The sequence below is a fragment of the Melopsittacus undulatus genome, chromosome 1 (genome assembly GCF_012275295.1).
Source record: "Melopsittacus undulatus isolate bMelUnd1 chromosome 1, bMelUnd1.mat.Z, whole genome shotgun sequence".
Lineage (NCBI taxonomy): Eukaryota > Metazoa > Chordata > Aves > Psittaciformes > Psittaculidae > Melopsittacus > Melopsittacus undulatus.
This window is the reverse complement of record NC_047527.1, coordinates 101,675,260-101,746,686: the sequence shown is the minus strand read 5'-3', so window position 1 is coordinate 101,746,686 and position 71,427 is coordinate 101,675,260. Positions and strand designations below refer to the sequence as shown.

General features: G+C 45.1%; 1 protein-coding gene across 1 annotated transcript; it reads left to right on the top strand.

Annotated features, from left to right (window-relative positions):
- The first annotated feature begins 40,063 nt into the window (after positions 1–40,063).
- On the top strand, positions 40,064–68,259 carry GARS1 (glycyl-tRNA synthetase 1). Its single transcript, XM_005150017.3, has 17 exons — positions 40,064–40,278; positions 44,038–44,139; positions 47,041–47,143; positions 47,372–47,513; positions 48,551–48,639; positions 50,028–50,104; positions 51,812–51,957; positions 52,951–53,100; positions 54,657–54,819; positions 55,713–55,877; positions 58,427–58,534; positions 59,090–59,235; positions 61,018–61,103; positions 64,035–64,144; positions 65,479–65,572; positions 66,489–66,679; positions 67,919–68,259. The coding sequence occupies exons 1-17, from the start codon at positions 40,102–40,104 to the stop codon at positions 68,042–68,044; spliced, it is 2,175 nt and encodes a 724-aa protein (XP_005150074.1). The 5' UTR covers positions 40,064–40,101; the 3' UTR covers positions 68,045–68,259.
- Positions 68,260–71,427: the final 3,168 nt, after the last annotated feature.

The window sequence follows — 71,427 nt, the reverse complement described above, 5'->3', positions numbered from 1 at the left end:
TCTTTCCTCTTTGATCAATAATTCACTGGGTGTGAGCAATGAAGGACATCCCTGACTTTCCTCAATGGTCAGACGTGAGAAGGAAAATAAAGACCTCAGACTGGCCTTGACGGGGCTCCATGAGCCAAATGATGATGGTCTCCCATGGACAACAGGCATTTCATCCCACAGTTGAAGAGCTGAATATTCACCCTCCTGTTATCTCCAGGGGGCACTTGGGGAGGTTTTCAGTATATGTGCAACCTTAGCTGGGTGGCAGTGGAAGGGAGTGTGTAGCATCCAGGGCAGCGCCAGAAAGCAGATGGGGCCAAGCACAGAGGCAAAAAAGCCTTGGCTTACCCCAAATAGCCAGTGGATCTGCAACATGATGTCTGATACAGCCACTCTCCTCCCAAGGTTTGGGGCACTTGATTGGTCATATCTGCCAACCTGAGCAAAAGAGAGGTGAGGGCAAAGCCCCTTACAGCACTCAGGCCATGAGAGAGATGTGATGAGCTGAAGAAAGGGAGCTAAAATTGCCCTCCTTTTCAAGAGGATCTGCTCAGCCTTTTCATTTGCCTGCCAGCTGTAAAGCTTTCTTTTCCCTTCTCTACCATATTTTCCCGCTCATAATTATTTCACCAAATCAGCTTCTTCTTCTCCTCTCTTTTTCCTCCTGAAAGTTTCAAATCTCCCAACCCCACTGTGATAAATCTGTCTAAAACCACAGCTGCTTCCACATCCCTCATGCCTGGGCGCCTTTTTTTACTGAGTGCTTTCTATTAGACATACGTATGTAAACATAACTAAATATACTTTGTGTGCCTTGCTTTTCCTCCCAGCACTATTTTCTTTCCACTGCTTTATTTTTGCTCCCCCTCTGGCCTCACATGGCCATTTATTACTCTTTGGATACTTTTTCTTTTATCAAGATGTTTCTTCCAGGAATGTTTCCCGCCAACGCAAGCTGCCTGGCCCATTAACTTCCCGAGTTCAGCTCGCAGCCTGGACTCCAAGTCCCATTGCCTTGTGATACTGACTGCTTCTGAGATGCAGGAACTGGTTGGTAAAATAACTTAGTCACATGCATAGTAAGAAAAATACTGTTTGAGGGAAAAAAAGATAGTAAATTTTACAGCTGTGCTTAGGTCCCTCTCTCTCTCTCTCTATTTCCCTCATTTTTGCATGACAATCCGATAAGTGGTTGTGAAACTTTGACTGTTTCTTAACTGAAGCTTTACTGAAGGATTTGCTGCTGCAGATAAATTTGTGTTAAATTTCTCACAAATATGCCAAAGAGCCTAATCCATTGTCGTTCATGAAGATCAATCAGGCTTGTGTCCATATTACTGACACAGAGAAACGCCTTTGAAATCTTTGTTTAAGCATTCAACTGGTGCCATGAATTATCTCTATTTAAATTAGCAAGCTTGCATTTGAGGGTTCATTAGGCTTTCCTGCTAATTGGGTCTTGCTAATGATGAGAGCATCATTAAACCCACGTTGTCCCCACCACCTTGTTAGCTGACAGTTTAAGGGATCATAAAAGGCAGCCAGCAGGGAGGCTACATGACTCCAGAGGTTGTTAATGGCTCTGGAGCTTGTTCAGCTCTGAGTCGGTGGTTTGGTGCCAGCTAAACATGTGTCTGTGTCACAAAAATAATTGGCGCGGTAGACGCCATGCTAAAGCACTGCCAGAGGACACGTGTGAAGCACGAGGTGATGGCTTCTCAGCGCTGTGTAGCTGAGGAACACTGCTGTGGATGCTTGGATGTCCTTGTTAATGGTTTATATACAGACAAACCTGAAGCTTTCCCAAGGCAAAAAGATGCAGGCTAAAAGGCCTTGTTTAAGGGGATCTTTGTCGCTGTCCACTGCCTAGCTCACTGCAAAAGTTAATTATTTAGCCCCCCCAGGGTAGGGGATGTTACCATTAATGTGCACAGCAGAGGCGTGTGGGGGTTGCAGGTCCAAAGCCCACTGAGAGCGCAGATGGGCACAGCAATGTGCAGGTGATGGATGACCCTGTCTCCTCTGAAGAAGCATTTTCTTACAGCTAATGCAGCCCTGGGGGAATCCAACCTACCACTGTCCATCCAATGGCTGCTGTGCATCACTGACCACTGCTTAGCCTCTTAAGATGAAATATTGCCTTCGTGCTTTGTTAGCAAAAGCACTGCGGGCTGGAGTGTGCCATAGCTCTGTTACCGATTGCATTTGTAAAGGGAAAAAATAGGCTGGGGTTTAGAGCAACAGAATTTTTAGTTTTGAGTCAGAGTAGTTTTAAGTTAGTGCAATTAATGGCATTTGTGGTTATCTCCTTTGACACCTAGTTATTCACAGACCTGGGGCACTCCTCACACAGTTGCACTGTGCATACAATCTCCTCTGGATGTTCAGGTTCCAACATCTGATAGAGCAAGAGCACCAAGGGGCAAAGAAAGTAAATGAATTAGGTAGTTAAACCTCTACCTCAATGATTTAGTGATAATTACACACTGAAAAGCAAACCGAGCGGCTGTTTGCATAGCAACTGCAATATAACTACACCCTAATTACAGTTCTGTCACAGATGAAGCTGGTCATTTAGAAAGCTACTGTCCTACCTCTGTGTCTCCTCTGGTTTGTATGTTTTACCCCTGATGGCAGAGCAGGGGAAGGTAAAAATGTGGCAGCAGTAGATGGGTGGACAAACCCACTCACCTCAGGGTGCAGGATGCATGATAGTTTTTGGAAACACCTTCGTACAAGGACCCTGCACAGTGCAGTGGGATGCTGGAAGCACCCATGAATCCACTATTGGAGGAGAAGAACTTTCCATGGATGAGTTAATCTCCATGACCCATTCAGAACCAAATGATCACGCTATAGATTTTCCCACATGGTGATCCAGCTTCTGCCAAATGATCTGAGCATCAACCTGAAAGCATCCTGCATATTCCTAAATTTTTCCTGGAGTCCTGATAAAGAATCAAGCACCAAGGCAATTAAGCAAGAACCTCCCCTTGACCTAAAGACAGTAAAGACACAGCGGGGACAAGCAGCCAAACACCCCTCTCTATCAGTCCTGAGCTGAATCTTGACTACTTTGGAGAATTCATAAAAAGTATTAGGTGATAAAGCTCAGAGAACTTAGGGGTCACAACTTTACGCAAAAATTAGAAGCCATGAAGGCTCACAGGCATCTTTTGCCCTCTTGGACCACTTGAAGAACCAGAGTTGTCCTCCCAGTATGGACAATGGTGGGTCTGCGGAGGACCCATGTGAGAGCAGAAGCTGGAGGATGGGAGCACCCAGGACATTTCCAAATACAGTGTATTTAGGGACAGTTGGATGAGGCTTTTAATTGTGCAGGCTCTGGAGTCCTGATTGAAATTTATCACAACCCAGCACAGATGTTGAAAATAGGGCGGATGAATCATGCCCTAAAAGTGCTTGTTTCTGCTGACTACAAAGGGAGCCTGGGGTGACCAGCTCTGCTGGAAATGTCTTCATTGTGGATATATGAAGTCAGGTGAGAGAAATCCCACATCTCCCACTGTTTCATCTCTGTTTCCTACCTGAAACAGTCACTTTTCAAGATAAAAGTCCATCCCAGGCTCCAGGGCTACTTAATCCTGTACTGAGCTGCTTAAACAAATGACAGCGGTCAGCTGGGTAGAAATTCCTGCGGTCTTGTTTGCAAAGTCAAGTCAATTTTGAAGCAAGGCTGGTTTACTTCAGTGCAGTGGACAAGAATTCAGCAGAAAATTCACAGCTAAATTAAAGGGTTTTAGTGCAGCCAAGAGGAAAACGAGTGATGCAATTGGCCCACTCTTCCTTGTCTTGTTTATTCTGAGATTAGATTCAAACTGTTGTATTCTAACCCTGACAGTTTGTGCTTCCCACAAATTCTTGTGCTGCTGACTGCATGTTTTCCCTTACAAGAATTATTGTGGGGGTAATGGGAGGAATTTGGGTTCTTACCTCTTCTCCACCCCCAAACAATCAAGTTCTGTGCATTCCCAGAAGCAAGAAACTCTTCTGAAGGTTTTCCATTTAACTGAACTCCAGGCAAATTGTTGACAAAATGATATGCTTAAATGTGATCAAAATGAACCCTAGGCAAAGTGTTGATAGAAATAATATGTCTAAATGTCATCATTAGATTTCATTGTTATGAACCTGCTAGGAAGAGCAACATCCCTCATACTAAAATTTGCAAACTGTAGGAAACATCAATGAATTAGCTTCCTATGTCTTCGATGCAACTATAAGGCCCCTAGTTTATACTGAAATCATTTAAATTTATGATGGATAGTGGATTGGTTTTGGGTTTTTTTGATACTCATTTTTCCCCTGGAGAAGGGAGGGGTTTGAAAAGAGAAATGAGGAGAAACTGGAAAACAAAATCAACATCCAAGGCCAGTTTGACCACGCAGGCTTGACGACAGCATGGGTTGTGATGTATAGACTTGTGCAGTAGGAAATGGACTGGAGCCATGACGGAGCATCTGTCAGATGATAACTTGCAGTCACTGGCAATCTGTGTTGGAGGCAGACCAAAGGTCTGAGCCAATGCTTCCAGTTATCCAGGCCTTTTCTCTGGGTCTTAACTCCATGTTCTTTACATCCCATAGAATAAGACTCTTCTGCTGCTCTACTGTAGCACAGCAGTGACATCCAGGGGCCATTTCATTTGCTGTTGAGATCAGCCTACTGATATCCAAGAGCATATGTACCTAAGCCAAAACCCCACTGAAGTCGATTGGAAAGATCCCCATCAATGTCAACAAGCTTTTGATCCATCTGTTTTACTCCATGTTTTCTAACAGCTAGCAAAAAAAGAGCTTTCGTGCCCAATTACCTTGGTTGCTACCTTTTTGGCTGAGTAATCTAAGAAAACTCTCCCTCAGACAGCCTTCTGTTCAACACACAAAGCGACGTTGTGTGCTGTGATTCACCTAATGCCACCACGTCTCCCCAAACCAATGACCTACAGCATTAGCAGTAGGCACATCCATATCTCTGGGTCATAATAGGAGCATAGCCTCAAGCTTTCGCACTGAAAGCCAGTCCTATTTATTCCTTTAAACACACGATCAACAAACTACTGAGTCAAAGGCAGTCAGACATAATCTTAGGCACCTTGATGGGCAGTTTGCACCAAAAAACTGCCAACCTTTAGCCATGTTGGGTGATGGGTGGTCATCCGGACTTGGTGAGGAAAGCCTGACCTCAGTATGAGTAGTTCAGATCTCTTACTTGGATTTAATCTGAGTTTGTCAGACTCCATCTCATTACAACTTTTACTGATGTAATTTCCAGCATTTATACCTGTGCAGATGTTGGTAACTTGGATCACTTCTTAATTTTTTTCTTTGATATGATATTTTCACTCTAAAGCAGATTTTCAAAGCCTAAAATCTCTCTGCCAGAATTTCTCCAAATCTCTGTTGTTTCCTTAAGATCTTTTATTTTTGATATGTGAACATCAGAACTAGCCATAACTTTTCAGAAATGGTCCCACTAACGTGTTTACAGAGATTATATCACTTCAGCACAGCCAAAGGTTACTCCAACCTTCTTGGCTAAGGCATTGATAGGACTTCATACACAAGCAATTGCCTACCAGGACCACTCGATTCAGTTCTGAGTCACTGCTTTCTGGGATGTATTCCCTCATCTCCTAGGTGTGACCCACATCCCTTGCTCCAAAACATCTGACTTTTCCCATGGCCACACTGAGATAAGTTGTTCAGTGGTTTCCTCTTCAGCTATTGGCACCTGCCTGTGCAACCAGCTTCTGCCCATTGCTACTTACCACCAATCCCATTTTCATACCATTTGCAAATTCTATGAGCTTTCTGTTTTGTTGGTTTTGTTGTTTTGGGGTTGGTTTGGGTTTTTTTCCATTTGCAAATAAGGGGTTACTGCTTTGTGGTTGTTGGAGCATTCTCCAGCTATTTGCTCTTTGCATTTTTCTTCCTCCCACTTTCTCTCAGCTTACATTTCACCGCCTGTGTTTTTACTTCTTTTTGCTAACATCAATTTGGTCTGGTTTTATTTTCTAAAGGTAGCTTGTTTGGCTCAAATCACCGGTCACAATGGCAGATATTTCAGTTCCAGGGGAGGTGTAATGAGAAAGGACCACACTGTGAACATGCACTGCATGTCTCTGCTTGGTGTAGATCAGACATGTACCATGTGACTCAGTATGATGGTCAGCCTGCATTGAAAATGAGGATATGAAAATATTCCTCAAAACAGAAGAAGTGTATAGAGCTGCTGGAGGCAGGTCTCAAGAGACCACTTGCTCTCAATAGAAAAGTTTTACCATGGTCCAGGAACTGTCTTGATAACCCTTTCTATGGTGTACCAGAATACTAACAAATAGGTAACAAAGGAAATATTCTGTCACAGACCTAACTACAGTAAGGTGAGGGGTTTTCCCAGGTTGGACAGGGCAGGCTGGAAAGCTGTACTGAGTACTCATGGGAATGAAATTAAAGAAAAAGTGGAAGTTTTCCATTTGTATCCTTAATTCCTGTTTGGGATGTGTTGGGCAGTGAGAGGAGGAACTAGGGAAAAAAAGTACCAGAAATTCTCTGTATAAATAATAGGTGGTATGTACCCAGCTTATGGAAACAGGCAATAAGAAATCTCTCAACAGAGCCTTTTTATACAAGCTGTGTTTGGGGTTTAGGGTTTTCTTATGAAGAAGTTAATTGTATTCCTCAGTTTCAGCTATTTACAGAGCTTCTTCCCCATGGTACTGGAGAAGTTCATGATCTTTTAATGGTTGTAAAACCATAATGTCTGTGCATATAGCTCCTTTTCCCATTTTGCAGTTGGAGAGGTGAGGCAGGGCAGGTTAAACCCAGCATCACACAGTCACAGCTGGTGGCAGAGAGATGCATGATCAGAAGTTGGTGTTGTAACATCCTCCCACTTTCCCCAACTGACCCTGCAGCAGTGCATGGCAGGGGACGCGGCTGTCGCTGGGGTGAGATGCTATAGATCATATCTTGATTGGAGACTGAAGCAAACATTTCAAAGCAATAGTCTTCTGTTTAAAACCAGCACTTCTTTCAATCTCTTATGCAGAGGATAAAAAGCTTTTCAAAATAGCCAGCATGATTATTCATGACTACTCATTTGCAGCAGTGCTTTTCCATGGCAGCAACGATGAGATCACCTGAATAAAGATTTAGCGGGGGGGGGGGGGGGGGGGGAATGGAAGGCTGAAGGTTTTGCACAAGCAAAGGTGCGGGTCAGCCCAGTCCCTTTGCTCTGGGCACCTGGTGACCCTTGCTAGACCAGAGACCTCATCCCTGTGCTGATCCTGCCCCTGACATTCCCTCAGCTGGCAGAGTGAACTCATCCTTGCTTGTTTTATTTACTATTAGCCACATAGGGGAAGGGCCTGGGGGCAAACAGGGTTTCCTGAGGAAGCTCTTGATGGATGGACACTTCTCATGAAGTAATGAATCCTACCAGAGCAACCTGAAGAGATATGCCCAAGTCTGAACAAGGAGAATGTGACAGTGCTGGGGAGGGAGTTCAGTCACTGAGGTCCCAGCCTAAGCCTGTCCTGTCCCCTCCAGGCCACCACTGCCCTCCACCTACTCCAACCAGCAGGCTGCGAAGACTGGAATTTCCTGACTTAAAGACCTCAGCAGTGCTGACTTAACACCCACCACCGTCTCCTTTGCTTCCCCCTCCACACCCCCCTGGTTTTGTTTGCCTGTGGTTTCACAAAGGGGAAAAAACAAGTAACCATAGGTTTCCGGGACACCATACTCCCTGCCACCCATCAGAAAGCAGACAACAATATTTAGCCTCTTTGATCAGCTTATTGTTACAGTATATTTAGATGGCAAACTGCACATTCCAGTGCAGCAGCAGCAGCAGCAGCTGTGAGTGATGTGGTGCATGAGGTGCAGTCCAGAATGCAGGCAGGATCCTGCCGGTGCAGCCGAGCACTGGTTGGGCTGTCTGCTGTGTGATGTCACCCCTCCTTAAATTTGTTTTCCAGAAAATTCATTGTGAGAAGCACTCTGCGCACGGCTTGGCAGCAGCAGGAGGAAATGGGCTTGGGAGGACGTCAGCTGTCAGCTCGCAGCCCTGCTGCCAAGCCCCGGCTGGCGGGACAGCGTGGGGGCCTGCAGGGCTGCTTTCCCTGCCCAGGAAGAGCCTTTGGGTCAGGTCCATGCTAAGTTACTCTCGGTCAATCAGTGCAGTGAGCCTCAGAACAGGGACAGTATTTATTTGTATGCGTCCACAGTGTGCGGCACAGAACAGTCTGCACCTGTGGATGTGACAGTAAAACAAGTGATAAACAATAAGCCAAGAAGGAGCCAATGCAATTTAATCTGTATAAGTGAATAGTTAATTGGGGAAGGATGGTCAAGCTGGCTGAGGATGTCCTTCCTTTCCTCTGTGGGGCTGAGGATGTACGTCTGGGTTAAAGCCCTGCCGCATTTAGAGGGTGCACCACACAAAGTCTTAACTTTTCAGGTTTTTTGTAGGAGACAGAGAGCACGCCTGAGAGAGCAAGCACAAGGTGTACCAGCTGTTGGGAGAGAGGAAAAGGTGGCAAGTCATCTGCTTGCCCTGGTTCTTTTCCTTGTCCTCCCTTGTCCTTCCTCCTTCCTTCTTTCCCTCCTTCTTTTTCTCCCTTTCTTTCCTTCTTTCCTTCCTTCCTTGGACCTTTGTCACCAGGTCCAGCCCTAACAGTGCTTTCCCTACAAGACCTCCATGACCTCCTGGCAACGTGTCCTGGTTCCTGCTCACAGTAAGCTTTGGCTGACACATAACCTAGATTTCCTTGGTGCGATGCAGCAATGTCTGGCCCTTCAGGGACAGCTTGTTCCAAAGTGCCCTCAGCAGCCTTTCAGAAGCAGACCATGGCCCATGTGAAGTCAGTTCTGTATTTCCAGGTAGTGAATACATGAAGAAGGCTACTTTTTTTCTGGAAAGGATGTTCATGCATGTTTTCCTTCTGCCACATTTCTCACTAGGGCCATTAGGTGAAATGACTACCGGGAGTAAGGCCACTGGAAATCAGGTCCCTGACTTCTTCCATGACTGCTAAGCCTAAGGCCAAAACTGGGTGCTGTGCAGAAGTGGGTACAGGTGATGATCTGGCTTTAACAGGATTGACTTAACATATGCCTAAATGCTTTGCTGGAGGAAGTCAGAGGCATCTGTAGTAGGTCACCATGAGATGTGATAAGAAAGCACCTGATGACTTTCCTGGGCTTCAGAGCACAGCAATCACTGAACGTTAGGCTTAGCACTGCAGTTGAGCAGAAAAGCAGTGAAAACTCCAGTAAAACTCCTCACTGCCTTGCTGCAGGTCACCTACACCATAACTCGCTGGAGTCCTTTCTCCTTCCAAAGAAGGGCAAGCTGAATAATTCAGATGACCAAATTGGGTATTTATTTTCCTTTTTGGAAAAATAACGGCATAGCTCTTCCTCTGCCTTGTCCTCTGCCGTGCTCTACTGGTAGCTGTGCTGAAGCTGATTGATTAGTTTAATAACAGGCAGTTGATACGCAGCCATAAAATTATGCACTTTTACTCATCAGCCTGATTGAACTCCTCTGCTGACTGTACAGGAGCAGAACAGCAGAGTTATAATAATGAGGGAAACAGCCAAGGGAAAAGCAAGTGTGGTAGTGTTATTGTTGTTGTTTTAAAGCTGAGGAAGAAAATGACTCCAGGGAGGAGCTTTTCCAAAATAAACACCAAAATACAGAGGGAAAATGTTAAGATGTAATTAGCACTGGTACAAGTGCCATTAAATGTCTGCTGGGGTTGGAGGCGTCAGCAGAGCCTCTTTTACACCCACCTGGTCTATGTTGGGGTTTCAGGAGGTTGGAGCTGACCCTGCTTAACACCTCCTTTTCCCACGTCCTCAGGAAGGGTGAGAGGGGCTGATCCATTTACAGGCTGAATAAACTTGAAGGGAAAATATGGGAATTCAGCTTTTTTTACTTATTATCTTGCTGATTCTGACCAAGGAGGGAAGGATATGAGGATGAAGCTAGGAAAAAAACTAGCTCCCTAGTGCCTGGGAATGTTTTTTCCCCTCTGACCCCATGCTAATGGCAACAGTGAGAGGAGATGGTGTGATGGAGGTGTGGGAAGCACCAGGGTTCTTGCAGCCTGGCCTGGCAGGCTGTGAATCCTGTCTGTGATGTCCCTACAGCCCTGAGCTCTGCTCTCTGTGTTTCTGGGCACCAGAGGAGCTGAAGTCAGACTCTGTCCTGCAGGATGTCAATCACGTTCTCCAAAGCCACCAAAGGGAATTGAAGGCTCTCATTCATCCACAAATCAATATGCAGGAGTAGGCAGTTGGGGCTTGCTGATGAAAAGCCACACAGCCCCCATCCATGCATGGAGAATGGCATTTAAGACTTTATTTCCCAATAAAATATTTCCCAGTGCTCCAGCATGGCTTGCTCGGTTGACAGGCTCCCTGTTTGTCCTGCACACATTCATTTTATTTATAAGGCCAATTTGTCTGCGAATAGGTCAGCCTGCTTATTGTGCCTGTGGTCCCCATCAGTCTCACTGCTGTGGTCCCTGTTAGTCTCACTACTATGAAACATTTTAATTGAACCTAGCCACATGCTGCCTTCCCAGCATGGGCATCACACAGAGGGCGGGTGGCCTTGCCACTAGGTCGAGTCTCCATCCAGAAGGCCCAATACAAACCTATCATATTTTCTCTCTGGGGCAGATCTTCCTGAAGGAGGGGATGGGAACAAGGAAGGGAACAAGCACTGCTGGGCACTTATTTTGTCCCAGACAAATGCTTGGCAGATGGTTGCACAACTGTTCTTGCCCTTCTCCCTGATTGCACCCAATCCCAGGTTGTTCCTGGAAGTATCCTTATTTGTTCCAAAAGGCTTTGGGTCAGGCAATGTGTGGCTTGTATGACGCAGTTGGAGATTATACACAGCTGCATATCCAAGGGTGCTGCTTCTCCAGCTAACCCCTGTTTATTAAGGGTGCCCTCACTGTGGTTCCTGGGCTTCTCCTCTGCTACCTCCTGTTTCCCATCTCTCACTGGACAGGATCAGCTGAGGTTGCGTTATCTTGTCCAGATTACCTCTCTAAAAGTCTGGCTCCACAGCTTCTGACAGACAAATGCTGACCAGCACAGCCACCCTGTCTGGCTGAGGTCAATGCCCCCTGAGGCCAAAGGGACCAGTTTAGAGTAATCTCAGGATCTCTAGTGCCACTTCCAGCAGAACTTGATACCTATGCATGGGCCGTTGAATCCTGCCAAGGTCCCAGATAGCCACCAGAGCAAGGCAGACCCTAAGTATCCTTTGGACTGCTGTAGCAGGACTGGGCAGGACTCAGTTTCTGTTCTTGTGCAGTACTGACTTAGCCTGTGTCATTCCTGATGATAGAAATTTCTTTTCCTTATCCTTAGAAACCTCTGGCGATGGAGATCCATGATCTTCCCCATGGTGAATCCAGTGCTTCTCCACACTCAGCTAGAAGAGGGGTTCAGCTGCTTTCCATAGACATCTGGTATCACTTTAGGCACCCTTTTTGCTGTGATTCATGATATTCCTGTGAAACCACAGCCTAAGTAACCTCCCAGCAAGAGCACAGTTAGGATTTCAAAAGCTGGAGCCATTGTGAACTTCATGCCCCTCAAGCAAAGTCCATAATCATCCGGCTGCTCCTGGCAGGGTTTCAGTGCCAGCTGCAGCACATGTCTCCTGGGTATTTCTTGCAGTGTGCTATCAAGCTAATCTTGAGTCTGCTGAAAGTGGTGGAAGCCTTTGATATACAGCATAGGCATGAATCAGACATTGCAAAGAGAATCCTCACACGAGACCAAGAACCAGGACTGAGGTCCTGGGCTGAGGAGTTTGGAGCTGGAAGCCTTGAACTCTTTCGTCTCTCTGCTGTTGTGGTTCTGCTTCCTTCTTAGGAGTGTGTAGTCTTCATTAGACTTAGTGAAGGAAGATGTGGAGTATGCACCTGAATTCAGAGTGCTGCTGATGCTAAAGCCACACCTTGCTCCACTGCTAAGAAACAGGTCTCTGTGTGGCTCCTTGTTCTCTGGGCTGGAGTGTGTCCTCTGGCCTGTAGTGGAAAAGGTAAACATACTGTGTTGTAGCAAACACTTTGCTTTTATTCATCTTATTCTGAAGTAAAACCGACCTTGCATTTCACTAGCAAATTGTTTTTCGGCAAGTGAAATGCTGGTAATGTCAGGGTTTCTTTATTCAGTGAAGCTGGAAAACAAAATGTAACTGCTCTGTCAGGCTTCCCTTTCACTTCTTTCTCTGGCAAAATCTCCACTACCAGGATGGAAAGCTTCAGTATTGAAATTTGCCATCAGAGTTTTAAAAGGCAACAACCACCACCACAAAACTTTCCAAATACTTCGGAGAAAAAACAACAGTAAAACCTACCAGGACTTTTTTTCCCTGTCCTTATTTTGAGTAGTTACAAAGAGCCCTTTCCAAGGTAAAACATGTTACAAGGAGAAAGCATAAGAGGAGGCCAAGGAAGCTAACATGTGGACAGAGGCTGCAACAACAAATAATATTGTCTCAAAGGATGTTGCAAACACATTGTATACACATGGAAATATTTTTAAACCATTTTTAAACCAAAGCAGAAGTTGAGGATAATGTAGCCCAAGGCAGGAGAAACATGTGGAGTTTGAGTTAGGAGTCCATGGAGAAGGAGTGATCATCAGCCCTGAGAGGCAGCTTCAAGGCAGCATGGAAGGGGGCAGGAACAGAGAGAGTGAGGTTGGGAAAGCCCCCAGCTGAGCTGGCTGGCATGGCACATGACGAGTCACTAATGCAAGAATGGGTCATGATATAGTCCTGTCCTAAAGTCGCCCGAGCATGCAGAATGTGTAGAGCAGCTTGCAAGGTGGCAGGGCCAGAGGCTGTACAGCTCTCAGTAGAGCCTGAAACAGCAGATCCAAATTGTTAATAAAAAGAATGTTCATACAGCAGTTCTTGCCAATTGAGAGGGAGAAACCTACCTAACAGCTAGTGCCTAGTGATTTCCTGCTCTGGGCAGAAGATTTGACCTCTTGAAGTCCCTTCCAACCTATTTAATCATTGATACTGTAAGGACAAGTCAATGTCCTCACCAGGGTTCTTGTACTTAACATTGTTCTTGTTCCTTAGCATTGTAACAATGTTAAGCATAATGAAGAGAATGTGGCAAGTGAAGACTGGAATTAATTCAGTCCACAGGGAATATCTTTCTCCAGACTTTGAATATCATAGAATCATAAAACCATAGAACTATTTAGGTTGGAAAAGACCCTTAAGATCATAAAGTCCAAACATAAACCAAATACTGTTGAAGTCCACCACTACACCATGTCCCTGAATGCCACATGTACATATGTTTTAAATACCTCCAGGAATGGTCAACGAATCACCTCCCTGGGCAATCTCTTCCAGTAATCATTTTAGTGAAGAATTTTTTCCTAATATCCAGTCTAAACTTCCCCTGGCACAACATGAGTCCATTGCCTCTTGTCCTATCATCTGTTACTTGCGAGAAGAGACCGAGCCCCACCTCACTACCTCCTTTTAGGTAGTTGTAGAGAGAGGTAAGGTCTCCCCTCAGCCTCCTTTTCTCCAGTCTAAACAACCCCATTTCCCTCAGCCATTCCTCATAAGACTCGTGCTTCAGACTCTTCACCAGCTTCATTGCTCTTCTTTGGATGTGCTCCATCACAATATACATATAACCCCAAGGACCCTACAGAAGGGTCTTAGCTCCCATTACGGTACTGTTTTTACAGACTTTTCCAGCAGAATATGGCTTCATTTTGGGTATGTTCCAGATCATCTCCATAGATTTTTCTTCTCTCCCCAGAGAGTTACAATTGCTTGAGAAATGGCAACATCGCACCTAGTCACAATAGAGGTAGGTGCACAAGGGATCTCAGCTCTGCTGCATCCCTCTCAAGCTCTTTTTGCCATTTGTTGTGCTTCACTGCCCACCCCCCTCCATCTCTTCCCAAGAACTGTCTCTCCCCCTTCATGCTGTAACACTGGCTGCCATCAAACCGGAGCTGGCAGCCACTTCTCTCTGTGCTGCACGATCAGCACTCCCTGCTGCTGTCCCGGCTTCTCCATCTATGCAGGCAGAATCCTCATAGTCCTTGTTTTTCATTTGATGCAGAGAAATGGGAGAGGACTGGGGAGGAGAAAAGAAGAGATAAGAAAAGGGACAGAGGAGAGAGAAGAGAGAAGATGGCAGAGAAAAGGAAAAGGGGCAGAGCCAGGGAAAGAGGAAGGGGCAAGGAAAGGAGAAGGGACATGGGAAGGAAAAGGGGCAAAGGATGGGGAAGGGGCAAGGGAATGGGAAGGAAGGGGAAGGGGCAAGGAATGGGAGGGAATGGGCAACAGAAGGGGTAGGAAGGGAAAATAGGAAAGATTTAAAAAAAAGTATTTTATAGAAAGCATAAGGAATATACTATGAAGCAAAATGCAGATCTTAAATGTGCTTCTTGTGTTTTCCCCTCTCTGTGGGGTCTTAAATGTAGTGCTTCTCTCCCAGCTCTGTGGCTGCTGTGCACTGCAGGGTGATCACTGCCTTTGTTTTCTTCTGTAGGAGTGACCTCCCGGTCACTTCAAATGTGGCAGTGGCCTGCAAAGCTGCGGCTCCCTGCAGCAGCCCCTTCTGGATGGGAGACACTCTGTCACTGGACAAGAAACTTGGCTTCAAACACCAGAGAGCAAATCGGGGTCAGAAGCAATAAAGCCACAGGGAATAAGAGGGAGAGGAGATGCAAATCTGGGGGCTTGGACTCAGTGATTATTATTGAGCAGTATATCCAATATTAATACTCGATGAACTGCATTGTGTCCAAATGTCCTGAATGTCCCTCAAACACCACATTTGGAAATAGAGAATTTCTTTATGTTGCCTCACTGCCGAACTTTGTACCCAACATGCTGATAAAACCTTGAGCCACCCAAGCAACATGTGGCAGAGCGTGGAGTCTTTACCAGGTGGCACTGCTTTATTTTGTGCTTGATATTTAGCTATCACTGATGGGCACACTAAAACCATGATAAGACAAATATTTGCTCAGCATGAAGAGCTGTCCATAGGTAAATTGCCTGGCATTACCTCCAGCATGTTTCATGCAGCATGAGATGCACAGGCTGGAGCTATGAAACTCTCGACCTCTGGCCATTCACAGTCCATTAAAGATAACTTACTCCTTTGGGAATTCCATCTTCTGGCTGAAAGTTCAGCTTTTCATGGGAGCAGCACTGATTTGGAAGTACTAGGTTCTGCATTTGTTTATTTAAATCTGTTGAAATACTGATGGAGCAGTTGATGTAAGCCAGGACACACGCATGCCGTCTTCCAATGGACATCAAAAATTAACCAGGTGAGTTATAGTGCTTTCAAGGTGCCTCTTTCCCTCCATGGCCTGCTAAGGTGTCTACTAGATACATGCAAGGCTTGGTGTGGGGAATATATACTGCTGCTCTTAAGTGTGCCCTAATCACTTGTCAGCATCACTGTTAAAAACCTGCCTCCTTTCTAATGTAAATTCACCTGCACTTCAGCTTTCCAGCTCTCTGCTACTGTCACATTTTTCTCTGCAGTGTATCCTGTATCCTCTACCCTTGGAGGCAATCTTCAGCTGTAATGAAGTCCGCTCTCAAATCTAGCTTGTTTGTTAACCCTCAACCTGTGGGGGGCCTTCAGCTCTCAGGTTATGTTGGTGACTCACCATGCTCAACTTCCCAGCACTGTTTTTAACAGGAACTTCACAGTACTTGTTTCATTAACACCCTGCATGGAAGCAACCTTACCTCTGCATCCCTCTCGTATTGACTCAGCCCTTCACCTCCAGGATGAAACCAGTTCCATCTGACCCTCCTCTGGGGTGAGTTCATCACCTGCTCTTTGTCCACTGTGATCACTTTTATCTTTTTTGCACTGTCAGTGCTCTCCCCATGACCAGATGGGACTGTCCTTCCTTTGAATGTCACTAGCTAGTGAATACTGGTCCCAAGGCAACCATTAATTTTTCGTCCAGCATTGAATTAATCCATAGCCACCATACTGAGACCTCAGCTGAATGATTTCATTTTTGATACACGATACTGCATGTTGAGAAATGACCAGCTGTGTTTTTAGAAACACTAATGCTATTCTGCTACTACACACAGGTTTCTCAGACTGAAATCTCTGTAAACCAAAGTCTTTGCATTTCTGCATATTAGAGGCTGGAGCTATTCTCCACTTCAATGGCTCATAGCGGATCCCTGCCACTACCCACTCTTGGGTAATGTTAGCTCAAAAATGCAAAGGCATGAAAGGCTCCCGGGCTCTGAGATACCAATAAAGCTTAAATGGAATATGCTATTTTTATTAATAGGTATCCTCTGTTCCTTTCCTCCCTTCTGTCTTCCATCACACATAACAGCCCATTACTGCAGCACTCACCCGAATCCCTTGTTTGTCACCCCAGACTCCCTACAGTACTATATAAACTCCTGAAGAAGCTGTCCTTCTCTATCACATTGCCTCAATCTGCACTTGCTACATAAAATCTGGTTTTGTTTTACATTTGCCTGCTTTACTCCTGCCCATTATGTTTACAGTTTAACACCTTTTTTGCCTGTATTCTCTAGTCTCCAACCAAAGAAAAAACACAAAAAACTTTCCTACCTAGGAGCTGTCAGCTTGTTTTGTTATCTGCCCGTCTTTGTCTTCTTCCACAAAACCAAAACTTTCAGATGCATATTGCAGACAGCACACACCCTCAATATGTCACAATAATCTCCCAGATGATCCCCTTTCCAAATTATTTCTTTTTCAGACTCATGGGTTTTCTGAAGTCTGCACTGACCTCTGCAACTCCATGTGATGCTCCATCTATTGTTGACTTCTATGTGCTTACTTACTAGAGTGGAAACTGAAAACATGAATTTAAGGTCTGGCCAGTGGATCTTCTTAACCCATGGCAGACCTTATTTTGTCATCCTGTAAAAATAAGGTCTGCCACAGATTGATCTCTGATTCTGATCTGCTGAAGCCTGCTCTGGCTTAGCTCCAGGGATGCTGACTGAGGGTGGATCTGTGAAATGCTTCCTGTACAGTCCTTCATCTCATGTGAGGTCATGTCAGCCCATAGAGAACCAAGGATGAGCAAAGCCAATCTGGTGTGCACAGTCACCAGTTATGGCTTTTAGCACAGAGAGGTCCCCAGACTATCTGTTCCACACCCCCTGCTCCACCATATGCAAAGCAGTTCCCAGCACGAGCATCATGGTGGTCACGCTCCCTAAGGACAGCCACAGCAGATGAGCTCTCCAGAACAAACCATAACCCACAGGTTTGAGTACACATGGACCTATTTTAATGGGAATCAGACCTTGATATCTCAGCATAACCAATACTCTGCATTCAGATACAGGCTGGACTGAAGATGCGTCGGGGTTTATAGGTACATAGTTGTCTCTCTGTTTCTGTCTCCATGTGGGCAGATGATGCCAACAGCTGGATCTCCAGTTCAAGTATATTTATACATAAGTGTATACGTGCATGGCCAGTGAGGTGTATTAAAAACAGTTTATTTCAGAAATAGCATAATTTTTCCTGGCGAACGAGAACAGCTTCTCGTATTTTCTGTGCCACTTGTATTTTTGGCTTAGCAAGGCAAAATGCCAAGGAGCGACAGCATGTTTACCTAAGAGCAGCTAAAAGAGCTGTGTAGCAATCAAGGTATTGAGTGGGTTGGGCTGAAAATAGATCAGCTTGGAAAGACTTTGATCAAAAACGTTCAGCAGGGAACTGGATGGCTGTGAACGACGGTAACAACCTCTTTGGGCATATATATCCCCAACTTGCAGAAGCTAATTAGGTGCAATACTTTAGTGCAGTGTGCCCACAGTCTGCCTCACCGATGCTGTGCTCTAGCTACCCCAGTCATGGGGACTAGATTTTCCTCTCCCATCCTTTGAGGCTGAACTTTCTAGACCAACAAGGAGGGGAAGAGACACGTGGAGGCTCTCCCTGCGCAAACACTGAGCAAAGTGTATGGTCCTTCCTCCAGTCACTTCTGAACCTTACCATGAAATGGTAATTACAATGATTCATTATCAGGAATGGGATCTTTTCTCCTGGAAAAACCTATTTTGACAAGGTGCTTGTGGCCTCACTGGGACACCACTGACTCCTTCACCTCAGCCCTTCTGGGGCAATTATTTTTGTTTAACCCCTTCAAGCTCCCCTGAGCTCCCACTAAAACAGGCTCCAACCCTTTTCCAAGCTAATAAAGTTTTGCTTTCTCCTTTCTTGATGAGCAGACATGCCCTGCCCTCTGCCAAGCCTAAGCTACCCATGCGATTACCAAAATATTTGCCTGCAGCTTCACATATCTCACTTTATACAACACCTTGTGCCAGCTCTCCTTTCTGAGCATGTCTACATAGCTATTTTGGCCCAGGGTCTAGGTCAGGCATGTCTCTTGGCATCCTGACAGTCACGACAGATTACAGAAGAAAGTGTTCAGGCTCTTTCGGTGGCTCCAGGAAAGCTCTCACCCTGTGATAGGAGAACACAAACACAGCCCAGACTCTGGCTTTGAAGGTGTGGGCATACGACAGGTCTAGTCATGGGCCCTGGGCTCAGGTCCAGACAAAACGAACAACAGCGTCATGTCTTTGTAGCACTTTGGAAGAGTTTCCGGTCCTTAATTGCCTTATTTTGTAGCAAATGGCTTAGGTTATTGCACTATGAAACTTTTTTGTTTGCAGTTTTCCTCAAACATCAGGGAAAATTGGTCATGGTGTAAGGGCTGGGAAAAATATGCCCACCAGAGGCAGCACCACAAAACCAAGGGCTCTCCTCAGATTGCTGACTATGTAACTTCAGTTACAGACTTCAGTACTTACTATTATCCTGAAAACCATGATTACTTCAGGATTTTGCATTTCCAGGGCTTCCAGATCCCTAGTTCTGTACACCATCAGTGAGAAGAAAGAAAAGCATCATCTAAGGTTTATTTGAACAGGGTCCTGCAGTTCCCCACCAGCTGCAGAGCATGCCAGGTCCATTGCAGTTCTGGATGATATTGCTTGCAATGTCCCTCCAGCCCTGTGCATGTTTAGGGCTTTATCATACTCCACAGTAAGTGGTTTGAATGTGGTCTAAGTGATTACCTGAGGTTTTCCAGCCTCCTACATTACATCTGGCACAACCAAGCTGAGGGTGTCAGGGTTGCTATCTCCAAGTCTCCTCCTCCATGTCATACATGCCAGGTCTTCCAATGGCCAGGGTAGTATTTTAGCACTCTGTAAGAGGCTTAGAAACCAAATTACTATTTGAACATAATGATACCACTCATGCAATTCTCATTGCAGTCTTGAAAACTGCAATCCACATCAGTCCTTTCTTAGATCAACTAATAGCACAAACCTCATGGATTCCCATGTGTACTGTGGTAGGCTCTAAAAAGCTCATGGAAAAAAAAAACAAACAATTGTTGGCACATTTTGGTATAGAAAGAGGAAATCAGAGTGAGATTTTATAAAAGGCAGGCCTTTGCAGTGCCACTATTTTCATCCTGGGTGCACCAGGATATGCTGGTTTCCTGCCCTCTGGTAAAGCTGAACAGACTTCCAAATACAAAAGGTGGGAGGACCAGCAGCTTGCTGGATGATTTCTCATCAGAGAAACCTGTGGATGGCAGCAAGTCTGTGACATCTCCTAAGTGAGATCCAGAAGGGCTGGATCCTCAGCCTTGGGAAGCAGCTGGCTGCAGTTTCATAGAAAACAAGACAGCAATGAAATATGTGACCGTCCAATGCCATTCTGAAGGCCTTTCCTGCCTGATGGAGGAGAGAGTAATGAGACTTTTCTGTCCAGCAGTGACTATAGGCAGGGCTGTGTTTTATCCCTCTCATTCTTTAGTCAGAAGGGAATGTGAAAGGAAATTTCAAGCTTGGTATGAAGACCAAGCATAGGTTTTAGCTTATGCCTGAATATTTTAGGGTACTGTCTTTTAGGATGCTTGTTATACTGCTGTATCATGGCCCATGATACAAACCTGGCCTCTGGTTTGAGAACTACTGGTTTACAGGAGATGATTTCAGAAACTGAGGTAGATGGTCAGGAGGCAGGACATTACTCCTGTGTGAACCTGGTTAGTTACTGTGGATCAGATGATACTCCTCAATTTTTAAATTCGGTACTTTGACCTTAAATCTAAGCCCATAGATGCAGCAACAGAAAGAGCACTTCCAGGAGTAGGCTATAGATTCTGTAGCTGTGCACAGAATTACAGCAAATTAATAACACAGGTACATGTTTTATTACCCTGTGGTTCCTTTGCCTTTTGGGTGCTCAAAAGAAGGCTTTTTTCTTTTCTTTCTTTTGTTTTGTTATTTTTGTTATTTTTTAATCCTAACATTGGTGTTCCCCTACTTGCTGATTTCATGGGTTTCAGCTTTAAAATAGAGAAAAGTAATGGAACTGGAAACACTTCAGTGCTGTCTCAGTGTTAAAGACATCTGACAACATCCAAGCCCTTGTCTGTTTTTAGCACCTAACTTTCTAGTTTCTGTCTTTGCAGATAGGCTGCTGGGACTGACTGTTCACCAGTATGGGCAAAAGTAACATACACAGTTCATCAACTACAAAAAACAGATACAGATGACTGGCTATAGAGATGTGTTATTTCAGCATGTGATGGGGAAACTGAAGCAGTCAATTGCCAGGGGCTCAGGAGCTTGATTCTGGTCATAGCCAAGATCCCCAAAGATACGCAGTGACTGCTATCCCTAACAATGTCATGCAATTAAAAATCCCAGGTGCCAAGTAATTCCTGTATAAGCAAGCACAGACACCAGCCCATCAGCCACCTCCTTGTTTGCATTCTATGCACATTTAGAAGCAGACAAAAAATAAAATACCATGACCTCATAAAGACCACTTGTATTTCATATCACCTCAACCTCATGTCACATTCACTTGCCTACAAACTGAGGAAAATTATTTGCAGTTACCAAAGCTCAAAGAGAGCTCTAGTCAAGGGCTCTTGACTCCTTGTGCTTTCCAGGCAGGGTTTATGTAGTTGACAGAGATATGTTATTTTTCAGGAAAGAATTTCAGGGAGGAAAGCTGATGGATATTCAGAGCAGTTTTGTGTCCTTCCACTAGGACCCAGTCAGAACACCTGGGTCCCTATGCAGAAAAGTACTTTGCTCGGCCATAGGGAAGTCACCATACCTTGATGACTCTCCCAAGGTTTGCTGTTAGTGTAGCTGTTGGTGGGCTCATGAGATGCTTCATAACCAGACCCTGTCCCCAGCACATCAAGCTTCTTGCACATTTCTGTTTTCATTTAGAGCAGTTTGTCTGCCCAGGCTAGAGCACAGCTAGGTACCAAGCCAGGCTGTAGGTACCAAGGGGGCAGGAAAAAGCAGCTGTGGGCAAGCAGCAAGCATTCAACCTAGACCATCTGCGGCTGCCAGATTAATCTCTATCCTGTGCTCTCAGCTGGCCAAGGGGAACATGTTAGGCTGAATTTATGTCTGTAGCTTCAAGTTACAGCCTGGCACAGTAAAATAACCCAGCACAGACTTTGAGTTAACTTAAAAAGCTGGGCTGTAGGTTAGAGGTGAAGAATTGTAGGAGCTGAATGAAACCATCACTGTGGGAGGAGGAGATAACACTGCTACCGACAGCTTGAGAATGGCCAGGGCACCTCCTAAGGAAAATGAAAGGATGGAGATCCTCAGGGTGAAGGGGTGCCTGAAAAGAAGCTTGAACCCATGAGCAAAATCACTCTCCTGCTTGGGATCAAACATTGTGTGCTCTGAACAAGCAAATTTGAACCATTGTTTCTCTTGTTATCATTATCTGTCTTATCTTGCCTTGCAAACCATCCTCTGCCAGAGGAGTAGTAATACTGAAAACTTGGAAGTATGGCAGAGGAATGAGATTTTTTTCCAAAATTACCTTTTTAAAAAAAAAAAAACAAAAACCAATCAGATGTTTTCATTGCCACACAAAGGTAAGGACAGAAACAGAGAAGAAGTGTCTGGAGAAAAGCTTTCTCCTAACTTTCTTGAATGCTGGAGCAGGAGCAGACAGATGAAAAGCACTAATAAGAAAGAGTAAATTTGAGGAGTGGATGTGAAGGCTGACATTGCTCATCTGATTCCTCTGCAAACCAGGCTGGCAGTCTCACATGATGGTTTCAGGTAGCATCTAGCATCTGACCGAGTCTTCCAACTCATCAGCGTGTGGGTTTTGGGTGTGTTTGAGCTAAGCTGCCAGTCATTTGAAGTCTCCTTTTACATACATGGAGGAGAGCTGGGCTGGTCGGACTGTTACAAAGCCTCTTTCTAGGAAAGAAGCTTTGCGCAACAGAAGGGAAAATAGGTCCTTGTCAGGGTTTAGGGCATCTGCAAAAGACAGTAAACAAGTGGTGTGATGTGGCTGGGTGAGATGGGAGGTCAGCTCCGTGCCGAGCAGGATCTGGCCCCTGCTCAAGACAAGGCTGTACTTGCAGGAGGGTTTGGCTGGGAAGAAAGTCAGCTTTGTGCTTATGGCAGCAGGACTCGCATCACTACCCTGCCCCGTTTCTCCATGTGACCATTTAATCGTTTAATCCCCTTGCCCTGTTGGGGTACAAGGAGGCATCAAGTGCCCTGTGAAACCCAAGGCTTTGGGTGACAAGCTCTGTAGGGCACTGGGCATGATGCACTCAGAGCATACAGGGCTGTTGGCTTCACAGCGGAGCTCTTGATAAGAGTAAATCTAATGGGGATGGAAGGCCAGTGGAGCAATTGCACCAGCCACGGTCATGGCAAACCCAGAGAAGAGCCTGCCCCAGGGAGACTGAGATGCAGAAACAAACATGAGGCAAAAAATAACAACCATCAACCGACTGCAAAAGCACCACAAGTCCTTAAAGAAAGCCCTCAGGCATTCACCAAGCAAAATCCCAGGGGAGTTCTGTTGCCTTCCTGGAAGATACTGAACCACAGCAAGTTACCCTCCCACCATCCCCCTGCCTAGGGCACAGGGCTGGGAGAGGAGAGGCTGGGACACACACCCGTGCATCGCTTAATGTAAGAAGAAATGGACGGCTCTGTCCTCACAGCACGGGCTGCGGTTTCACCCGTGCCGGGAGGGTACAGGCTGTGCTGGAGCAGGGCTGCGCGGGGGCTCTGGAGCACATCTGCCAGCCGCCTGGCCCCCACCGCCAGCCCACCAGTACATCTTGTTTGTGTTTTTCTGCGGAGCACACTCCCAGCGGGTTATGTCAGAGGTGAGGAATGCAGGGCCACCCTGTGTCATGAGATCAGACTTACATTTTTAGGCTGAACGCTTACCGTATTTGCTGGGAAGCAGCACGCAGGCGGCACACGGGGCCCCGGAGGGGTGGGAGATACCCCTTTGCATCCATCCCTCTTTTCCACCCCTCGCTCCAGCAGAGCCGGGTGGAGCGGATGGGGCCAGTCTGCTGGAACAAGCTCTCCCTCTGTTCCTTGCAAGGAGCAAGAAAGGAAACGCAGTGAATTAACGCAAATGAAAAGGCAGCAGTGAAAGGCGGCCAGGCGCCATGCCAAGCGCTCAGAAAACACTCGCAGAGATGTGGTGGCGAGCTGCTTTTTTTGCTGCGACTGAAGGCATCGGCACCCTGGATTGCCCCAGTGGGGAAACTCATCCAAGCACCAGTACCTACAAAATACCACATTCCCAGGGGCTGAAAGCGTAAGGAGAGACACAAGCCCATCCAGGACCATCAGGGAAGCTGGGAAACTGGCCCAGAGAACTGGGCCAGAGGCTCCTGACATGAAAGACATTTGCAAGGTCTAACCCAGATCAGTGACTTGCCCCCAGTTTTGTTGCTGGGAGCCAACCTTTACGTCCAACCTTTCTAAAAATTCTTAACTGCTTTGTAGGAGTCCTTCTGCTCATGGAAAGCTAGTGCAAAACAACTTTGCTGATGCCTTCTACAGTCACTGCAATGCCTGTTCCCTGATTTTCCCACTTAAGATTTGGAGGGTCCTTTGCAGCTCTGCTTCCCTCTTAGGGCAGAAAGAAGGGAACCACCACACAGAAAACCCACTGAAGGCAGGTTTGGATCTTGGTGCAGGAAAAGACTCCCCTTCTCTGCACTGGCAAGGATTTTGTTTTCCCTTTTTTTTTTCTTTTCCTGAAATAGCTGCAGTAGTTGGTATCCTGATGACTGAAAACCCAAAAAGAAAAGAAAAATGCTTCCACAGACCATGTCCAAACTAAACGCCACTGTTTGTTGCTTTTGGGGAAATGTTTTTGGTTCTGTTTTGCCTTACAGAGGGTTTTGACATGGTGGTGTTTTGTTCTGTGTCAGAAGGAAAACAAACCCTGAAATACCAAATTCTTTCACACAATGGACTTTCCTTTCTCTAAGCATCCCCGTGAGATGGGCCTCTTGCAGCTCTCTCCTCTTCCTAGAACAAGAGAACAAGTACTAGGAAATCTGGAGAGATGAACTGCACGCAGCTGGCTGCATTGGAGGACTGCACACCAGCCCCATGTTACTCAACATCTCCACTGCTGGCTAGTCCTCACCTAGGCAGGCAGGTGAACTTCCAGCAAGTGCTGATGGTCCCTGTGCTGCTGGTAGTTTTCTGCTGTGCACCTCACACTCCTTTTTGTGTCCCTGATGAGACATGATGGATTGATTTCAGGTCCTCATCCTTTATCGTGGAACTTCCGTCATCTACTACGCCTGTTTGCCATGTCACCTCCATGTGCAGTTCCTGACTGCTTTGATCACTCTACCATAGTCCCAAAACCCTATTTGGGAAATACCCCCCTTTGTTGTAAATGCTATTTTGGGGTCCCTTCTAGGCTTGTAGTCCTGTGGAGGCACCACAGGATATTCTGTGGAGATGAGAGAGGTGAGCAGGAGGGACAGAAGAGACTAGCAGAGAGCAAGAGCTCCAAGGGGGACCTTCAGACCTAGCATCCTCCCCTGGGCAAGAGGGTTGAGATACACAAAAGGTGAAGGTAGATACATTGACAGGAAGGGGCTTGTTGCTGCCTTGTAAATGTAAGGTTTGGAGAGCTATTGGGTGTGATCCTTGAGAAACTGAATCTTGTTTCATAGTTTAGGATGTTACCTTCTCTCTCCTCCTGCTCTCTTTGTCTGTCTTCCCTTTCATAAGATTGTGCTTTGGTAAGGTTTTCTGTTTTACCATTTGCAGTGGAGGAAGACAGTCTGAGATTGGGTTTCATTTTCCCTGGCATTGGAAGGGATGGAAAAGGGGGCTTGAGGTAGCATTTGACAAGAGCCCTGGGCACTGAACAAGGGCCAAACAAGACCTGGAGAAGGGGCTGCACATACACCTTGGCTGATCCGTAAGACTTTTGCACTATAAAAAACATAAAGTATGTTGGCTTTCATTAGATGTTTCAGGTGCCTGGCATGCTTTAAGGAACAGAAATCATCATTACCAATGACTATATATATTTAGGCTTGATAAAAGTTCAGTTCTTCTGCACTGAACTCATTCATGTTTGTTAGGTTCTTTCAGTTTGGGGGAAATACACTGACACTGCTTAGCAACCTTTAATCATTTTGGCAGAGGACAATAATCTGGGAAGACCAAAGTTTGTATCTGCAACCCTGCCCCAGATGGTTACTTCATCTCCCAAATAATAAGTTATTTGGCCTTGCCATTTGCTTCTAATCAGCATTATTTTCCAAACTGCAATTGAGCATCCTGAAACAATAGAATCATAAAATAACTCAAGTTGGAAGGGACCCATAAGTATCATTGAGTCTAGCTCTCTGCTCCTTGCAAGACTACTATAAATGCATACTGCTCAACACTAACGTTAATATTCTTATTTGGTCTGTAAGCAGCAGTGTACCATGCTATCTTCGGCAGTTCCAAGAATATAAGGTAGCAATATCTCCACCTGATCCAGACAGGCAGTCACTGGTTTGACTCAGTGCTGCTCAGCAGTGGGATGTGCTCTCCCTTCCAAAGCAGATACTGTAGGTTTTTTATTTCCTAATTGTCACTTTTTCTATGTCTGCTTCAATCAGAAACAAGGAGCATGGAAAGAACAGTGCTTCCCCTGTCAGGGATGAGAAAGTAAAGACAGAAAAAAAGACTAAAGGAAAAATGTGGTGAAAGGCACCACTACATCCAGCAGCCTGACTCTAATCTCACTTGAAGCAGTGTAAACAAGCAGGTTAAAACACCTAGGAGGTCTGGCCCTGATGCTGGCATCAGAAGAATGAGGAAAACCTATTTTAGACCAATTATGCTGCAGAATATATGTGAGATTTTCAAAGCACCTAAAGCCATCATCATCAAACAGCACAGTAATTTGAGTTTTAGGGATAAAGCAAACACTAAGGCCACAAGAACCAAATCTTTAACCCAGTATAAAATGACCCTGTCATATTGTTTCTGAAGATTTGCTATTGTTTCAAAGATTTCCTACCATAAGATCTCTCGGTTGCTTTGCTAACCTCTCTGCTGGAACACCCTGCATGTAGCCTAGACTCCCACAAGCCCTCCACCTATCTTTCTGCTTGTTGTACCCCGAATATCCATTCCTCTCTGTCACTCCCTGCAAACTGGCTTGCATTTGCCATTTTCTGATGGATACTAACCCAACGTTTCCTGACTCACTGCCTTATTTCCCCCACTTTTTGTAACCACCAGCCATGATAAGCCTCTCTGCTCATATTCAGGATGTGACTGGCCTTGCCTGTGCTCTTTCCTATGAAACTCACTGGAAGAGCATCCCACACATCTGGACTCTTGAGCAACTCAACTTATGTACACAAAGAAAAATGAGGTAGAGCTGGTTAGTTTGAGTGAGAGGCTTAGGTCAGCCCTGTGGAGCAAGAGGACAGGACCTGCAGGGAGACCTTGTTCCTTGATGTTCTCCAGGTTCCCATTAGCAGCCAGGCAGAGTTACCTGGCTTGTGTGGATTGAGCTAGCTGTCCCTCCTTGATACCTCTCCACTGGTCACTGGTGCAGGCTAGGAACATGGGGCTTCTGCTCCACCTCTACCTGTGCCCTCCACGGTAGATCTAGAGACTTGAAGAACCCTATAGTCATGGCTGGTCTGTCTGAAGGCCAAGGATGCTGGGAGATACGCTAGCATAAGTGTGGTGTCCTGTCCCTACCACAGAGAGATCTCTTGCCTACTATGTTAAGCTCGAGGTATTGCTCCAGAGTATGGCCAGGGATTCTCTACAACACTTTTTTCAGGGTCATCAAGTATCCCACAGTCTCATGAGCAAGCAGACTGTTATGTCTCTTGACTCATCCTTCCTGGTTCCCATGGAGCAGTGAGAGAGCCACAGAAGTCCTTGGTAGTTTTGTTTCTCCTCAGTGATGGTTCATTCCTCCAGCCCTTCTTGCTCTTACATCCTGCAGGGCAAAACAGAAGAGATCACAGTACAGAAGCAGTGATCAGTGTAATGGTCTATCTTCCTGTATGCTAACCAAGTGCATACTCCATTGCTGTCCATTGTACGAAGAATGAGAAGATGTCTGGTTGATGCTCCAGGGTGCTAGTGTACTGCTGCAAAAGCCACTTCAGAAAGGGGTGTAGGAAAGGTTTCAGGCAGAAAGAGTATGGTGATTTAGTCAGCTTTAGCAGGCTCTTTGCCAGGCATATCCTGTCCAGCTTGTGTTGAACTCACTGGCAACAAGGCAAGTCAGTGGCAGCCAACTCCGAATGACCAAGATTAGCCTTGTTTCAGTGCTCTGTAGCTGTTTCATGTTTTGGTCTTCTGCCCCACCCAGTCTAGAGTGAGTTCAGCACGTCTTCCAGAGCTCCACTTTCATGCTTTCAAGGTTCTTCCTCTGCTGGGGAACTTAACCACATTTGTGGCCCAACCCTCTGCCACCAGGCCTCTCTGTTCTCCTGGACTGGACACCATGCAAGGCAGGAGCCAGCAGCTTTATGGCTTTGATTCATCATCATCTAGGAAAAACGCTAGCTGATCCTGCTGGCTATGCTTTTTCTTGCACCATCTGCCATTCATGATAACCATCCCCAACACAGACTTGATGTTTATCTCCACCACGGTGTCTCATGGGGAAAGGCCACTTCTGGGGTCACTGTTCCTATATGGCATCATTGAAGATAGCATCTGGGAAGCAGAGCTGTGGAACTGGTGCTGTGCCATGCCCTGGCAATGCAATGGCATTCTGCCTCATTGCTTTTCAGAGGCTTTTGTTAAGGTGGTGAACTAGAGACATCAGCCTATCCTCAATGCAATGCCCTCCACAAACCTCTTCACCATGCAAGAGCACCCACGTGTCCTGATGTGCTAGGGAACATTTCCATGCTGGTTGCAATGGCTGGTGGCATGGACAGGCTGCCAGTTGCCATGAACACTGCAGCATGTGCTCTGGCTTTGTCAAAAAAAATAAAAAAAAAAAAACAACAGAAAAAAAAGCATGGACATGTGATCATGGGAACACATTCATAAGCCACCAGCTTTGCACCACCAGACAATGCTCAAGTCTGATCTCAATGACTTACCTGTCACTGGTGTGAGCTAAATGGTGTGAGCTAAAAATTAAAACCTGATGGTTTCCCACAGGACTCAGACTCATGTATGGTAAAAGCATTTGTGGTCCCTTTCCTTAAATAACTACAGAGTGGAACTAGACGGGTTTTCTCTCCAACAGATAGGTTGCTAATAGGTGCTGTTGGAGGCTGAGAGACGGTAAATCAAAGAAGTTGCCCTGACATGGTCTGTTCCTAGCTTTAAGGCAAAAAAGCAGGTGAGATCCAGTTCTGCCACACTATTCAGGTGCTCTACCAGCACAATAACACAACTATTTATTAAGCTTTCCTCTCTATTCTGGTTGTCAGGAAAATATTATTACCTTGTCCTAAAGTCAGGAGAGTGGAATGTGTCTTAAAGATAGGAGGCTGGGATATGTCCTCTGGGACAACAACAATGTGCTTTCATAGCACAGGTCCCAGAAGAAACAGGGTTGTGTCAGAATGGCATTCTGTAAAATAACAGAAAACAAAAGCTTTTCTTTCTTCCTAAGCAAATAATTTATGTGTTTCCTTGTGGTTCACTTGTAAAGGCTTGCTGAACTCTAGGAGGATGTGGTCACACTCATTGGAAACTCCAGATGCTACAATATATAAATACAAATCTGCATTAAACTCACATTTTTTATTACTTAAATCTCATGTGCTTTCACTCTATTTTTCTTGCAGGGGGATGGCAGGCTGCTACAGTTTCCATGTCCTTTGGAGAGCATTTGCCCAATACCTCCAATATCTCCTCCTTGAATTCTTTGACAGGATCCAGTCTTTTGTTATGTACTGATGTCACTGTAGCCTAGGAGAGGAATCAACAGAGTCATGAATTATGGGCTATGCTGTTAGGACATTTCACTATGATTTTAGTATGAACAAGCTCCAGATAGCTACTGCCAGCGTCCTCATTTTGTGCACAGAAAAGCATCCCTGAACATTACCTTCAAAAAAGACAAGGAAAAAAAAGAAGTGGTGGTGATACCAGAGTCTTGCTTTCTCCTTGAACAGCAGAACTCTTTGATTCCAAGCAAAAGCAAACTGAACCCACTGCATTTTGAAGTGACTTTGAAAGATGATGTACAGTGCCATGGTACAACAGCAAGGGGAGGGCTTCCCTAAGCACACAGCCACCCTAGGGCATGATTAGAGGAGTAACTCAGACTTTTCCATCTGAATGCTCCATTTATTTATTATAAAACCCCATCATTTCTAATCATAACTTACTGCTTGCTGAAAGCCCCATAGTAATGTTGTTGTTATCTGTAAGCAGGGTAGGATGTGGTTAGTTATTTGACAGACTCTTTCATGAGGGCTACGTTCAGGTCTACCCATGTGCACAAAGCACCCCAATTTGGAAAGTCTGGACAGTCTTTGGCAAGGTCCTCTTCATACACCCAAACTACACCACCACACACACACCTTAAGATAGCCAAGACATGTGAATGTACTTTTGCCTACTCTTAGAGTTTTTAGCTCTTAGAGTCGGTTTAAAAAAATTAATTAGGCAAGTACAATGACATTGGATCTAAAGGATGTCTTAGCTTGGGTTTTGGAGAGTTAGCTCATGATTTTTAACTCCTTTACTTCACAGGGGCAAAGAACTGCTTTGCTGTCTAACGAACCCCATGATTTCCAGTTAAGCATTTGACCTAGAGAGTCAAGCCCATTACTGTCTGACTCACAAGGTAAAATCAACAACCTCAACAACAAAAAGCCTTGGAAACACAGCCTGACTCAATTGCCTCTAAAATGCCACAATGGCACAATCAGATATGGAGTGGTATTTTTACCACCTGGGAGAAAAGGAGGCATGGACCTTCTTTGGATATGAAACTAACCTACCACTTATTTCTAGCAGATGCAGCCTAAAAGCAGCTTGGAGCTTATCTTCAAATCTGGGGGTTCCATGCTGCCCTGTGAGGAGCTTCTCTGCTGGACCAGGTTGAATCCACTCACAGAGCAGTGGGCTTGCACTGACACAGGAGAGTCCCTGTGAGGAGCAAGACAGCAAAGCTGGGTGCTCATCCCAGCTGTTGTCAAGAAATTAATTTTTGATTGACAAGCTGAGGGGCTTTCTTCATGATGGGTATGTTATGGTAAAGATAAAAAAGTCATTAAGAAACTAAAAGCAGAGAAGGAACAAAACTAATATTTAAGGGAAAATGTAATTGCAGCATCTGGCAAAATACTTACTTTTTATATCCTTCTGGCGGTTAATGGTTACTCACCACCTGAATTATGCTGTTGATTGTGACTCTTCTCAGCATCTACACATGAAGTGCTGCTTACTGTATGTATGATGGCCTGGATGGACAACTAGTCTTTGGGGAAGTATCCACTTACTGGTGGCTTTGATGAGACCTATAGGAAAGCTGCTCGTGGTGGTGAGAAGCACTTCAGATCCCTGCTGATTCACATTTTATATGTAGTCATAAAAAATCAAATTATTACTTAGCATTCAATCAGCAGATGGAGTAAGGTTTTTTAAACCTGAACCATAATTACATCAAGACCAGTTACTCATCTCTAGCTCTCACAGTCACAGGTCCACTTTAACACACAGGGGGACTCTCTTATCCTATGCCAACACCATGCCACCTGGAAATCCCTCTTCCCCCCTGGCTTGAGGCACTGATTGTTGTTCAACATTCTGTCCCATCAGAGACTGGATGGAAAATCCTGATTTCCTTTAAAAGCTCAGAAGGGTGGATTCACAGATGCAGTTGTCTCTCAGTTCACAAAACAGTAGAAGTGTGGACTGCTGGGACTCAAGCTTTCCATATAGGCATTGGCCTAGGTGGGTTGAGCACTGGATCCAGCATTGCACCACCCATCTGGGGCCTTGTGCTTATTTATGGGCTTGTCTTCCCTTGGAGGCAAAGGGAATACGAAGACAAATCCTCTCCCATGCCATGTTGAAGGCTCAAGTCACAAAGCAGGAGGATAACACTGAAATAAGTCTCCGTAACATGCAAGATCTTGGTCTTCTTCACCAAACCACAAGGCAGACCCCTGTCTCTCACATTGGCCACCATGGAGCCAGCAAATAAACTGCTGTCTCCACCAAGCTGGGCCATATTCATCTTGGCAGCTCCAAACTCCCATCTCTTTCTGCTCCTACAAAATGCCACATTCTCTCCAGGGAATGTTGTCAAGTCAAGGTGCCCTTTCAGACCTGAGCTTCAAGGCTAGGAACAAGCCTCCTGGGATCAGATGTAGAGGCAGAAGAAAACATGAGTAAGGAGGCATGAGGTGTTCAACCTGGCTATGGTAATTTTGTCTCATATATATGCACTGGTGATGTCAGAAGTGGGATGTAATAGCATCACCTGAGGTGCCACCATTTTCTGAGTGCTGCACCATGAGCGCAGTTACTGCCCTGCTGAGGGACGCTATTAATCTTTGCTACATGATTGCCTTGAGTGCCAGAGCAGTGAAATGCTTGTCCTTCAGCCCCCTGTGATCATATCAGCAGCACCCAGAAGGGAAGTCCGAAGATGGCTCCTCGGAGCACAACCCACATGCACCCACTTGAAGGACAGAGGCTCCTCTTCAGGAGTGTCACAGCTGCTTCAATTTGGGAACTTTGAAGTCAAAAGCTCCTCTGAGGCACACACTTGAAGGGGCACTTCATCTTCTCTGGCTGAAGGAATTCATATTAACTAAAGCATTTCAATTAAAAGTCAAGACTGAATCACTGCAAAGTGCCAGAGACAAGAGTCATTAATACTAGAATGCAAGTTTTAAATAATTTTTTATATGCTCTACAAGGCATTCATAAAAGGCCATTAATCAATATGCATTTCAATTCCTTGCATTAGGGTTTACAGAATTTAAATTCACACAAGTGGAATGGTAGGGAAACCAGCCTGAACCAGAGCTCTTGCACAGCCAAAACTGGGAGACTACATGGATCCAAGCTTTTGGGTTCATGTGACCAAATGGATCACTGTTTTTTGGTGGCCTGTGCCAAAATGAACTTGTGATCCGAGTTCCTGCAGAATGGGTGTTGGGGCACATCATTGACATGGAGGCAAGTTTTTGAGCCCTTGCTGGTGAGAACAGCTGGGATTTTGGTTGGCCATCTCAGCCAGCATCAAATACCCAAAGGCACTACTGGCAATTTAAGCATTACCTTGTCATGCCCTGGTGAGAAGAGTAGACAGGGTGAGATGGGCTGGCCCATAGACATTAGCTCTCAGAGCTGCAGGTGTTCAGTTCTTGGGGACACCAGATATTCATGTGCAGCATTCACATGCACTCAGCAGAGATTTGATAACTCCCTGCATAGGTATGGGGCTAGTTTTGTGGCAGATGCATAGCAAAAGAAGCTGATGTTCCTGCCCCCTGCTGCTAGTGGCAAGAAAAGGAGATGCCTCATAGAATTGTAGAATGGTTTGGGTTGGAAAGGACCTCAAGATCATCTAGTTCCGACCCCCCTGCCATGGTGGGATCATCTCATAGCAGGAGCATAGAGAGGCATGAGCTTTCCCAAGGCAGGAAGGGACAGGTGGACCCATCCAAGAAGTCACTTGTGGGAGTGCAGGGGGCTAGGGTCTGAAGCGAAGTGTGTGCTTAAGCATTTGTCTGGATCAGGGCCAGAGGTGCAGAAAAGAAATTTCCAGTATGGAGAAAACTCTAGGAAGAACCAAACCCTAGAGGAAGCTAAGGGTGAGGCTTGCGCTTCCTAGAAAAGCCCTGTCCCAGGAGGGGGTGAGTTTCAGAAACATCCAATATGTTTGCTCCCAATCAGATAGCTTGATCCTTTGTATCCAGAATAGGGGTGAGAAAATAAAGCATGTGGAAGCCCCACAATGCAGATGCAACCTCAGAGCATCCTTCCCTGTAGTCAGCAGAGCAGCATCAAAGAATCTTAGAATCAACTAGGTTGGAAAAGACCTCTAAGATTGAGTCCAATCATTACCCCAGTGCTGCCAAGCCTACCACTAAACCATGTCACAAAGAGCAAACTGATATCCCCTCAACATTTCCCCTCAGTGTTGCCCCTCATGATCTCCACTCACAGACACCCCTCATCTACCTGCCAGGGAGGCCTACTCTGTATAGCTGCCACCCCTACCCCTCACAGCCACCACTCATCTCCCCCTCAATATATCCCCTCAAGGTCTCCCATCATGGCCACCAGTCCATGCCTGCCCCTGCTCTCCTTTCATGAACTCCCCATACACAACTCACGGCTGCCCCGGCTCTCCTCTCACAATGCCCCCTCATGATTTACCCTCACCCCCCTTAGACACCCTCCTCTCCCCTCACCACCTTACCTCAACCTTTCATGGCTTTTTCTCCTCTCCCCTCATGACTTCCCCTCTCTGAAGTCTCCTCTCTACTGCCTCCATGAACTCCCCTCACAACTGCCTGCCCCTCTTGAACTCCCCTCACGACTGGCGGTCATGAAAACCCCTCTTGGCTGCCCTCTCGAATTCCCCTCACAACTGCCCCATGAACTAATTTCATGACGACCCCTCATGAAAATCCCTCACAACTGCCCACATGACCTAATCTCATGACTGCCCCTCATGAAACCTTCTCTCGACTGCCCCTCATGAACTCTCCTCATGACTGCCCTCATGAACTCACCTCACGACTGCCCCTCAGGAACTCCCCTCATTACTGCCCCTCATGAAATCCCCTCATGACTGCCCCTCTTCAACTACATTCACAACTGCCCCCATGAACTCCCCTCATTACTGCCCCTCATGACTCCCCTCACGACTGCCCCTCATGAACTCCCCTCATTAGTGCCCCTCATGAACTCTCCTCATGACTGCCCCTGTGAACTCCCCTCATGATTGCCCCTCTCGACTTCCCCTCTTGAACTCCCCTCATTACTGCCCCTCAATGAACTCCGCTCTCGACTGCCCCTCTTGAACTCCCGTCATGACTGCCCCTCATGACCTCTCTCAACTCCCCCTCTTGAACTCTCCTCATGACTGCCCCCATGAGCTCCCCTCTCAACTGCCCCATGAAATCATTTCACGACTGCCCCTCCTGAACTCCCCTCTCAACTGCTCCCATGAACTCATCTCACAACTGCCCCTCATGAGCTCCCTTCACGAGTGCTCCCATGAGCTCAGCTCAAGACTGCCCCTCATGAACTCCCCTTACGACTCCCCCTCATGTACACCCCTCATGACTGCCCCTCTCAAACTCCCCTCACACTTTCCCCTCTTGAAATTCCCTCACAACTTTGAATGGTTCATAGGAGTAGGGATGCACCAAAAGTAGCAGAAGTGGTTGTTGCAGCTCCGAGATGAAAACAGGGTCTGTGAACAGTCCTACCCCATGGTTATTCGCATACTGTGTACCATGGTGTTGGATGTGCCCCTGCTAGTTTTCCCCCTAACATAGCTTGGGGGAAAGCAGGAGCTGGGGGCTGGAACCTAGAATTAGGCTGGATGCAGCTACCCTATTCTGAAGGCTAAACGAATGCAGCCCTATAGAGGAATGTCAGGTTAACCCATTTATGTGCTTGCCTCAGGCTTTGCTTAGTTTACTGCCAGCCTAAAAATCTGCCGGTGCTGGGAAATCATCTTGAAACTTGTCTGCACATCGCTGAGGCTCAGCTTATGTTCAGAGGGATGCATCTGCCTGATTTTGCTCCCTTGATGCCTGAAATTAGCTCGGGAAAAGCAGGCGGCCTTTCGGAGAGGGAAAGAAAAAAAAAAAGAAAGAAAAAACCAAACCAAAACAACAACAACAACAACAAAAAACCAACCAGAAAGAAACCAAAGCGGGGGCGAGAGGGAAGGGAAAGGGAGGGTTTGAGGATTTTGTCTCAGGGAAAGGCAGCCCAGAGGCGTCGGAACCTCGGAGAGCCGTCTCCGCCGTCGTTCCGCATTGCGAAAGCCCCTTTCGATTGGGTTGGGGTGCCCCTCGGTTTATGCAAAGCATCCCGACACGGAAACTCTGGCCCACGCTACACCTCCCCAAAACCCAGCGGGAATGCTGGAAAGCCGGGAGGCCCCGCGCCGGGGCCAGGAACTGCGGTGGGGCCGGGAACAGCGGAGGGAGAGGCCGCCTGCCATCTAGCGGCAGCGGGAGAGGCACTCCGAGGCCGAGCACAAACCCCCGTCCCTCCGTACGCAGGGGGTGCGGGTTGTGTTCTGCGGGGGCTCGGAGAGGTTCGTGCCAGCGGGGTCTTGTGCATCTGCCAGGAAAGTACACCGAGCCGTAAGTGCGGTGGAGCAGAAATGGTTCTGCAGACTGATGAGCTCCCCACCCTCTTGCACGGCTCCTTTCTTCCTCTCTACACCCCTGCGAGGGATTTTTTCCTCCTTCCCCTCCAAAGTCCCCTTGGCTGGAGCAGGGCTCCCTCCTTCTCTCCATCCCTTTCCATCTTCCACAGCGTCCTTTCTGCCTCCCATTTTGTGGCCTCGCTACTCCGACGCTGCTGCTGTCTCCGATGGGGACCCAGAGAGGGGAGCAGGGGGACACAGCCATATTTCTGTTCTCCCTTCGGTGGCCTCATAACTCTGTGACACAGTGCAGAACTTTCAGGGGGTGCTTGTACCTCTCTACTCTGCACCAGGAGTCTGTAAGCTGAAGGAGGGGATGCCTGAACACACCCCACCCTTCCTTTCCCTCTTCCTGCAAATTCCCTTATGCAATAAATCCTGTTGTGCTGGGTATCCCCTGTGTTACAGGCTGATCTGTCACTTTTCATGTTCTATGAAGACAGGTTGAGAGAATTGGGGTTGTTCAGCTTGGAGAAGAGGTAGGGATAGGACAAGAGGGAATGGCTTTAAACTGAAAGGAGAGATTTAGATATTAGGGAGAGATTCTTTCCTGCTGCACAGAGGTTGCCCAGATAAGCTCTGGCTGCCCCATCCCTGGCAGTGTTCAAGGCCAGGTTGGAAAGGGCTTGGAGCAACCTGGTCTAGTGGAAGGTGTCCCTGCCTGTGGCAGAGGGTTGCAACTAGATGAGCTTTGAGGTCCCTTCCAATCCAAACCAGTCTAGGATTCATCCCCACAGCATAGCCTCATATGCAGAGAAGGAAACGGAGATGGCTTTACAGAGGCCAAAGATCCCATTCTCCCCCACATCCCTGTGGAGAGTCCTCATGGGGGGGCTGCACATCACAAACTCAACATGGGCATCTTCAAATAAGCCCCCTCAAGGTGCTTATCAAATGCAAAGAGCGACAGAGCTGGAATCTAATTTAAAAGGAGGGGAAAGGCTGAGCTCTGGGCAGTTGTGAGATGTTAACCAGTGGCAGTGGTGTGCCCAGGAGTGCTGGTGGTTACTAGGGTGCTAAAAATTAAGCCAGATGCTGAGTCCTCTTTGCAAACCAGCGCAAAGCACAAGGCGCTCTGCAGCATCAGATTCTTTGCACTGGAGTGAGTGTGAGCAGTTTGGTGGCACCCCAGGACGATGGGGGAGATGGTACTGGCACATTGATAGTTCTGTGCCCCAGTCCACAGACCCTCTTGTCAGCCCTGGATACGCGAGGCCTGCCCAAGCAGCTCTGCACTGATGTAAAGCTTTATTTTTAGCTCTGATAGTGGCTTCTTGATAATTCCCAAAAATATTCAGCCCTACACACTGAAATCAGCTTAGAGATGGGGTCCAGCCAACCCTGGTTGTGCCCCAGTTCTGGGGGTCCAGTTTGCTCACAGTCTCTCATTAGCAGCTATGATTTGATGCAAAACACTGCCTGGTTTTCTTCCCTTCCTGCTCAACCTAGCAAGGATCCATCTGTATGCCTTGGGACCAAGGACCTTAAATCGTGCCATCAGTCTCAAGTAGTACCATGGCAAAAGAGGCAGTCGGGATTTCCTACTATCCTACTCCCTATCCACCCTCCTCTAACCTTGCTCAGGAAATGTGTCCACCTTCGTTTTTATTTTCTTTTATTGCTTTGTTCGTTTATCTAAAAAACCAACATGACATGACTTTTAAAGTTCAAGTTGACTGCAGAGACCAATCCTTGTGCAAGCCCAGAGCCCAGGCAATCAAATGTGTCATGCAGGATTTATTCAAAAGGACAGGTCTTACATCTTGGTCTTGCTCTGTAGGTGCTCTCAGCCAGAAGCTTTTTAAAGTCCTCTGGGGAAAGCTGCCCTCCCAGCAAGATGGAACAGGCAGGGAGAATGTCTTTTCAGCCTTTGTGTTGAGGCTGTCCTGTACCATGCAAGGAACCAGTGCCAGGCATGTTTCATTTGCAAGGAGAGACATTGCTGGGATCAGGAGAGGGTGCAAGGCATTTTATTGAGGAAAAAAGGCTCAAAGCATCTCCATCCTTCTGATGAAAGGCAGCAAGGTGCTGCCCTGGGGACCAAGTGTGCTTGGCCACCAAGTATAGAAAGAAATCTAGGACAGGGTAGAAAGGGAATTTTTGAGATGTGCTGCTATCTGATTCTTCAGGCTCAGCACAGGAGAACTGAGATGCTCCTGGTCACTGGGGTTTCCCATCTCCCTGGGTCCTGCCCATGTTTACTTCCATGTTTCCTCCATGTTAGCAGCAAGCTCTCTCCTCATTTGTCTACATGAGTGATTTTTTTCTGGGGCTGATTCTACTGTCTTCACATCTTAGATCGCCATGACAAGCTAGAAGGAGGCTGCAGAGCCCTTATGCTCTTATCAGTACTGCTTTAATTAAAGAAAATAATAATCAGGACAAGAGAAAAGCTCAGCATTAACCTCATGCTAAAACGCTTTCCAAGTAGGTACGCCAGTGATATAAAAACAGCAATTTGCAGCTAAATAAAAATAACAGTTAAGCATCTGAAATACAAATACACCATTGAGAACAAGCAGATAAATATTCAGCTGCGTTCATTACGAGGTTGAGGCTGTCTCTCAAATAAACAGACAGGTACAAAATAGCAGCCTGAATACTCCAATTAGCCAACATTGCAGCAGCGCTGACGCTCCTGGCCCCAGGCAAAAGGGAAATGAGGAGGAGGTTGGGGGCAGCAGGGAAAGCATGTGTGGAAAATTCTTTTTTTTTTTTTTCATTTAATTTGCCTTAATTTTTGTTTTATGGAACCAGTGTTTGGATTCTCCTTCTTGGAGGGCTTTAATTCCCAGGGATGGGGTGTTCTCATGTTCACAGTTACAGGCTGGGCAGAGAAGAGATCCAGAGCAGCCCTGTGGAGAAGGACTTGGGGGTGTTGGTTGATGAGAAACTTCATATGAGCCAGCAGTGTGTGCTCGCAGCCCAGAAAGCCAACCGTATCCTGGGGTGCATCAAAAGGAGTATGACCAGCAGGTCGAAGGAGGTGATCCTGCCCCTCTACTCTCATGAGATCCCACTTGGGAGTATTGTGTGCAGTTCTGGTGTCCTTATTGTAAAGAGGACATGGAATTGTTGGAACAAGTCCAGAGGAGGGCCATGAGGATGATCAGGGGACTGGAGCACCTCCCCTGTGAAGACAGGCTGAGAAAGTTGGGGCTGTTCAGCCTGGAGAAGACTGCGTGGAGACCTCAGAGCAGCCTTCCAGTATCTGAAGGGGGCTATAGGGATGCTGGGGAGGGACTATTCATTAGGGACTGTAGTGACAGGGCAAGGGGCAATGGGTTGAAACTTAAACAGGGGAAGTTTAGATTGGATATAAGGAAGAAATTCTTTACTGTGAGAGTGGTGAGGCACTGGCACAGGTTGTCCAAGGAAGTTGTTGCTGCTCCATCCCTGGCAGTGTTCAAGGCCAGGTTGAACAGAGCTTTGAACAATCTTGTCTAGTGGAAGGTGTCCTTGTCCATGGCAGGGGTTGGAACTGGGTATATTAAGGTTCTTTCCAACTCAAACCATTCTATGATTCTGTGTGGCACTAGTGCTCACTGGGGCTCTTTTCTGCTATGAGGATTTCCTTCCACTGATGAAGACCCACCACACTCATGCCTGCAGGGGAAAGCAGGTCTTGGCCTCCTGCCTGCTGCCCAATACCCAGTCTGTAGGTGCTGCCTATCTATGGAAAGACTACGGATCAGTGCAAACCAAAACACAGCCAAGCCCAAAACCTACAAAGCCTTTGCAGCTCAATCACTGCAGCAGATTGAAAGAATAACACCCAGTGCCCAGTGCTTCCCTACCCTGCAGTGGGGGCACGTGCTGGGGCCCTGGCTCCTGCACAAGTGTACGCAGGGTGAGTGGGGTGGCCTGGGTAGGCGATGGGGCCCTGCAGAGCCTTCGTATGGGGCTGATGGTGGGGGGGTCTCAAGCAGGCTATGTGCCCCTCAGGTACAAGTGTCACCGCAGGGGGCGGTAGGGAGCAGTACCCCCCTGGAGCACACGCACTCCATACCCCTACCCCACAACACGCCGCGGAGGGGGGTGTAAGGGGTTGGTGTTGCCGCGCATGAGCAGCCCGGCCCTGGAGCGCTGAGTGCGCGACGCTGGCATTCCCGTGCGCCCCCTGCCGGCCCGCCAGCCGCACCGCACCGTGCAGTGCCGAGCCGAATCTGCGGCGAGCGTGTGCTGCCGCCGGCGGCTGCTGCTGGCCGTGCTGAAAGTGCGGCGGCCGTGCGCGGGCCGGCTTTACGCCGGGCAGGATTTCATCATGCGGCGGGGGGCAGGGCGGTGTGCCGCGCCTCTCCATGCCGCTGCCGCCCCGTAGCGTCCTGCCCGCCCTGCTGCGCCTGCTGCGCCGCATCGCCAGCCCGCCCGCTGCCGCCGCCCCGCTTCACTCCCGGCACGCCCCGGCCGCGACCCCCATGGACGGTCCGCAAGCCGAGGCGCTCCTCGCGCCCCTGCGGCAGGCGGTGCGGCACCAGGTAATCCTCCTTGGCCCAGCTGACCTGGGGGTAACGCGGCTGACGGGGGTCCCGCTGCGGCGGGTGGTGGCTGACGGCTGCCGGGGTTCGACAAGGGACACCCGGCGGGGAGGACCCGGCTGAGGGGGAAACGCTCGCCCAGGGGGACCTGCCTGAGGTGGGGACACCCACCCAGGGGAACCCGCCTGATGGGTGGACACCCGCCCGATGGATGCACGTCCTCCCGGGAGGACCTGCCTGGAGCGGGGGGGTTCCAGGTTCTCCCTGAGGGGCCGGGTATGTGACAGACCCGGCTGGAGCTCCGACCCCGCTGCGGCTGGCTGGTACCCCGGCTCGGGTCTGTGGGGAAACATCCCCCCTTAGAGCCATGCCGGCTTGCGTAGGGTGGGTTTGCCCTCCTTGTGAAATGAACGCGGTGTTGCCCCTCAGCTCCACGGGGCCGGTTTTTCGACCCTCGAGTTGCGCGCCCTGGGGTACTGCGGTGCCTTCTGGGCTCTAACCATGAGTAGAGGAGTCACTGTGGGTCTACCAACGGCTTCTGGCCCTCGGGTGTGCAGGTGTCTTCCTTCGGGTGGGTCTTGCTCTGTCAGCGGGGGAGTGGGCTGGCAACGAGAGCGTGTGTGGGTTTCCCGTGGACTGCCCTTTCCCCTCCCCGTGGTGATGGAGGGTGTTAAAGCTGTCTTGCAGAACAGGATCTGTGCGTCAGTCTACCTGGCATTCCTCTTCTGGGCTTGATGTGTCTTCTTTCTGTGCTTGAGCTTGGGCTGACTTTGCCATGCTCTTAGGACCCTGTAGCTGGCTCTTCATGTTTTCTTTAGAAAGCCTGCATAGGGTTTATCATCCCATAGGGTCACACAGTGACTTCCTTTTAGAGCTGATTTTTTTCTACGTTTTGGAGCTAAACGATATTCTTTAGAGCTGCATGTTTGCCTGATGCAGTAAGGGATAGTATTTGCTTTGCATATTTTCCATTTCATCATTCTTACTTGTCTAGATATGTACCTGTCTCCTGTTACTGGGGCTACATCACGTTATTTTCCCATCTCCATGACTATTATCTTTAGCTTCCTTTTTACCTGAGAAGGATTTGGTTGTCTTTACTTCCTAAGCAAATCTTGATCTTGGTACCCTTGCTGTGGGGCTAATGGCAATGGAGCTTGCTCACAGAATGTGGGAGTTCCCCTCCCTGCTTTAGCAGTAAGACCTGTGCATGTGGGTTCCCCACATACCTCCTTTAAGTGGCTGATTCCATAGTGTTCTGCTTAGCTGCACACATAGCTGCGTGTGTCCCATGTATTCATAGGTTTGTGCATGTGTTTTCTCATTAAATGAGTAGATATATGGCTCTCTAATTATACCATCTTCAGTGACTTTTTATTATGAATCATTGTACAACATAATGCCATGACAAGAGGGCCTGTAAATAAAATCATGGTCTCTATAAGCAGCCAATTTATTTTAAAATCCTGTATCTTGGCTGCTGTCATTTGTCTTTAAAGTACCGACGTACCCCTTTTCTCAGACTGCCTTTGGGATTGAAAGAGCAGTGTGAGGTAGCAGGGAAAGGTTTGTGGGTAAATTTGAATAGCGGGGACCGCAGATATTGTGTCTTACAGCTGACAGCAGCGATTCACTGAGATATTTACACAAGAGGAAAGGGAGGGAGTAATGAAGATTGGGGTAGTTGATACTTTATGATGCAGGTGACCCTGGCTATCGGCTCATGGAGAGGTATGTTTAATTAAACCTCAGGGACTCTTAACCTATGGAGTGAGTGGCGTATCTTTCTGCAGCAGTGCCTGATGCAATAAGCTGCCGTGATCCAGGGGTGGATCCCTCTCTGCTTTACTGGTGTATGGGACAAAGCTGCAGCAAAATTTGCCACATTGAGTGCTGCTGTGCACTCCTCCTCTGGGTTGGGCTCAAGACCGTAGCTTTAATTAGACTTGAGTCCTGTCAGCAAACATCATTATTTGCTGCAGTTCTGATTTCATTTTTTTTATTCTCCTTGTGTATGTCTGAGCACTCTTCTAGATCAGGACAAAGAGTTGCTGCATACTGCTTTTAAATGCTCAGCAATGATCAGGGTGCAAGCTCTGTTGAGTCAGCAGTTGCTGCTTTGCTACTTACTGCCTTGATGTTTTTCCACTGCCGACCCCCTCACTCAACAAAGGCAATTTGGACTTACTACTTTAAAAGAGATAAAAAAAAAAAGAAAACAGATCAGATCCCTCCCTCTGCCACGTTACCCGGGAATGGCAATTGAAGTCCTCAGCCTGACAGTGAAAGTTTCACATTTTGGTATAACTAGTTAACAGGAAGGAAACAGCAGATTTGGTTTATTCTTGCAGCCAGCGGGGTTAGGGAGCCTGACAGGTTTCTTATTTTTCTTTTCTTTTCATTGTGTGTGTTTGTTTTAATGCAGTCTTTTGAGTCTTCCTCCTTTTATTAATAAAATTAGCCTTTGAGTTCCTTAGTCTCTGAAGCTCTTTTAGCTCTTCTGATCTGATTACTGTATGGCAGTCTGTGCATTCTCTTCTCTTTGGTTTCTCAGTGCCTGTAATATTAATGTCAGAAAAGCTCAGAATTTATGCAGAAGCTGGTGTAGTGGAAATGTTGCAATATCTTTGGATTGTTTGGGGGGAGGGGTTTTCTTTTTCTTTCCCCTTTTTTTTTTCGTTTTTGTTTAATAGACAAGTGTAGGATGAAAGAAAAATGCTGAACTTGGAGCATCCCTTTCTTAGAATATACCACTTGAGAAGGCATTGACATCTCTGTGCCTTTTCTTTCTGGGTCAGCTCCTTTGTCCTTCTCAGTAACTGAAAATAGACCTTGGGTTTGACTGAAGAAGAGTGGACTCAAAGGAAGACTTTTAATTAATTTATCTCCAAGAGCAAGCTGAGCATGACTGCTGAGGATCATGTTCAGAGGAGCATGCTGTTGGGTGTTTTGGGGTTGAGCATTACCTTGCTAGCAGGAAAGGGGAGAGTTGTCCCCACAGGGCAAAGAGACCTTTGTGGAAATATGACAAGGTGATTGTGATGGTGGTTTGACTCAGCTTAAGACCCCTATGTAAGCCCACTGTAAGGTTTTGCTACTGTGAAAAATTTAGGCTTTGGGTTTTTTTTGGTGGTTTTTTGATCTTATTCCCCCCCCCCACACACACTTCATTCTTTCTGAATGTTACTGGACAAGTTTTAAGAGCTAATGTTTTTGCAGATAATGCAATGCTTTTTTCATTTAGGCAGAAAATGTCTGTCTTCTGTGAGACCTTCTTCTGAAAAATTGTGTACTTGCTGTCTAGTTTCGAATGGATATGATAAAGTCTAAAATGGTCATAAACCTCGAAGAAAAGAGGTAGTAATAAAGAGCTTTATTACTGAGAAGAGCAGCACAAAGCCTGTGTTAACTGAGAATCCACTTAGTGCATCCTCAAAGATGGAAAACTAGGATGTTTGGAAATCTGATGTGAAGTGTTACATACAGGAGTGTATTTGCACACTGAGATTTTATAACAGGTCTGGGATTTAACAATAGTGTGTGGGGGTTGAATTTCTCTAATGATGTCTTGTTCTAACACTAAAATGCCTGTTTCTCACTTCTACCAATTGAAGCAGTCTCTTGAGACCTCTGTGGAGAGTGAGGAGGCAGGACAAAACCCTCCCTTTGGCTTGCTGGAGGAGCTGAAAGGAGGAGAGCTCTTGTCTGTGGTGTTCAAAGAAAGAATCTATGTCATATACTTTTTCTTCTTTTTTCTAGGGAGAGTTGGTACGGAAACTGAAGGAAGAGAAAGCTCCCCAGGTGGATATAGACAAAGCTGTAGCAGAGCTCAAAGCTCGGAAGAGGATCCTAGAAGCAAAGGTGAGTCTGGAAATTACATTTGAGTTCTACGGATTTGTCTGAAAAGCCTTGAAATCTCTACTTCATGCTTTTTTATAGTATTGATTTCGGCTAAACAGTCACAGCAGGGTGGACTGTTTGAATAACTTCTGAAATATTTTGTATTTTCCAACTAGTGGCAATTTCATCTCTTATGCTACTGTCTGTTAGCATTAAATCACAGTGAATGAACAAATAAATATGGGTTTGAGTGGTTCATAGTCAAAGTTGAAATTCAGTGCATATGGCACTGATCTTTGTTTACTGTATAGTTTTTTTTTGTGTACAATGAGAGAACATGCTGTTCATGGGAGTAAGACTCATCTTCAGATCTTTTGTGCAGCATTGAAATTTCCAGCATAGATTATATTTCCTTAGAAACCATTTTCTTTGCTACAGTTTAAACAAAGTTTTGGAGACGTTTCAAGTAGCCTGTGGTTTTTCTCAGCCTTAAAGAAAGGGATGTATTGAAATTGTGCCCCCTTTTTTAAAGGCAATTTGGGCTCTGAAAAGTCTTTCTGCAAATGGAATGATGGAATTCCAAGTTTTTGTTTCTAGATCAGTAAGAAAGTAAAAATACACTTCCTTATTCTGCAAGCTTCCCTCCCCTTCTCAAGCTAAAATAACAGAAAAAAATAGCTGAAGCATAAAACCAGTCAGGTGTGCAGATTCACCCAGGAAACTGTGAGGTTCTTTCTAATTTGTATTCCATATAAAAATTGTAATTTGGCCATAGTCTTAAAAATATAGTAATAAATCAATAAGCACACCTGCTTTCAACTAGCTTACTGTGGGAACATGAGTATACCCGAATTGTTGACCCTATTTATCCTACAGAGTCAAGCGAGGCAAAGAGCATCCTCTGTCAGGTCTGGTGTTATAGCTGCCTGTTTGCATACATTTAGTCCAAGTAAAAAGATACCATTTTTACTTAGTATTTAGCATAGAACTGTGCTTTGAAACCATTGCATATTGATAGCCAGGTTGTCCTGGAGTAAGTAGTGTATAAATGTTTTCACAATTCTGTTTCATAGTCCTTGAAGCTTGACATAGAGACATGTAGCAAGGCAGGTTAAGAGGTATGGTATCCCTGAGAGTCCCACTTTTCTGTTGAAAGAGTGCCTGTAAGATGGAGAGTAGAGACATGCTTACCAGTTATGCAATTTGTGTGGGCTGTATCCCAGTCTATGCAAGAACGACCTTGCAAACTCAGCATCTGCCCTTGTGAATGCAGCGCTCCAATGTAGCCTTCTGTCTTGATGGTGTGATGGTGTTTCCAGCAATGCATCACAGTCACTTGCATGTTTGCAGAAGGCAGCAGTGTGAATGCTCGTTAGCTTTAACAGCTGCTGGTACAGTTTTCAAGTCCTATGATTCCTACCTAAAGATAGCAGAGTGGTTCTGAATTTGAAGCTTTAAACAGGGCAGACCAGTTGAGTGTTTAAAATTCCTCAGCTTTATGTCCTCAAACCGTATCATAAATCAGTAGATGATTCTTCTCCTATGCAAGGTCTTTATGCTCCTTGAAGCAAAACACAGGCACTTTTCTGCCTTATATTTATTAATATATTTATGTTAATGAATGTACACCAGGTGGAAGAGACTGTTTCTTGACTTCTCCACCCGTTTGTTAACTATTCTCTTTTAGGTAATAGAAGAGGGGCTATACAGAATTCTGTACCTACTCCAGTTTACTCCTGTGCTGCTGGCCATTTCTCCTTGCCAGTTCAGAATTGGCTTGTGTCACTGCTCTCATTTGGTTGATCTCTGGGCAAAAGCCATCGTTTCTGTTAATGGACTCTTGTCATTGTGAAATGTGATTCTGTGTTTTTAGGCATAGTGTGCCAAATAGATTCACTCTTCATGCTTTAAAAATACTGTTCTGGTGTTTGCTGTCATGTGTGCTCTCTGTCTTTGACTCTTTCTGTCTCTCGTGCAGTTATGCCTTGGCTTATGCTAAGTTATGGGAGCAGCAGAGGTTCAGTGCTTTTAAAATTAGACTATATGGCTTTGCAGGTGCTAAAAAGAAAGAAAAGTTTGAAATTATTGGTGGTGCGATACTTTTTGTTACCAAAGCACTGTTCAAAATTATACCGTTAGACACAAGGATCTGAATTAATTTACTGAACTTTTTGGCCTAACCCTGCTTTAATTATCAATACATATTTCTTGAAGAAAAGCTGTCAAGTGTCTCAAATTCACTAATGGAGTTGGTTGCAGAAATCAAAGTTTTTCAGGTAAAATAGCGAGTCTGCTGTAAAACACTTTCACAGAGTCTGATCAGGGCATTTAGGCACTCCGGCTAAATTTTCTGAGTGCAGGGGCCGTGTTTGTGAAAGCCTACATTTCGCGAATAGTTATTTTTTTGTGCAAATAACTAAATACGCAACTTTGGAGGGTTCAGGGATGATATTTATAATCTTCATTGTCAAAATTCTTTCATGGAAGTGGCACTTTATTGAAAGCTTCATATATGCCAAGAGTTAGGTGTTTGTAGTCTAGTCACTTCAAGCTCTTTTTATAGTCAGGAGAGGGAAATAGGTCAGAAGAATTGCTTTAGAAATTGGTATTTCTTTCCCATGATTGTAAGAAAAGCTGAGGATAGCTAGCTCAGGCTTAGTCATCTGAAAGTTAGGGCAGATGAGTCCACTTCAAATGTCTAAAATGCTGCATTCAGACAATAATGTTCATTATTGAGTGCCTGAATCTCAGTGTGACTGCTTTGGATTCTCGTGTCCTTTGGAAAAAAGGAGCATGTTGGCAGGATACCTTTGTTTCAGAATGGTCTTTGCAGACTTTTGACTTAGAGTGGTGAATAGAGAGGATTTCTGCTCCTGCCATAATTGGGAGCTATTAACTGCTTTTGGTTTGCTTCAATTACAGGAGCTGGCCTTACAGCCCAAAGATGACACTGTGGACAGAGTTAAAATGGAAGACACTCTGAAAAGGAGGTTTTTCTATGATCAAGCCTTTTCTATTTATGGAGGTATGGCTTTGAAGAAATTTATGTTTTAATCCCCTGAGGCTAATGTTCTCTTTACTTACAGCCTTTATGTTGTGAGTTAAGGGAAGCTGATGGTTCATGCTTAGAAAATTACCTCAGCCTTAAAGCAGCTGATGGAAATGCTGAAAAGGGAGAACATTTCCTCCAAACAATATTGGTTCATGCAATCTTACACATACCACATTTTTTTTTACCTTTTTCTCTCTGCAGGTGTCAGTGGTTTGTATGACTTTGGGCCTGTTGGGTGTGCTTTGAAGAACAACATCATCCAAGCATGGAGACAGCACTTTATTCAGGAAGAGCAAATCCTGGAGATTGACTGTACCATGCTCACGCCAGAGCCGGTTCTGAAGTAAATATGAGTCTTTTGTTCTGCATCATGTAATTTCTGGTCATAGTTGATTTTTACAGTCTTCTGTAAAATACCCACAGGGATTCTGTGACTGGGTCACCCAATTTCATGCCTTGTTGCAGTGAAAAATAATTAGATCGCAGTGCACAGGTCAGCGTGCGAAGCTATTGTTCCATAAATCAGGGAGGACAGTGGGACTTGTGTCTGTAAGTCTAATGTCTTAATGTCACTTAGTAGTACCATTAATTGAATTACTACCTCTTTTCTTACCTAAAATAATTGCCTCTTTCTGAAAGATCAAGAAGACAAAAGGATTAGGTGACTTGCCTAAATCTGGAACACCCTGGTTGTAATTTAGGATGGTGACCAGTTTGCTTGACCATCCTTCCCTTCTCTGTGAGGGATGGCAATATGCAGTGTGTTAATTGAGCTCTGAATCCATATGATGCTTTGTAGTTCTCGGGATTAAAGCCATCTTTTATCCACAGACCAGGTAGAGGGACTATTGACCAGGTAGAGGGACTGTCTTCCAGGATGAGAGAATAGTTCAGACTCAGCCCTTTCACCTCCATGTGCCTCTCGTAACACTACCCACAGGTTTGTTAAGTGTGTCACAAGCTTTCAGAGAGCCTGAGCTGAGTCAACTGCATTACTTTCTATGGGTCACAGCATAATGGGCAGCTGTCATCGATCACTCATGTAAAATAGTGGGAATCTGTCCACCTGAATTACTGGTTATTCCTCACAACTGCATCTATGTCTTGCTTCAATCACAGTTCAGTTTCTAGAGGCACTAAGAGTCATCTTAATGAGACATTTGAAGATTTTAGATATATTGATACTTCTCACAGATCAGATTTTCTGTGGGATGGTACTGCTTAGTATGAATCTATAATCTGAAACAAGAGCAAGCCTGCAGTTTGAGTGTGCAGATTGAAGGACTTCTATTTGATAATGGTCTGTCCGCTGGGATCACACAGTATGCATGGATGTCTAGTGGCAGCTTTCATGTTCCTTTTTTGTGTTGTCTTTTCTAGGACTTCTGGCCATGTAGAAAAGTTTGCTGACTTCATGGTGAAAGATGTGAAAAATGGGGAATGTTTCCGTGCTGATCATCTCTTGAAAGGTTTGGTTTTGTTCCAAGGCTGGGTGGGCTTGGGGATTTCTTGTAGTGGTACAAACATGGGAAAAGAGTGTCTTTCTCAAGAAAGGCCAGTTGGTGTAGCCAGTCTTTCATATTTGTGTTTGTAGTTCATTAATCATACCATACCAATGGTCCCTTAAGTTCTCAGTTCCACCCAAATGTTGTGTAATGTCTTCAGCAAGGTACAGCATCTCTAGAAAATAGGTCCCTTTTTATCCTGTGTTATCAGGCCATAAAAGATCACTGTATTTAAGTTGAGGACTGCCTATGTAACAAGGTTCTTGTTCTCTGCCATATTCTAGTCTTGGTTTTCTTGAGTTTCAATTGCTTTTTGTTCAGAATTGATAAATGATTTAATGATGATGTAAAGGGGCAGAGCGTGCATTCCCTATGCAGAATTCCCTATGCATACAAGGCAGCTGCTGACATTCTTATACCTTAAAATTCAGCTGGCTTTTGGGAACACTAAGTAGACTTCAGGCATTCCTTAGGTTTGCAAAGTCCTGAGACTTCCTTCTGGTTACTGATTAAAATTTGTTAAACAAACAAAAATCACATGAAGGAATTGTAGAAGTAAGAAACCTATTAGGAAACTTTCTCCTGTACAGCTCCGTTGTGAAAGGATTGTTCTGTTCTAGGTTTAAGTGGGTTGTGTTCTCCAGTTTTCTAGCATTTTCCTTGGAACTTAAGTATGTAGAACAATCTATATTAGCATAAGGCTGCTTTCATAATATTCAGTTTAATTTTTTGCTTCATTAAAAAAAAAACAAAACAACAGAAGCCCATCTAGCCTCTTCCTGCTTTGCACACTGAACAGTGTTACAAACAAGAGTGTCCCTGTCTCATCTGCAGCCCATCACTGGTGAACAGCCACCTGCTGCTACTGCCACTAAAAAGTCTGACTGTGTTTTGCAAATGAGAGTGGGAAGTCTTGGCGTTTGTATCTCATGGAGGATGTTGTGCTTTAAAGTGGGATGCCGTCTAACCTTACTGTACCAACTCAGTATGTGCCTCTGAGTGCATTTGGATAAAATTAGCCTTGCTAGCTCAGGATCAGATGTTGCTTTTAATTTCCAGTCTGTATAGAAAGAAAAGGAGAAAGGGACTACAAAGCCAGTGCTTGGCTTTAGAGGAAGGAGTATTGGAAAGGAACTAGATAAAATCCTGTTTCTTTCCCTGTGGCACACCTACAGTGAACTGCTGATCAGCCTTGCCCTGAGGACATGAGTGAAATTACCTTGACAGACACTAGTGACAGCTGGTAGACATACACTTACACTGGAAGATCTTTCTGATTTGTCAGGCTTTAGATTGAGGTCAGTGATGGTCAGTTGCAGTATAAACTCACTACATACATTTCTCGCTTGCAGCTCACCTGCAAAAGCTTATGTCTGACAAGAAGTGCACAGCAGAGAAAAAGGCAGAAATGGAAAATGTTCTAACACAGGTAGGCACCTGCATGGGGAGGTGAATGCTTCAGAGATGTGTGTGTAGCAGAAGAAGTGTAATGTGCTAAGTCCAGAGGCAGTGTCCCTTCTGTGTCTCTGAAGGTGCTCAGAAGCCTTTACCTCAGAAAGACATTTTGGGCTGTACATGCTCCTAAATACTGAAAACTTGCTCATTAATAAATACTGTAAACTTGCTGGGTAATCACATGTTCTTTCTTCTGCTGTTCTGGAAAGTTATCACTATCATATTTGTCTCTTGAATGTTGGATTGGTATGGCTGAACCTCTGTCCTTGGAGATTCACACCCTGGCAAAAGGCCTGTTTTTTCTGAGTACCCCCTTTACCTTTGTGAATCCCTCACTGCAGTATTATGATACAAAGGAAGAGAGATGGATAAGAAGTTTTGTCAGGGTTCTTCTGAATCAGCTTAGCAGTGAATTGCTGTGTTTTAAAGTTGTCTTGGCTTTAAAGCACTTGATATTTGTCCCTCTGTCCTGAGCACCCCACACAGATTTTCCTGTGTTTACCCATAAGAATAGTTGGTGCTCCAGGCTCACGTTCCTGAGCAGCTGTACAGATCTTTGCCTTTATTATTTCTTTTTCTCTTGCTTTGTTTTTAATATTTGTTGTCATGACTTCTAGGATAAATGCTTCCAAAATGTTTCCTTCCAGAAAGAGCAACTTATATTTTTCAGTGTATCATATTGCTAAGTAGCTGTCATTAGGTTTTCCACACTACAGCACTGAACTTTGACCATCCTTCAGGGGTTTCTCTCTATTAATAAGCTCGTCTGTCTCCTGTCTTGAGTTTTCTCTGATACATGAAAGATTATGACAATTAGTGCTAGAAACAGCTTATTCTATTTTAACTTTGAGTGTTAAATCATTGCTGTACTATTCAGTATAGATCCTTTATGGTACTTAAGTTTAGAAACAACATCTAAATATATTACGTGAAAGGCTAGTACATAAATGCACAGAACAATGCCAGAAATCGTGGCTGTTGTGTGGTTAGGTTGCAGTTACAATTGATTCTACTACTGCTTGATTCCCATCTTCCAGAAAAAGGGGAAAGTAGGTTGCTGGGATGGGCTGACATTATCCCGCTTGTGAAAGCGTCGAAGTCATTACCAAGTTGTTTTCAGAACAAATGGAAAAATCTTTCACTAAGAAGCCCTGTGCTGCAGATTTGCTCTATTTAACTAGAATGCAGAACACCTCTAAAACATAGCGTGAATATTGTATTTCATGCAGCAGCTGAAAGAGAAATGAATGCAGACAAAGCCCTGCAGAAATTTCAGCTTTCTGCTCTTACTGCTCTTATTTTTTTTTTCATTCCCAGAACAGTGCTCCCCATGTTTTAGCTGAAACTGTTCAAAAGAAGCTACTGGTGGGTGGTGATGCAGTCCCCATGACTTTTCTTCTGCTTTACTCCCACTGTTATGCTTGCTGCTTCCATTTGTATCTAGGTTTCGGAGTTCCTGTGGTATGACTGAGTCGTGGATCTGCATTACTAAAATGGGTTTACAGATGTGCAGTGTGTTCTTCTATTACTGGTTCAAACTCAAAAATTTAGGTTAAAATGGAATATTTTGGGCAGTTGATTCAGAGCTGTGGATCATGCTAAGCAAAAGAGGAAGAGGACGTAATTAATTTCTGTTATCTTGTCCAATAATTAAAATCATTCTTCTGTGTTTTGATATTAGTTGGACAATTATGGCCAGCAAGAACTTGCAGATCTCTTTGTGAACTACAATGTGAAATCACCTATCACTGGGAATGACCTGTCCCCTCCTGTTTCTTTCAATCTGATGTTCAAGACCTCCATTGGGCCTGGAGGAAACATGCCTGGGTAGGTACTCATGCTGCTCACACCCTTCCTTTTTCATAGATCCCTTAGAATAAAAATAAAGTCTCAGCAGGACTGAAATAGGAAATTTCTTCTTTGAGTAGCCTTTCCTGCCTTTCAGTCCCAGTCCTCTGGCAGGTTAGCATTCCCTCTACTCTTGGTGAAAGGTGGGAGAAACAAGGAGCTGTTGCAGAATCATTAGAATACTTGAAGCAGCCAGATTGTGTAGATCACAGCTGTGCCCTTGGTGGTTGGAGTAGTTTCCATAGAGGCAGTTAACACTGGGTCTGCCATTGTCAGTGACTTCATGGCTGTAGGGAACCTGCTTCGTTGTACCTCTTTCAGGATCAAGTTACCTAGCAGTGTGATCCAGTGTTAGCATCATTTACTAAGTGTCTGTGGTTATTGTGAGAATGTAGATGCTGTTGTCTTGAGTTGGGATCTTGAAACTAAATAGAAACCTCCCGTGAAGAGTGAAGAATCTGATTCTTGTGTATGCTCTTCGATGGCATCTGAGATACATGTAGTATGTGATCTCCGGTGTAGTACATGAAATAGTTTGTGTAGGTGGTATTCTCTGTGGAAGTCGTAAATCACTGTAAGGGTTGTAAGGGCCTTACACTGAAGTCATTTCGCAGTTTTTTTATGAGCAGAGCTGCAGTCGTGGTTTGCCTGCAAAATCCACATTTGTCACAGGTCACTGTATTTTATTCAGACACCTTTTTGCATTCCTTGCTTGCATCTCAGAAGCAGCCAAGTCATACAGTTTATTTGTGGGAGCAGCTATGGGATGCTATGTTAAGACTGCAGCTGATACTTGTTTATTACCCCCCTCCCCCCAAAGTCTATTACTTCATTGTTTTGTGTTTGGAGTTAAAAGATTTGAAAGCAAAAGGACCATCTTCAGCTTTTGTAGTAGCTGTGGTTTTGTTTTTCTCACTGTTTCCCAACCCTTTCACTTTCTTGATTTTTAAATCTCCCCCATCTCCTTTTCAGCTATCTGAGGCCAGAAACTGCACAGGGAATATTCCTTAACTTCAAACGTCTTCTAGAGTTTAACCAAGGCAAACTGCCTTTTGCTGCTGCTCAGATTGGAAACTCCTTCAGAAATGAAATATCACCCCGCTCCGGCCTTATCAGAGTGAGGTACTGCAAATTTCCTCTTTCAGCAGAAGGGTACCTGGGAGCACGTATCACCTCCTCCATTTTCTTCCAGTGTTTGTACATGAGTGTTTCCTTTTGGTGCCATCTTCCAGAAGGTTCGTGAAAATGTGTCTGGTGAATCTTGGGATTCACAGACGAACTCATTTACTTAAGGTTCTAACTACAGAATTCTGTGTAAGCTTGAGAAGTAGGGTCTCCGAAATAGTTGTTGTGCTAAAAACACGTAGATTAAACTCAGTTTTACTACCAAAATTGGGCTTCCATCATAAACTAAATCATATTAAAGGTTATTTCTGTTCTCAACAGGACATGCAGCTTTTCTTATTTAATTACATTCATGTGATTTATTTTAAAACTGAAACCTGGATTCAAAACATGACTGACCTTGCAGCAGTATTTCCTTGTCTCAGTTCTTCAGATTCTGCAGTTCTGCAGGTTATTATAGAGAGCAAGTTGTGAGATGAGATGACCTGACATGTCTTTGTGTCCCAAGATTAGTCAAGCAGGAAAGCTCAGGGTTATTGAGAATGACTTAGAAGCTTTCTATCTCAGGATAAAAGTGATTATTGCAGCTGGTTAAGGATAATGTCTGTGTTTTAACTGAACTGTTCTGAACAGCCGTCTAATTTGGAACAAGAACTCCTGTGCACAGTCAGTGTGGTTCTGCTGTTCACACAGGCAGTATGTGCTGTAAACTTGGTAATTGATTAATATGGTGCCATAAATGTCACTGAGAGGCCATGGCATCATTAGCACTAAGGGAGCTCTGGAATTTTCCCAAAGAGTCCTGTTCTGTCTTGCACATCTGGAAATGGGAACTTTTCTCATTAAAATGCATTTGCAGTCAAATATAAATTATATGCTTGTGGCACATTTACTGGAGACTGTTATTATACTATCATAGCAAATTACATCCTGATGCCAATGATTTAAAATTAATGATTACCTGGAGCTTTTTTAAAGGTTCTTGATAACAAGCTAATTCAATGTAGAGTGATTTCAAACAAGAAGGCCAAGAGTTAATGTATGAGTATAGATATATTAAAGACAAGTCTTAAACTAGAAAGTGATTCAGCAATGGTGTACAATCGTCTTCAAGAAATTAGCACCTCATCCGAGCTATTTTGGGCATCTCTGATATGCATTAAGGCTACAGAATTAATCTGTGGATTAGTCTTCACTGACCCTGTAGGAAATGTATCCTTCTAATACAGGCATCACAGCAATGTGGAAAAATTTCAGAGAACTTCTGGAAGTATTTCCAAAGGTGGTGTTGCCTGCTCTGAATCATAATGATGATAAATGTGGCCTGCAGATCTCTAGATGAATTTGTAGAAAGTTCTATTAGGAATTTGAAGATGAAACTTAAGTCCAATGTTGAGACTAGTTCGTGTTCCAGTCTATATATTGTCTTGGCTCTGGGTTTGCATATGTCTTTACTGACTTGCTTGTGAGAGGCTAAAGCATAATAATTTCTTAGAAGGGCTGTGCTAACACATAGCATATTTAATACATATGATTGTTTGTATTTCTGTTAGGGAATTCACCATGGCAGAAATTGAGCACTTTGTGGATCCCAGTGAGAAGAATCACCCCAAATTTCAAAATGTGGCAGATCTCAACATCCTTCTGTACTCTTCCAAGGCCCAGGTCAGCGGGCAGTCTGCCCATTTAATGCGGCTGGGAGATGCGGTCCAACAGGTAACGTTATTTTTGCAAGCACATGGAGCTTGCTCTTTTGAAAATTGCTCTGAAGGCTAACTTACAAACTGTTGTGTTGGTGCAGCTGGGGTTTGCTCCCAGTTCTCTTCAGTGAATTCAGTGCTGCAATCCAAGCCTAGTCCTTGTTATCAGTAATGAAAGGCTGCAGGTGGTGATGGGATAGGGGTTAGAGGTTAAGCTTCACACTTACCTAATGGGAGAAGAACAGTAAGGAATACTCTGCCCAAAGCTCAGCAGTGGCTGGGAACCTAACACTCAGCTGCTGACTGCCATCAGTACGTGGCTTGCAGGTTGATGTTTCACTGCATGATTCTTTATGTATACAAATTATGAATGAGTCAGTTTAACAGCCCTCTCCACCCCATCCCCCTAAAATGCCAAATAAAAAAGAAACCCCAAAACAACATCCCCCCCAAAAAAACCCCTAATTAAAAATAAATAAAAAAAATACAAAAGAACAAAACAAAAACCAAACCAGCAATAACAGAAGAGAGAATACCACTCCTCTGTTGTATTGCAGCTGTGAACTGTAGGGTACAATTGTGGGGTCCTGAGTCATAACTGCAATTCCCATAGACTGTCACAATATCAGTGACTGTGTTGTTGCATACAGCAGGGTATTTTCAAGTAAGTGATTTTTCAGAGACAGTGATGAATCCTTAAGAATTTACTGTTCTGTTCAGACAGAGATAACTGCGAGTGGCAGTAGGTGAATTTGAAAAGATGTAATAATTTCAGGCAATACATACTACTTTATCACAGGCAAGAATTTCTCTCTGTAACATGTCAGTTCATCTGCAGAAGTAAAACCATGACTTTGCTTCCTTAGGAATTAATGTTTGATTTTTTTTTTTTCCTTTTTCCCTTTCCAGGGTGTGATCAATAACTCTGTTCTGGGTTACTTCATTGGCAGAATCTACCTCTTCCTTACAAAGGTCGGTGTATCCCCTGAGAAGCTGCGCTTCCGACAACATATGGAGAATGAAATGGCTCATTATGCCTGTGACTGCTGGGATGCAGAGTCCAAAACGTCATATGTAAGTGATAAAGTGAGGCAGCAAGTAGCACTCCCAGTCAGATCTATTGATAGTATAGGAAGGGGCTCTGTTATATTTCTTGGTTTTAAAAGCTAGGGCTGCGAGTCTGATGTTTCTGTTCAGTCCCACATTGGTATGAACACACTGCAGTGGAAATATTCTGAATCCAGGGCTAAGTGGACAAGTCAGCTCCCTTCAGTGAGCTTACACAGAGTTCATGAACTGTTCATGCTTCTTTGTAGGTCCATGATTCAGACTCTTTTTGCTGGAGCCTGAAGTTGCCTGGGGGCTTTTCAATGGCTTAATTTCAACTGGAATTAAAAGATACCAAATCCTGGTGCTTTCCAAAGAGTATAACCCCTGTAACAGCAGTGAAGAAGGATTTGTTTTGCTGGAGGTGTTATTCCAAGATAGATTCCTTCCTGCTTGAATGCTTGGTTTTCCTTTCCTACTTCCAAGCTGTAAGAAATGAGTTCACTCCTGCCAGTTTAGACAGCTGGTGCTGGGAGAAAAAATTCACAAGGATTTTTTTATCTTCCTGCTGAGTCCTTAAGGGCTGTTCATGCCTTGAGTGCTTTGTTTGCAATAAGAAATGTCTTAGAAGGCATGATAACTAGGCTCTATTGATTGTGAAGTCATTCCCCTTTTCAAGGGCACTGATTCTACTTTTTGGGTCAAATCTGATTTAAAAAAGAAAAAGGATATGTATAGGCAGCATATGCTCTTCTGCCTGGTTGGCCTTCCCAAGGGTTCTGGGGTACCTGCAGATTTCTGAAAATGTCTAGAGAACTCTGGGCGGCCTGGTTCCAGTAAGAGTTGGAAGACTGAAGGGATTTTGCTGAAGTCTGTGGGGCTAGCCTGTGACATTGCAGGGACCCTTACATGGGTGACCCCGTCCATAGTCCTGACTGCATTGGTAGCCAAAATGGTAGCATGTTCAGACCATAGGTGCCCACACAGGGAATGGGTCAAAGCTTCAGGTGGTTCAGACAGACTTATTTATGGGAAGAAAGAATCTTCTACAACCTAGGGGTGAGGTTCTGTGTGGTTGTTGGGCTTTGTGTCTGATTTTTGTTGGGTTGTTCACACACACACACATGCACCCCCCCCCCCCCCCTTTCTTCTGAGGAGCTGGAACAGACTTACTGCTAGTGATGTTTCATTATAGCTATGTAGAGGAATAGCAGCCAGTAAAATTCTACCCAACTTAGACTGGAAAACAAATTCCTGCAGTTCAGATGAGTGTTTTGTCTTCGTAGAGAAAAGATCTATAGAAATTATTTCCTCTGAATGTAGATAGCTGACTTCCATAAATTCACAGTCTCTCTTCCCAGCCAGCCCAAAGAAGGCTGGACATGTGTGGGCCACACTATTTAAGTACGACTAATAGACTTAGCAAGCCTTGTCATGGGTCAGGACAACACACGAGAGCAGTATGTCCTGACATACAACCTAACCCAGAATTGAAGACAGCAATACCAGGGGCAAGACAAAAACACCTAACGAGTTACACTCATGCTTTGATTTGTCACTTAACTCTGACCAGAAATGTTTATAGCAATGTACAGCACTCAGTAGTAAGAAGTTAACTGCTCTGAATAACTTAAAATCCATTATATAAACTTAAGTACATAAACCTGTATTTTGTGTTTCCTGAGAACTAGCTGCAGGACACTAATGGCATAAAAATTCCGGAGTATGTTCTGGAACACCATAATTTTTCAAGCACAGGGTTTTTTTCCTTTCACATACCTTTTCTGATACCCTGCTATATCACTGCAGATTGGAAAACCACACAGTATCTAGCTTCTTGTGTGTCCATGTGACAGAGTGAATGGATGTATCTTTTCTTATACAGGATTGCCTTTTAGAAAATCCAGATAATGGTTTGCTGCAAGTGTTATAAGGCTTCATCAGTTCCTTGTCCACAAATGGTGTTTGGAGCTTCCTCCTTGCCATACCTGCTGAAATCATAGAATTGCAGAATGGTTTGGGTTGGGACCTTAAGGATCATCTAGTTCTAACTCCCCTACCAAGAAGGGACAACTTCCACTAGACCAGGTTGCTCCAAGCCCTGTCCAACTTGGCCAAATGTCAGAAGTAGTACTTCCCTTGCATATGGTCTGTGTCTCATAATCCAGGCTTTTGGCCATTCTACTGTGGCTGGTTGCCTGCTGGCTGTTAAATACTTGCAGAGCACCAGCACCCTGAAGGCATGATGTCTTGGTGCCTATAGCATGTGAGCAATGGAACTATCTGCCCTAGTCCCAGCCCCAAGCTGTTGGCACAGTTCTGTGTTCTGCCAAGCCATGTGGAAAACCTGCCCCTGAACACAGGCACTGGTTAGATAACTGATCATTTCCTCTGGAAATGAATGAAATCATTTAAATGAAGGAGCAGCTAGTGAGTGAGGCTGCTTACTGTAACAGAGCTAATTACGTAGAAAAAGCAGTCACAGCAGCAGGGGGGCTTAAGGGTGTATAAACATATTTGATGGTTAAGTGAACAAAAATGTGAGTTAGTGAAAGCTTATGATTTTGTTTTTTCAGGGTTGGATTGAGATCGTTGGCTGTGCTGATCGTTCCTGCTATGACCTCTCCTGCCATGCCCGTGCCACCAAAGTTCCTCTTGTAGCTGAGAAGCATCTCAAAGAACCTATATCCTTTCAGAATAAGCCAAATTCTCTTAAAGTGGAAAGTGATTTAAAAGTGAGATGTCTTGGAGAGCTGTGTAGCTCTATTTTAAGTTAAATCTATAAATTTAACATGGAAACCTAGAGCTATGGACCACCATGACTTCAGGAAGTAACTTTCAAAGTATTGAGCTTGTGGGTGACTTTACTCAGGTCAACAAAGGGGATTTACTATTGTACTTAGTTTTTTCTAGCTTAATGCTATGCTCTGTTTTGATTGTTTACAGTCTGTTTGACTGTTCACATGGTTTAAATGTGAAAATAGGATTACTATCCCAGGTTATTCCACATCATTCCATGGTTCTGCTGCTAGCTGTACTTGTAAAACCAAGTTGTATTCTTTCAAAATTTGTGACCTTCTGCCCTTCAGGATTTTTTATTATTCCTTTCCTCTCTTGTAGTAAAATTCCTTAATCCAGTAATGGAGGAGATTTCTTTGTGTTGTGTAGCAATTAACTTTAACTAGCACCAGAAACAGGCCCTGCTTTCTGTCATCTCAAACTCCTTAACTACCTTGTACAGAACAGTCAACATTGTTCAGTTTGAGGCAAATAAAGGAGCCATTGGCAAAGCTTACAAGAAGGATGCAAAGGTGGTGATGGAATACCTTTCTGTCTGTGATGAGTGTTACATCACTGAGATGGAGCAATTGCTCAACGAGAAAGGGTGAGCTAGCTGTGTGTTTGTTACTCTTCTCTGACACCTCTGTTGAGGATCACAAAAAAGCTGCTGGATTGATTTGAGTCACCTGAAACCATCTTCCTCCTGAGAGTAGGCTGGGTGGATTACCTGAAATGTTATAGTGCTGTCCCTTCCACCAAATCATTGCTTGCTATCCATCAACATGTCTCTTGATGTACACTTGTAGATGGGTAACCATGGTATTCAAATACTTATTTGTAAGTGAATGAGCTTCTGGATTTAGTAGGATCATCACATAAGAGAGATTCCCCAGGGAAATGAGAAGTGGTTACTTCCTTCCCTGCTCTGGTTTGAGAGTTGACCAGGACTGGCAGATGGTTTTGAACTTAATTTAAAAATCAATAAATTCTATGAGTGATGGAACAAAATAGTTTAGTGAGAACCAAAACTTACGTGAGTGTTCTCATGTTTAGTGATATGCTTTAAGACTTGTTACAGGTGTTTGGCTTCTTGGGGCAGCAATTTTTAGGTTTTTCTTTCACCTGTCTGCGTGTATTCCTAACACATGTAGGAATAATGTAAGATGTCTCTACAGCTGTTACATTTGGCTGAAGTAGGCCAACAGCTGTGTATGTTATGAGAAGGCTAATGGTGCAGTAATAAAAAACAAACTTCATTTCCTGCTTGAAATGGTACAGTGAATACATTCCAGAGTGGTTAATATTTACTTTTTTTTCTTCTCTGAGCTAGAATTTATTTCTTTTACATTTCTATAAATTTGAAAGTGTAGAAGAAATAGCAACACTCAAAACAGGGAGAGAAACTACTGTAGAATATGGTGATGTATACACACATCAAAGCCAGAAGAAAGTGAACTTAATGCATTCAGAATCCCATTGCAATGATTCAATAGATGAGTTACAAGCAGTATCTCAGGTTGAATTGATAGTGGACTGCAAATCGTACCTGTTGTTTAAATTCAGCATCCAGCTGTAGCTGCATTCAGAGCAAAGCCTTCATCTCATTTGATAGTGGGTCAGAATGCAGGTGATTTGCACACACTTTCTTTTTAAATGTGTTTTTTATATAACACCAATCTGAGTGCTTCAGCAAGGTTACCATTCCTGATTACACATGCTGACTGTGTCAGCATGCTAGACTTCCCTTTTGTATGACCATGTTTGTATAAATCCATGGGTGGTAATTTTCCATTAGCATGAATAATAACAGACATTTGCTTCCTGTAAGTGGATAGGTTAATACAGCCTAAATTCTCCTTGGTAAGAAGTGCGTACTAGTTGCAAGCTAGCAAGAGGCAAGAAGTAGTATGAAGACCGTACTATCAAAAGCTTTAGAAATAAGCAATAAAATAACTGCTGTATCCTCCCCTTAGTCTGGTGTCTGTGAAAATGCAGGGTACCTTCTGATATAGATCAGTTTTCATGAGAAATCACTAAACTAGATGTACAGTATGCAAGCAAGTACCCATTTTGTGTGTCTCCCTTTTTTCTTTTGGTGTGTCTGCTTCATCCTAAGATTATTCCATTTCCCAACTGAGTTTGCTTCAGGCTGTTAACCGCAATTAAATTCACTGTGATTATGAAAATGGCTGCCTTTAATGTAAATGTAGTACATTTGTTAACAAAGATTTCTTTTAATAGGTATGCCACGTGTTTTTTTGGTCTTTGAGGCTTGCCCTGGCTTCTGTTGTCCCACTCTTAAAAGTCAACCAACCAAAGCAGTTAAGGAAATGTGACTTGTTTATTTATTGCTGCAGCTTTTAAGTGACTTGTTTTTCCTTTGCAGAGAATTCACTGTTGAAACTGAAGGGAAAACTTTTAAATTAACAAAGGACATGGTTACTGTGAAGAGATTTCAGAAAACGTTACATGGTAAATTTGTGTCTTTGTTGCTTGATCATTAAAAATAAGAGGCAGCTCGGGATACACTTTGAAAGTGAACTTATTAGTTGCATTGTCTTGTTAGCATTGTACCAGGGCACAGGAAAAATGCCATATGTTATTTCCTTGGAATCTGACAATTTAAGAGAGTTGTAAAGCTTTCACACAGCAGTGGGATTTCAGTGACTATTGCTGCAGGCCTGTCTGCCTGCTTCTTGCCTGGTCTGCTCAGTAACTCATTCAATAGGCTTTGGGTTACATATTATTGATGCTGCTTCAGTTGCATATTCTAGGATTTGTAAGGCTCTATGTGGTGCTAAGACCCAGCTGCTGTCCTGATGGAGGAGCTGGGGAAGGTCCACCAGCTTTGGGAGCTTCCATCTACCTCCATTACAGTGCAGCAGCTGAGTTGTGGCAGTCTGTTGGTCAGGCCGTGGGCAGCTCTCTCTGCTCAGAGCTCCTGTTGTCACTCTGCCACCTGAAGCCAAATCTTCTGGCAACTGCCAGCTCATCAGCTTAAAGACCAGGCTCTTTAAGCTGAGAAGTCCAGTCAGTTCCTTTGGTAGTAATCACATCAGCTTTGGTTAGTGACTGCATCTCCATAGAGCTTTTGTCCTCATATGGGAAATGGGGCTAGAAAGGTAACTTACCATATTGCATGGATTTAGTTCCTCAAATAAGTCTTGTCTTTCCAGCCAGCTCTGTAAGCGCCTCACCCAAGGTCGTTTGGGAAGTCTTTGACAGAGCTGGAGACTGAGGTAGTTTTTTTCCCGAGTTCATACTGTAACTAGTGAATCATCCTGCCCTAGCTTGAGACATGATAAATGCTCCTAGGATGGAGTAAAGCAACTTGTAGCATGTGCAGAATATATTTGTTCTTGCAGCTTCTGAGCCTTTAAGATATCCAGGTGTCTTTCCGTCAGCATGTGCTGCTGCTGTGCAAGGCTTTGCTTTGTCACTTCAAAGAATAAATCAGAGTTGTAACTTGCAGTGATTGTAGTATTGCTGGGCACCAGTAATTAGAACCTCATTGCTGGTTTTCCTTAAAGTTGGTACATTTGGCGGTTTGGCTTCTGTCTGCAAGCAGAAGGCAAAGCTTATGGTTTCCCTCTCTTGAAAACTGGTTGCTCAATGCACAAATAGAACAAGACCATCCTGTACCGTGTTGAGCTCTGGGGCCCCCAATATAAGAAGGATGTGGACCTGTTGTAGCAAGTCCAAAGGTGGTTTGAGGGCTGGAGCACGTTTGCTATGGAGACAGGCTGAGAGAGTTGGAGTTGTTCAGCCTGGAGAAGAGAAGGGTCCAGGGAGACTTTAGGACAGCTTCCAGTACCCAAAGGGGCCAAGAAAAAAGTTGGCAAAGGTATGTAGGGAATGGGGCAAAGAGGAATGGCTTTAAATTGAAAGAGGAGGGATTTAGATTAGATGTTAGGAAGAAGTTCTTTACTGTGAGGGTGGTGAGGCCCTGGCACAGGTTGCCCAGAGAAGCTGTGACTGCCCCATCCCTGGCAGTGTTCAAGGCCAGGTTGGACAGGGCTTGGAGCTGGATGAGCTTTAAGGTCCCTTCCAACCCAAACAGTTTTGTGATTCTTTTGGTAGGTAAAGCCCCACCCCAGGTTAGGTACTTATCATAGAATCATAGAATAGTTAGGGTTGGAAAGGACCTCAAGATCATCTAGTTCCAACCCCCCTGCCATGGGCAGGGACACTGCACACTAAACCATATCACCCAAGGCTTCATCCAACCTGGCCTTGAACACTGCCAGGGATGGAGCATTCACAACCTCCCTGGGCAACCCATTCCAGTACCTCACCACCCTCACAGTAAAGAATTTCTTCCTTATATCCAATCTAAACCGCTGCTGTTTAAGTTTCAACCCGTTACCCCTTGTCCTATCAATACAGTCTCTAATGAAAAGGATTGGCTTTCTAGGCACACAGAGTGGGAGGCATGACCCACTTGTGCTGGAGAGCTGGATGCTGCCTGCCTTTGATTTTCAAAAGCAGCTAATGCCTGTAACTGTTGTTTCTTTCCCATTATCTATCCATCTTTTTTCTAAAAAGCTGCCCTGTCTGAGCAGGGCAGCTGTCCATTGAGCTCCTTTCATGCACAGAGGAAAGAGGAAAAAGCCTCTTTGACAGATACATGCCAGGTACTGGAGAGAATGATGGGTATATACTAGCACAGCACATTACACCTTCTGAGAACATTTTCAAACACTGATTAGTTGTTCCTTATTCTTTCTCACTCTTGTGATATGTTGCAGATGGATGGAGAATAGGGCAGGTAGCACCACTGAAGCAGGTAGATAAATGACTCAAGAATACAGAGGGAGTCTTTGGAATTAGAGTTTTATCTAAAGCTCCACAATTCTCTACTCAGACTGCTGGATACTGAGGCTATGTCTATACATTAAACCAAAGGGGCCTGGGATTTAGCATTACCCTGCCATCATGCAGGCTGTTTAATTGCTGTCATATTCCCTGGAACAGTCTTTGTCTATGCCAAAGAGCACCCTCCCAGACAATCCCTGGACCTAGTTTGTGGCATGGTGTGGAGCAGGCAACTGTTCCAGTGAACAGTTTAGATGAGGCTTCACTGTTGTGAAGTGGAAGAGGGTTTATCAGCATGGATGGAAGTTGTGCAGTGCTCTTTGCTCTCAGTGCCAGAGAAGGGGCCTTGACTTGTGTTCTATAGCCTAAATACATTCTGTACATGGACTATGTCCAAACCTCTACTTCAGGTATTTGCATTTAGAAGAGAAATGTTTAACCTTTTAATTCCATGTGAATGGAATATTACTTTATATAATCAGAACTTGTGAGCACAAAGGCAGCTTCAGTAAACACATCTTTTTTTTTGTGTATGAGTGTGTGTATAAATTCCTTTTAAATGATGACGTGGATTCTTTTGTGTTCCAGTGGAAGAAATCATCCCAAATGTAATTGAACCCTCATTTGGTATTGGGAGGATCATGTACACAGTGTTTGAACACACCTTCCACATCCGGGAAGAAGACGAGCAGAGAACGGTGAGCTTTACTGTGTCTGGGCCTCAGTTTAACTGGCTGCAAGCATTTGCCGTTCCCTAACATCCAGGGGCAGGGCTGAAATAGGACTGCACAATACACAGTAGAGAGGGGAAGACCCAGGTGGGCTGTTGAATTGATGGTTTTTCCAGCGTACGTGTCATTTGTACATGCGTGCTGAGAACATTCTGGGGCTGCGTGTGCATGAGGCTCTCACTGTATTACTGGCAGGAGGGTGAGAAATTCCTCCTTCTGGATTCACACTTGGCAGTGTCCCATGGCTCAGAGAAAAGCATCTCTTCTGTGTTGTATTTCTTTTTTCTCCATTGCTTTTCCTGGAACCACAGCTCTGCAGCAAGGCAAACAATAGACTGACTGTTTCCTCAGTCCCCCAAAGAAATTTAACCTTCTCTGATTCTGGACACCCCTAAAATCTTGGCCTGAACTTTGTTGTGGCAGGGGCCAGAAGGAAGTTTGTGTTACATACAGAGTACAGCCTGTTCCAGCCAGTGCCCACACTGTCATGTTCTGCACCATTGCTGCTGGCCCATGGGAAGCTGGCTGTAAACTTCATGTTGGTTCCTGTTGTTTCTGGCTGCTAGACTGTTTATTGAAAAGAAAAATAATGATGTTCCTTAGCATCTCTGGTTACTGCAGGATGTGATAGTTATGAGTGGAGGGAACAGGATTCATGAGCCCAGAGTTAGGACACAGTTGACTTTCAATCACAAAATGCTCATGAAATCTAAAATACCAGACTTCCTTCTAGCAGCCATTTACTTTCTGCATAGCCTGGGCAACTCTATTGTGGTGCATCTCAGTTCATTGCTTCTGTACCCTTACAGGCCTTGCTGATTGCCAGGAAAGATTTCCAGTTCTTTCCACCTCCCTTTTCTCACATTTATCTGAGGGCATCTGTGAAGGGTTCTGAAAACCTTTGAGCTACATATGTTCCATGTGTTTGGGGTTCCTCTGGGAATCTTAACAGAGAGTATGACTTAAACTGTGCCTAAGACTTAATCGCCTGGGAAGTCCCTTCTACACTTCATTTTCCTGTAATTTAAGTGAGGCTCACTTTCTTCAGGCAGCGTGCTGGTAAGCCTCTTTAGGTGGAAGATAACATTTAGCTCTAGGGAGGGAAGGGGGAGTGGAGCACAGATGGAAAAAATCAATCTTTCTTCAGTGGTGTTGATGTGCTACTGCCCTAATGTACATAAGGCCAGTGACTCCCCTGGAACAGTCACTCTTCCTCCAGCCTCAGAGCATATTCTTAGGTCTTAAGAATCTGGTTTAACCATTAAACTTGTACTAATTTCTGCTTTTCCTTTTTCCCTTAGTTCTTCAGCTTCCCAGCTGTTGTAGCACCATTCAAGTGCTCCGTTCTTCCTCTAAGCCAGAATCAGGAATTCATGCCTTTTGTCAAGGACTTATGTAAGTGTATTAAGCACTGTGGGGCTGATAGGAATGTACACTGCAAAGAAAGATTTCTTCTCAGTGCTATAGGGAGAAAATGGCATTGGGATCCCCTGGCTCTCACTGAACAAAGCATCTGAGTTTGTTATCAGTCAGCCTGGGGTATCCATCAGTCTCTTCAGTCTAGTCTCAAAACCCCTAGCTCCCTGCCTTTCCCCATGTTGGTTTGCAGTGTAAAAGACACTTTTTTTTTTTCCTTCTGTGTCATAAATCTTTCCTGATGCTTAGGAGAAGCTGTCAGAAGTGGAGAGGGGGGTAGTTTTTTGCTTCTTTTTCTCTTTTTTTGGGGGGAGGTAAGGACAATTGTTTGGGGTTTTTTGATTAAAGTTTGTTTTTGTTCTTGTTGGCCAACTAATTTACTGAGTCAGTCCCAGAGCTGCTGAGCCTCCAAGCATTCAAAATGCCCATTGGTACCATCTAAAAGTGCATATCTGAAGGGCAGGAACATAGGCTATATGTCAGACAGTGTCTTTTGCTGTTGGCATCAGTTCTGCTTGGAGCCTTGTCTCCCCATGCCCCTGCACACCGGTGTGGCTGGCAAGTTTTTGAGTTAAAGCGGAGTCATGGGACTGTAATAACAGGTTGAAGTTATTAAGAAGTCAATGGCTTTGCTCTTTGGGTGAGGGTTGTGTGATCCAATGAGAGTAATGGGGTACCTGTGTGGTGGGCTTCAGCTTATAGTCTTGTCAGGGACTGGAGCACTGGATCTTTTGTCAAAATAAAACTGAGAGTCTGGTGCTGCTTGAAACCAGGATGCAGGTGCCTCAGTTCAGGGTGTGCCATGCGAATATATATGGGAGGCCTCTGCTAGGATTGTGTTGCCTGCTGAGTATGTAATGAGCCCTGGTGGTCCCCCTTTTTCTGCTTCTTGCAGCTGAAGCTCTCACTAGGAATGGCATCTCTCACAAGGTGGATGATTCCTCTGGATCCATTGGCCGGCGCTATGCCAGGACTGATGAGATTGGTGTGGCCTTTGGGATCACGATCGACTTTGACACTGTTAACCGGACACCTCACACTGCCACCCTGAGGGACCGCGACTCAATGCGCCAGATCCGAGCTGAGGTAAAGGGCAGGCAAATGAGTTTGGCTGCTGACGAAGCTGAGCCTGATTCATACGGGCTAGGGGAGAGCATTTACTGCTATTTCTGATCCAGCAGTGGCTCTGGTGTATGTGGGAGTTGTCTCCAGCTCTCGCAGGCAATTTAGCTATTCTGAGAAATCCCCAGGGAAGAGAGATGCTGGCTGTGCTGCTGAAGTGAGAAGAGGCTTTTGTTTTTCTTGGGTACAGAGGTGTTGATCTTACTTGAAAGCCATGCCTTGTGCAATGCCTTGTTTTGATTGCCCTGCTTTTCAGAGTGCCTCCTTCCAAGTGAAGAGTGCTCAGTAAATGCATGGGTTGTGTCTGTCTTTCAAAGGCAGAACTCTGAATCCACAGACACCAAAAGGCAGGAGATTTTTGACTACTTCAGGCTGGCTGGCTGGTAGAGCATGGCTCAGACATAGCTCCTTAAAGCTTTTGCTTCCTGCCAGTGTTGCTTGTGCAGCACCAGAGAAGCTTGTGAACCACTGCCCAAAAGCCATGTCTGCCCTAAGCATGCTCTGTTAGGGCCATAATAGAGACTGGAATAGCAAACCTTTCTATGGTGGTTAGTGCCTGTCTGCAAAGATGAGATGTAGCTTCACTCTGTACAAAAGCACCAGTGCCATATTGCTGGGGCTGCTGAGCCAGCTGTGGATTCGATTCAGTGTGACAGGCAGTGCCCATTCCTCAGGGCAGGTAAATGTGTCTGTCACCTGGATGACGTCTCACTGCTGAGCAGCAGAGACAAAACTTTGTTATCCTAAAATTTCTGCATGTTTTCTGGTTTCCCCTAGCTTGTGCTTCACACCATGACAGTGTGCTGTGAGGAGCAAAGAAAAGGCAGCTGGTTTTTGTGCTGGTCTAGTAAATAGGGCCATCTAAATCCTAGCTTACAGCATCTTTTGGATGTGTGTGAGGTTTTCTTTCCGTTCCAGAATTGTAACATAACACTACCAGGTATGAACCTTGTTGTGGTCCACCACAATGACAGCTGCTTTTCCCTCAGGGGACATCTCAGTTTTTGCTGAGATGACACAGAGTGATTTAAGATCTTCTCCTAATTAATGGTTTTTCTCCCCAAAAATGATCTTGGAGGAAGATGGCTTGCACATGTTCTGTTACTGATGTAAAAATTACCCATGTTCTCCAAGCATCCAACAGAGCAGCCTTATTCCAATGACTTATTTGTGTTTCATACGTCTTTGTGACTTTGCCTGCAGATTTCTGAGCTTCCTGCCATCATTCGTGACCTGGCCAATGGTTATCTGACTTGGGCTGATGTTGAGGCAAAGTATCCACAATTTGAGGGACAAGAGACTGGCAAAAAGGACACAATAGAGGAATAAAGAAAAGGACCTGAAGTAAAATCCTGTCAAATGTCCACTTTTTACTGTTTATGTTAATATGAAATAAACTTATCATGTATTATTCAAAGCTGCATTGTTTGTGCACACAGGGACTATTTGGTTTTATCCTCAAGTGCTGCCCGAATTTAACTTTAAAAACTGAAAGAATTGCAGTCCAAGGTGTTAAGAATAAAAACACCATTAATATGCCTGCTTCTCTGTGTTCGTGCAGCCTTGTGCTTTCTTCAGCAATGTCTGAGCTTTCCTCTCTTCCCCCCATTTTTTCCCCCCATTTTTTCCCCCCCTCCTGCTTAGAGCTTTTGGTATTTCAGGTTTGTGACAGCCCCTCAAGAAGTCAGGGTCTATACACCCCTCTGTCTGAATTCACATCACCTCAGACTCTAGTGCAAGATGGCACTAGTCCCGTTTCTGCCACCACCATGTGGTTGCAGGAGCAGCTGAGCATGAAATCATTGCACTGACCAAGTCTTTTGTATGTTTGCAAGAGCTCTCTTTAAAACATGAGTGCAGGCAATTCTGGGCAGTGAAATCAAATGGTGACTCGAGAGCTGTAGTCAGAATCAGAGAATCACAAAATTTTTTGGGTTGGAAGGGACTTAAAGCTCATCCAGTTCCAACCCCTCTGCTATGGGCAGGGACACCTGTCTACTCAACTAGATTGCTCAAAGCCCCATCCAGCCTGGTCTTGAGTTAAATTGCACTTTTATGAGTCTGTCTTATGCTTCAAAGAGGTGTGTCCCCTGAAGCAAGGCAAAAGCACCAGGTCTTTCTACTGTCTGGGCTGCTTAAAGTACCCTTAGTGATGGAGATGTACACCTGTGGATCCCTGCTAGGAGGCTTTTCTAGCCTCAGTTTACCCTGTGCTGTGGTGAGTGAGGGTTATCATCTTTGGCAAATACTCCAAGATACACAGAGCTAAAGTAATAAATTAAACCTGGTTGTTAACTGTAAGGACTAGACAAGCCAAGGGGCCTATGTGCCAGGCGCTGTACAAACCAACAGGCAGAGGGAGGGGTATGGAAAGGTGGGAAGGGCTTTTCAAAACAATCAGTACTTTGGGGTGTCCTTGTTTTGGAGGATCCAAGTGGACCCTGAAATTGGTTGGATTTTGAGCTGCATTGGAGGCCTTTCCTGCCTCTGAGAAAGTATCGGACCCAGGCCCTCCCAGCCACTCTTGCCTCCTACTGCTGCTTTTTGAGCAGTGGCTGGAAAGCCAGTCAACTCCATTCATCTCCCCAGCCCTTGCTGCTACTCATGCTTGAAAAAGGCAATTAAGCACCCACACACTGCCAACAAGTGTAGCAGTACTATATCTGTCATGTAAGAATGGATGAAGTTTGCAGCAGTGAGTGGGAAACCGTCACCAGGGAACTAATTAGCCAGCAAATTGTGCCTTGGCTTCAGAGAGGAGTGTTAGAATAGGATGCAGGTAAGCCCTGCATGAGGTGTGTAGTTAAAAGCCTTGTTATTTAAAATATAAACAAGCCCTGGAACCAGCTGCACTATGTTAAATCCTTTTAAGTGGAGACCTGACCAATGCCAGCCACAAGCAAGGTGCTCCTGCCATTGCAGAGGGCAAGTTAGAGGTGGAATCTGATGCCTGGCCAAATGGATGCTAGTTGTGGCTGCCCTAGCCCTGGGCAGTATCCCTGGGCAGCATCCCTGGGCAGCTGCTCATCCCCTTCTTAGCTCACACCCCACATCACTGAGATGGAGCCAGGTGAACAGGCCTGTCATCGGGACTAACATGTATGTGCTGTGCAGAAAGGTGTTTGCTCACTTGTATTTCAAGCAAACAAATAAAGGCTGGTACATGTCTGAGAACATAATTCAAAATCTGAGGGCAGTCCTCCCCAGCACAGGGCAGATCTCACCTGCTGCTCCAGTAACGCAAAACAGCAATTTGCCAGGCTTTACAGGTGTCTGTTGCTCTGTGAGACATGTTGTTACAGCAACTCAACAGAAGCATGAGAACAAGGATTCCCACTCCTCTCCCAGGTAAAGAATTCCATATTTTTGAGCTGTAATTTCCTCCAGTGTTAGGCAGCAATGGCACTGTCAAAAAGTTGATTATACCTGTGGATATTTGCTGCTCTGCCACCAACTCCAGCAGGTCCTGGCTGAAGTCCCATACCAGTTTGTGCTCATCCAGCAGGTAATTCCCAATTGCATCATTCTCAGAAGACACAAGAAATGGGCAGAGGTCACATTCCCCTCTTTGCTAATTGTGCCTCCTCCCTCTGACCAGGGGTTCTCAGTAATTTTTTACCATCAGCTAGTAGCTACTGAATAATTGGGTGCTGTGACTTTGATTAGCACTTATCATTCAAGGAGCAATCTTCAAACTCCTTTAAAGGGGAAAAAATAGCTGAGACTGCCTAATGCCATTTTGCTTAAATTCACCCTGGGAGAGCTCTGCCCTTTGGTTGATAGTGCTTAGACACTGACCTGAGCAGAGTCAGGGTGCTGAGGCACTGGCACAGGTTGCCCAGAGAAGCTGTGGCTGCCCAATTCCTGGCAGTGTTCAAGGCCAGACTGGATGGGGCTTGGAGTAACCTGCTCTAGTGGAAGGTGTCCGTGCCCATAGAAGGGAGTTGGAACTCGATGAGCTCTAAGGTCCTTTCCAACCCAAATCATTCTGTGATTGTATGATTCAGCGAGCAGCACCCAGAAGAGGGTGCTGTCAGGCAGGAAATAGCAGGCGTAAGGAAGCTATTCACTGAAACCGTATGTATTGTTTTTAAGCCTTGCAGCTATTTCAGTTGTGCTGCAGCCCTGGACCTCTAGCACTGCACTGCGCTAATGCTCTTTGTTAATTCGATGGCTGAAAGATGCTGTTGCAGCCTAGATTTTGATGCAAGTGAGGCAACAGTCCTAAGAAGTCTTCAAAATGTAGTTCACAGTAATTCATCTTTAGGGGAGTGGACAGTTGGCATGTAAGAGTGGAGTTTGGATTCCCCTGACAAGAGCTTATGGAGTTGTGGGGACCCACCTATTGAACGCAGTTATATACATGGTTGGTTGCACCCTCTGGGTAGCCTCTGTGACTGGTAGAGTCTGGGGCATGATTCGTCTCAGTCATAAATGGGCATTACAAACAGGCATCAGAACACTGGGTTTTGCTCTGCTGATGGAGGGGATGTTGGGAAAGGTAGGACAGCCAGTGCCTGAAGGTAGCAGCATAAACCTTACCTAGTCTGTCCATTGTAAAAATCCCCCGATAACAAAAAACCCTGAAGGTTTTTTGCTAGGCTTGGCCTAGCAAAAGACAGCTTTGGCCTAGCAAAGATAGCTCCAACAGATGTATTTTGGAAATTCAGCTTAAAGCTTTTTGATTCCTATCTTTGCTGTGACCTGCAATT

Coding starts and splice junctions, on each gene's coding strand:
- GARS1 (XM_005150017.3), top strand. CDS start 40,102: ATGCCGCTGCCGCCCCGTAGCGTCCTGCCCGCCCTGCTGCGCCTGCTG. Junction 48,640..50,027: donor TGCTGATCATCTCTTGAAAG/GTTTGGTTTTGT, acceptor TCTCGCTTGCAG/CTCACCTGCAAAAGCTTATG. Junction 64,145..65,478: donor AAGAAGACGAGCAGAGAACG/GTGAGCTTTACT, acceptor TTTTTCCCTTAG/TTCTTCAGCTTCCCAGCTGT.